The following is a 72,089-nucleotide window of genomic DNA, read 5'->3' on the forward strand; positions in this document are numbered from 1 at the left end:
CAGGCCATCTTCTCACTTTGATTCCTGTGTCCAGACAGGATAGCTGATCAAAGGCCGCACCGCTACTCAACGCGACTCAACCATCAACGCAACATGGACCAAGTACAAGCCGAGTTAGCCGAGATGAGGGCTAACATGGCCCAGTTCATGCACATGATGCAAGGGGTTGCACAAGGCCAGGAAGAACTCCGAGCACTGGTCCAGAGGCAAGAAGCTACATTGCCACCGCCCAACCAGCCTCTGCAAGAAGGAAATCCAGTTCCTGACACTCCTGCTGCTGCTATTCCCGTCAACAACTATGCTGTAGGCGAAGAGTTGAGGGGTATCCGAGTTGACGGTCAACCAATTGCTCCAGATGTTGCTAGTGCCAGAGTCCTCCATGCTCCGGCCCGTAATAGAATCCCTATTGTTGACAGACAAGAGGATTTGTTTACTATGCTCAGTGAAGACGACGACATCTTGGGTAGAAATGATGCGAGAGATCGCAAAGTTGAGGCCCTTGCTGAGAAGATCAGGGCAATGGAATGTCAAAACTCCCTCGGTTTTGATGTTACCAACATGGGATTGGTTGAAGGACTGAGAATCCCGCACAAGTTCAAGGCGCCGTCATTTGATAAATACAACGGTACCTCCTGCCCTCGCACCCATGTGCAGGCGTACTATAGAAAAATATCCGCATACACTGACGATGAGAAGATGTGGATGTATTTCTTCCAAGACAGCCTATCTGGGGCGTCTTTGGATTGGTATATGGAATTGAAGCGGGATTCCATCAGATGCTGGAGAGACCTGGGTGAGGCGTTTCTCAGACAGTATAAGCATAATATGGACATGGCTCCGACCAGGACTCAGCTGCAGAGTCTTTGTCAGAAGAACAACGAGAGCTTCAAAGAGTACGCCCAGAGGTGGCGTGAACTAGCTGCAAGAGTTCAACCCCCTATGCTGGAAAGGGAGTTGACTGACATGTTCATCAGTACTCTTCAGGGTGTTTACATGGACCGGATGGGAAGCTGCCCATTCGGAAGTTTTTCTGACGTCGTTATCTGCGGCGAAAGAACAGAGAGTCTGATTAAAGCTGGGAGGATTCATGATGTGGGATCCTCGTCTTCTTCAAAGAAACCCTTCTCTGGGGCACCTCGCCGTAGAGAAGGAGAGACTAATGCTGTACAGCACCGAGGGGGTGTGTACAGAGCAAAAGCTACCAGAGATCAGTATCGTCCAGTGGCTGCAGTGACCATTCCTGCACCTCAACCTCGTCCGCAACAACAAAGGGTTCAGCAACAACAACCGCAACAACCGCAACAACAGCAGCAACAGCAGCAACGTCCTTATCAGTAGAGGCAAAGGTTGAATCCTGATAGAAGATTTGACCCATTGCCTATGACGTACGCAGAACTACTACCCGAACTACTCCGGTTAGGGTTTGTGGAGTTGCGTACGATGGCTACTCCAACAGTGCTGCCTCCTGGCTATGACGCAAATGTCCGTTGTGATTTTCATTCTGGGACACCAGGCCACCATATTGAAAGATGTAGGGCTTTGCAACATAAGGTTCAGGACTTGATCGATGCTAAGGCGATCAACTTCTCTCCAGTTCCGAATGTGGTGAACAATCCTATGCCTCAGCATGGCGGGCATAGGGTTAACAATGTTGAAGATGGGGAGGCTGAAGACTTGATTGTGAATGTTGATGAAGTTCAGACTTCTTTGTTAACAATCAAGGGCCGATTGTTGAAGGGGGGTGTTGACCCAGGTTGTAGTGAAGAGTGTTTGGGTTGTTCGGAAGCTACCAATGGTTGTGACCAGCTGAAGGCTGGTATTCAAAAATTGATCAATGAGGGCTGCCTGCAGTTCAGCCGGGCCGTTAAAGATGATGGGGCAGTGTCTACTGTCACCATATTTTACAAGCCGTCTGAGGGACGAGGAAGAGGGACTGTCAGTGCACCCACAACAAGCAATGCTCCGGTTACCATCCCAGCTCCGGTAACCATCCGTGCACCAACTACTATTGTTGCGCCTGGCAGAAGGCAAATTGAAAATAGTAGAGCAGTTCCCTGGAGTTATGACAACGCCTATCGCCGAGACACAAGGGCTGGTAACCAAACAAGACCAGCTGTGCAAGCACCAGTTACAATCAGTGCTCCTGTGGGATCTCCTGCGGTTGCAAGTCCGGTAGTGGACAATGTTGGAGGGCCAGGAGGTTTCACCAGGAGTGGACGACTGTTTGCTCCTCAGCCTTTGAGGGATGCTGCTGCTGAGGCATCCGCCAGAGCTAAGGGCAAACAAGCAGTGGTTGACGAAGAACCGGCTCGGAAGGAGGCTGAGGGTTCTTTCGAGAGAGATGTTGAGGAGTTCATGAAAATTATCAAAAAGAGTGACTACAAGATTGTGGATCAGCTCAACCAGACTCCGTCAAAGATTTCGATACTCTCTTTGCTGATGTGTTCTGAGGCACATCGGGATGCTCTGCTGAAGATGCTGAATATGGCATACGTCCCGCAAGAGATATCAGTCAACCAGCTGGAAGGTGTACTAGCCAATGTGAGTACCAGGCACGGTGTGGGTTTCACTGACCTAGACCTAACGCCTGAGGGTCGCAATCATAACAAAGCTTTGCACATCACTTTGGAGTGCAAAGGTGCTGTGTTATCTCACGTGCTGGTGGACACCGGATCGTCCCTGAATGTCCTGCCGAAGCAGATATTGAAGAAGATCGATGTCGAGGGAGTTGTGCTCACTCCCAGTGACCTGATTGTGCGTGCATTCGACGGATCCAAACGGTCTGTGTTTGGTGAAGTCACTTTGCCAGTGAAGATAGGTCCGGAGGTATTCGACATCGTATTCTACGTGATGGACATTCAGCCTGCTTATAGCTGTTTGTTGGGGCGTCCTTGGATACACGCCGCTGGAGCAGTCTCATCAACTCTCCACCAAAAGCTCAAATATGTCTGGAACGGTCAGATCGTGACCGTCTGCGGTGAAGAGGAAATTCTGGTGAGTCATCTCTCCTCATTCAAATATGTTGAGGTGGATGGCGAAATCCACGAAACCCTGTGCCAGGCATTTGAGACCGTGGCCTTAGAAGGGGTAGCTTGTGCTGAGCAGAGGAAGCCGGGCGCTTCGATTTCATCGTACAAGCAGGCCAGGGAGGTTGTGGACTCTGGCGAAGCTGAAGGCTGGGGCAAGATGGTTGACTTGCCAGTTAAAGAAGACAAGTTCGGAATCGGGTACGAGCCTCTCCAAGCAGAGCAGCATGTACAAGCAGGTCCGAGTACTTTCACCAGCGCTGGGCTGATGAACCATGGGGATGTCTTCGCTACTGATGGTGAAGGTGTTGACTGTGATTTGGATGTCTGGGTCCGCCCTTGTGCACCAGGCGAATTTATCAACAACTGGACGGCTGAAGAAGTGGTCCAAGTTACTCTACTGACAGAGTAATTTTCTGTTGTTTTTCATTTTGCATGACAACCCTACGTTCTGCCCAAGGCGTAGTGGTTCATTGTAGGGCCACATCATGTTTTACAATGTTTATAAATAAAGGACGTTTTTTCAATCAAACTTTGAGATCTCTGTCTTCCTATTTTCTGTTTCTCACTTTTTCAAAACAATAAAAATGGCAATGTTTTTTTGTTTTCTGTGACTTTATTGAAATCTTTTTTCTAAAAACGAAACATTAAACATGCAGAGATGATCTTTTGGCATCCACTGTGAACGACTCTGTTATGGCTCAGTATGATTTCAACAATCCCATCTACCAAGCTGAAGAGGAGAGTGAGGAAGACTGCGAACTCCCTGCAGAATTGGTCAGACTACTGAAGCAAGAAGAAAGGGTCATCCAACCTCATCAGGAGGAGTTGGAAATTGTTAATCTGGGTACTGAGGACGCCAGAAGAGAGATCAAGATTGGGGCTGCTTTAGAAGACTCTGTCAAGAGGAGGCTAATAGAGATGCTGAAAGAATATGTGGAAATATTCGCCTGGTCATACCAAGATATGCCTGGGCTGGATACAGACATTGTGGTGCATCGGTTACCTCTCAGAGAAGAGTGTCCTTCGGTCAAGCAGAAGCTTCGCAGAACTAGTCCTGATATGGCTGTCAAGATCAAGGAAGAGGTGCAGAAGCAGTGGGTTGCAGGTTTCCTGGCTGTTACAAGTTACCCGCCGTGGGTTGCCAACATCGTTCCGGTGCCAAAGAAGGATGGCAAAGTCAGAATGTGCGTCGATTACCGGGATCTGAATAGGGCGAGTCCGAAAGATGATTTCCCATTACCTCACATTGATGTATTGGTGGATAATACGGCTCAATCCTCGGTATTCTCTTTCATGGACGGTTTCTCAGGCTATAACCAGATCAAGATGGCGCCAGAAGACATGGAAAAGACGACATTCATTACACCTTGGGGCACGTTCTGCTACAAAGTGATGCCATTTGGGCTGAAGAATGCCGGTGCTACCTATCAAAGGGCAATGACGACTCTCTTTCATGACATGATGCATAACGAAATCGAAGTGTACGTGGATGATATGATTGCGAAGTCGCAGACGGAAGAGGAGCATTTGGTAAATCTGCAGAAGTTGTTTGACAGGTTGGTCAAGTTCAAACTGAGGCTGAATCCGAACAAGTGTACGTTTGGAGTGAGATCCGGGAAGCTCTTAGGCTTCATTGTCAGTGAGAAAGGGATTGAGGTCGATCCAGCTAAAGTCAAAGCTATTCAAGAGATGCCTGAACCGAAGACGGAAAAGCAAGTTCGTGGGTTTTTAGGGAGGTTGAACTACATTGCAAGGTTCATATCTCATCTAACTGCTACATGTGAACCAATTTTCAAACTACTCAGAAAGAATCAGGCGATCAGATGGAATGATGACTGTCAGAAAGCTTTTGACAAAATCAAGGAGTACTTACAAAAACCTCCAATCCTGATTCCTCCAGTTCCAGGGAGACCACTGATAATGTACTTATCAGTCACCGAGACTTCGATGGGGTGTGTATTGGGTCAGCATGACGAGTCTGGTCGAAAAGAGCATGCCATATACTACCTGAGCAAAAAGTTTACCGACTGTGAAACAAGGTATTCACTGCTCGAGAAAACTTGCTGTGCTTTGGCCTGGGCTGCTCGCTGACTAAGGCAGTATATGTTGAACCATACTACTCTGTTGATTTCTAGGATGGATCCAGTAAAATACATCTTTGAGAAGCCAGCTCTCACCGGACGTGTTGCCCGTTGGCAGATGATCTTAACAGAATATGATATTCAGTACACGTCGCAGAAGGCCATCAAAGGTAGTATTCTGTCCGATTATCTTGCCGAGCAACCGATCGACGACTATCAGCCCATGATGTTTGAATTCCCTGATGAGGACATCATGTACCTGAAGACGAAAGATTGTGAAGAGCCACCTGTCGAGGAAGGACCGGATCCTGATGACAAGTGGACACTGATGTTCGATGGGGCTGTGAATATGAACGGTAATGGTGTTGGGGCAGTGTTGATCAATCCCAAAGGTGCTCATATACCTTTTTCTGCCAGATTGACATTCGACGTCACCAACAATGAAGCTGAGTACGAGGCTTGTATCATGGGGATAGAAGAAGCCATTGATCTGAGGATCAAAACACTTGACATTTTTGGAGATTCTGCTCTAGTGATCAATCAGGTCAATGGAGATTGGAATACAAATCAGCCGCATCTGATTCCGTATAGAGATTACACCAGAAGAATACTGACGTTCTTCAAGAAGGTGAAGTTGTATCATGTCCCTCGGGATGAGAATCAGATGGCGGATGCTCTGGCTACTTTATCTTCCATGATAAAAGTTCATTGGTGGAATCATGTGCCACATGTTGCGGTGAATCGACTCGAGAGGCCTGCATATGTGTTTGCAGCCGAGTCTGTTAATGCCATTGGTGATAAGCCGTGGTATTATGACATCAAGAACTTCCTCAAGACTCAAGAGTATCCTGAGGGTGCGTCGAAGAATGATAAGAAGACCCTGAGAAGGCTAGCTGGAAGCTTTTATCTGAATCAGGATGATGTGCTATACAAGAGGAACTTTGACATGGTCTTGCTCAGATGCGTGGATAGACACGAAGCAGACATGTTAATGCAAGAGGTGGACGAGGGTTCGTTTGGTACCCACGCTGGTGGTCATGCAATGTCGAAGAAGTTGCTGAGAGCCGGATATTACTGGATGACTATGGAATCCGATTGCTTCAAGTATGCTCGGAAGTGCCATAAATGTCAAATCTATGCTGATAAGGTGCATGTGCCACCAAGCCCATTGAATGTCATGAACTCGCCTTGGCCGTTTGCCATGTGGGGCATTGATATGATTGGGAAGATTGAGCCGACTGCTTCTAATGGACATCGCTTCATCTTGGTCGCGATTGATTACTTCACCAAATGGGTGGAAGCAGCTTCCTATGCTAACGTCACCAAACAAGTGGTTGCCCGGTTCATCAAGAAAGAAATCGTCTGTCGTTATGGAGTTCCCGAGAGAATCATCACTGACAATGGTTCGAATCTCAACAACAAAATGATGAAAGACTTGTGCAGAGATTTCAAGATTGAACATCACAATTCTTCTCCTTACAGACCAAAGATGAATGGTGCTGTAGAGGCAGCTAACAAGAATATCAAGAAGATTGTGCAGAAAATGGTCGTTACGTACAAAGATTGGCATGAGATGTTGCCTTTCGCTTTGCATGGATACCGTACCTCAGTACGTACGTCGACCGGGGCAACCCCCTACTCCCTTGTGTATGGTATGGAAGCAGTCCTACCAGTTGAAGTGGAGATCCCTTCTCTGAGGGTATTATTGGATGTCAAGCTGGACGAAGCCGAGTGGGTTCGAACAAGGTTTAATGAGTTAAGCCTTATCGAAGAGAGACGGTTAGCAGCTGTTTGCCATGGGCAGTTGTATCAGAGAAGGATGAAGCGAGCCTTTGATCAGAAAGTGCGTCCTCGGACATTTCAAATTGGCGATCTGGTTTTGAAGAGGATCCTTCCTCCCGGTACAGATAACAGGGGCAAGTGGACTCCTAATTACGAAGGTCCATATGTTGTGAAGAAGGTCTTCTCCGGTGGAGCCTTGATGCTTACAACTATGGATGGTGAAGATTTTCCTTCCCCTGTCAACTCAGACGTAGTCAAAAAATACTTCGCATAATTGACCCGCTGGACAAAAAGAATAAAAGAGTCCAGGCAAAAATGGGCATCCTGGCGAACCAAAAAACAGAAAGAAAAGGTTCGGGCAAAAGTTAAGGATAAAAAATGAAAAATTGTACACCCGGTAAGTCGAAAACCCGCAAGGGCGGCTTAGGCAAAAATGGGTATCCCGGTGGATTGAAAACCCGAAAGGGCGATCCAGCCAAAAGAGGGATTAAAGCGAAGACTACAGTCTGAGTTGTCTGTATTTCATCATGCTTCGTCAGCTACCATCTCGACAGATGTGATCGGTCCAGTCATTCTTCTCAGAAAGCAAGGAATTGGGAGGAAACTGATGATCTATGAGTTATAACAGAGTTGGGAAACAGTGGATGCCGTGTTCACATTGCCATTAGGATAGTTTATTTTTCCTGTTGTGCGCAATTACCTCTTTCTAGGAATTGCTTCCCAATGTATTTGCCTTTTCAGGCACATTTTCAATCAATAAAAGTCGTTATTCAGATAAATTGCTCTCCTGTTTTATTTTTACTGTTTTGTTTGCAAAAACGTCCGAATTTTTGATAAACATTGCATATAAAAACATGAAGGCTCAACAATAACGTGCAGAAAGATTAAAACATTCGAAAATCATTTTGAATGTTGAGGACACTTGACCGTATCTTGTCCATGTACACCCTGGGGCATCTGTTTGTTCCGATGTGCAGGTCGTCACCTGTGAATATTTTCCCCAGTAAGGTCGTCACCTGTGAGCATTCCCCAGCAGTGCTTTCCCCAGACAGGAGTCATTCTCCTAGCTATGGATTGTTTAAGCCTTCCCCAGCGAAGCAGTTATCTCTCCAGCAGAGTTCATCCTATCAGTGGATTGGACAGGTGGCCATGGCAGGCGGATGCCTACATCCCCAGCTGAGTCGTTTCTACTTGTGAGCATTGTGGGTCGTCCCCGGCGGAGTAACGGTTATTCCCCAAAAGCAGGGCCTATTTCATCTGAGGTTTGTATGAGCCTTATCCCCAGAGAATTGCCAGTTTAGTTTCCCCCAGCGGAGCTTTCATTTCCCCAAGCGGAATTTTTGTGGATTGATTGGGCTATCCCCAGCAGTTTACCTTTGTTTTCCCCTAGCAGAGTTGCTTTATTACTCCCCAGCAAATTGCTTCCTCCTCTAGTGGATTTGTGTTGTTGGTTCCCCAGCAGTTGTTTTGTTTTTCCCCCAGTGGATTTATTTTGAAGATTCCTCAGCACAGTCGTCCTGTGTATTTTCCCCGCAGAGTTCTCATCATATTGCATTGCATATAGTAATCATTGCATCTTCAAAAACTGCGTAGCATTTCCATCCCATATGGAGCATTACGCCATAGAAAAATTCAAACATATGCATTCATGTGTTCGAAACCACATCAGACTGTATCTCCCGGCAGAGGCGGATCGTTTTGTTCAACATCAGCACAGCAAATCAGCTACAGTTGCTTCGACAGTATTCAGATTTGATTATCCCCACAGAGGTTTATTTCCTCACCCGATGGTGACAGAGGTTTATTTCCTCACCCGATGGTGACAGAAAGTTTGTTTCTCCCCAGTGAGACCCCTAGCAAGTGATCAGTCTTGCCTTAACATATCCCAGTTTTGATCTTGTGATACCAGTAAGTGTCATGTCAGCACCCGCGTGTGTTTATTGTTTGGTGTCGGTAAACGCCATTGCTTCGGTGTCGGTAAACATCGAGTTCCACCAAGTCATCGGTAAATGTCTGGTCATTCTTTTTGATGTCGGTAAACATCATCTTTCGATGTCGGTAAACATCGAGTCTCACCCAGTCATCGGTAAATGTCTGGTCATTTTTTTGGTGTCGGTAAACGCCATTGCTTCGGTGTCGGTAAACATCGAGTCTTTCTTTCAGTCATCGGTAAATGTCTGATAGATCCCCAGCTAGAAATCCCCAGTAGAGTCATCTGTAAATGTCCTACCCGGTTTTCAGTTGCAAATATTTGTTTGTCTCTCACCAATAAATTCCTCATCCAGTCATCGGGAAATGTCCGGTCATTTCTCATTCTTTTGATGTCGGTAAACATCATCTTTCGATGTCGGTAAACATCGAGTCTCACCCCAGTCATCGGTAAATGTCTGGTCATTCTTTTTGATGTCGGTAAACATCATCTTTCGATGTCGGTAAACATCGAGTTCCACCCAGTCATCGGTAAATGTCTGGTCATTCTTTTTGATATCGGTAAACATCATCTTTCGATGTCGGTAAACATCGAGTCTCACCCCAGTCATCGGTAAATGTCTGGTCAGTCTTTTGGATGTCGGTAAACATCGTCTTTCGATGTCGGCAAACATCGAGTCTCGCTCCAGTCATCGGTAAATGTCTGGTCAGTCTTTTGGATGTCGGTAAACATCGTCTTTCGATGTCGGCAAACATCGAGTCTCGCTCCAGTCATCGGTAAATGTCTTGTTATTCTTTGTTCTCTTGCTAATAAAATCAAAGTCCCCAGAAGTCGTCGGTAAACGTCTTGTCTGGTATCACAACAAAGATTTTTGTTCCTCCCCAAGCGGAGATGCCATCGGTAAATGGCCCAGTTTTCTTCAATATCGGTAAATATTGAATTCCCAGTTGCAGCAGCCATCGGTAAATGGCCTTGATATCGGTAAATATCAGGTTTGCTTTGAAGCCACCATCGGTAAATGGTCTTGCTTCCTTTCTACATCAATTTGTTTCCCAGCAACCATCGGTAAATGGTTTTGCTGAAGTTGATATCGGTAAATATCAAGTTTTTAACCATCGGTAAATGGTTTTCGCTTTTCAGAAGTTGTTTCCCCCAGCCGCCATCGGTAAATGGTCGTGCCGAAATTGATATCGGTAAATATCAAGGTCCCAGTTTTAACCATCGGTAAATGGTTTTGTTTTTCAGAAGTTGGTTTTCTCCAGCCGCCATCGGTAAATGGTCTCGCTGAAGTTGATATCGGTAAATATCAAGGTTCCAGTTCTTCAACCATCGGTAAATGATTTTCGCCTTTCTGAAGTTGTCATGCAGTTGTCATCGGTAAATGACATGGTTCTTTTTGTATTATATCCAGTCGGTGCAAATTTCTACGGTTCTTTTGTATTCAATCCCCGTTTACCCTGAAAGTCTGACAACCATTGCTATCATCCGTTCGGGTTCCCAGCTGATTGAATAGGGGCAGCTGTAGCACCTCAAATTTGCACCTATCATTGTACATACCATCTCATATTAGGTCATAGCATATCATGGTCCATTGCATAGCATTGCATTGTCCTCAGTTGCCTCAAGTGCAAGCAAGTCAAGAATTAGGTCAAACTGATCAGGAGATCAGTCAACCAAGCAAGCAAGGGTGTTTCTCAAGGAATCAAGGCCCTAGGGTTTGTCCAACAAGTTCACATGTCTTGGAGGTCCATTTGAAGTGTTTGAGTCAAGGGTTGGATGTTCAGAGGTCATCAGTTCATGCACAATCAGTCAATTAGGTCAGAAAGTCAAAGTCAGTCATTTGCAGTGGATGGTGGCCATTCTTGCAGAATTTGGGCCCCATGATCAATCATCAAAGGTTCATATATCTTGAGACATCATTTGGAATCAAGATATCAAGGAATTAGGGTTTGGAATTCATCAAAAGGTGCTTCAGTCAAGCAAAACCCTAGAAAAGTCAAACTTGGTCAACTGTGGATTTAATCAGTGATTTGATGGATGGAATTGATTTGAAGGAGCTCATTCATGTCCACACAAGCCTCATATATCATGCCAAACCTCATCATGGAAGAATTTGAAGCAAAATCAGAAATTTCCCAAAATAGAAAGTGGACCTGTAATTTTAACTGCCAAAAATGGAAACTTCTTGATCCTCAGCTTGCATCATGATACAAGCTTCACATGAATTTTTTCCCAACATGAAAGTTGAAGATCTTGTTCTCCCATTTTCAAAAAGTCCAAGAACACCCAAATCCCATGAATGGTTTGCAAGATATGGTCAAATCATTTTCACATTTTCATGAACTTCAAATGGCCATATCTCATGATTCCTTTGGCCAAATTTGGTGGGGTTTTTTCCTACAAACCACATTTTTCCTCCTCTTTCCAAAAATATAAACATCATGTACCAAAACCTTGCCAATCAAAATGGCATTTTTTGACTTGTTCCATTTAAATTCAAGTTTGACCAAAGTTTGACTTTTTGAATTAAAAGTTTTCAGCACATTTGGCCAATTGGGAAGTGTTTGGAATGTCATTTGAAATATGTTGCAAAGCCCAATTCGACACATACCACTATCATACCACCTCCATTTGCATTTTTGGCCAAGTTTAGCAATTTTGCAATTTGTTTCAATTGAGTTAAGCAAGATTACCATTTCATTAAGGAACCTTAAACAGACAATATAAAGGCCATTTTCTGCAGAAATGAACCCTAGCTGCAGCCCAAACACACCAGAATTCTCTCTTTCTCTCATTCTTGCATTTTCACACTTTGAGAAATTCTGTCAAAAACTTCAAGAGAACCACGAGTACCTTTGCTTCCTTCATCACCTGGACTTCATTTAGAGCTCATTACAAGCATCAAAACTCAGCTGGAAGTGGATTTGATTCAACTGTTTTCCTCAAGTATCCTTCCATGGCAGCATGAGTGTATCTTCATATCAAGCATCCATGAGCTAGGATCCTTCACCATTCAACTTAGGGAAGCATAATCTTCATCTGTCTCAAGCTGTTACAAGCAAAAGACTGCTGAATCTTCACTGCTCATCACTTTGGTCAGTTTTTCGATTTACTTTTTTTTCTAAACTATGCCATGCTTAATGAAGATCTTGTTATGCTGAGTCTAAAGCAAGTTGAATCACTTAAAATGATTATGATATGGCTGAGAAATCTAGGTTTACATTTTTATGTTCAAACTTGTTTTTGTTGGATTTCTCTTTTATGAGCTCGAATTGATGATGATGATTGTTATATTATGCTTGTGCTTGGTTTGCTGAAGCTATTGATATGCTTGATTGATCTTTCTGGGCTTGTTGTAATTTCACGATGATTGTTGGTTGATGAAGATGAACCCTGTTCCATAAACCCTAGAATCCAGAAATTCATTTGAATTATGTTGGTTTATTGCTGTTTAGATGTTGCATGAACCTACTGTATCAATGCCTTGCTGTTTGCCATGCTATTCGGATTTTTGATTGATGATGAACCATGAAGATGAATACATGCTGTTGTAGTTGCAAAAACCCTAAGTTGCCCAGAAACGTGAATGGTGATTGGCTGCTGTTGTTTGTGTTACTGTTCCATTAGTTGCTAGCCAATGAAATTATTTCGTTCCCGTCCCCAAAACGCTGTCGTTTAAGTTAGTGATGGCCAGAATTACGACCGTGCCACTGGTCAACGCGGTTGACTTTACTTATTCATGTGATTTTGTCCATGTTCTTCCAATTTGTTCACCATCTTAAATAATTCACAATTCACTCATTTCACATCCAAAAATCTTGAATTTTTTGCATCATGATCATGAAATTGTCTAGTTTTTTATCATTATTTTTCCAGATTTTTTGGATCATTGGTTTTTAAATGGCCTTAGGGTTTGTATTATGTGACCAAAAATGATACATGTTGCCAATCCTTTTGTGAAATGATCATGTTGCATCCTTTTGATCTGAAATTTTTTGTGGTCATTCTGCACACATTCATGTTTATTTTAGTATAAAGTTTGTGGATTTCTCATTTGTGGATTGTGTGATATGATTTTCTGAAGTAGGGTGTGACAATTTGTGTCACACCAATGATATGCAAATTCATGATTTTTGTTCACATGCTTCCTGGCTTCCAAATAATATGAAATTTTGCATGAACTTCATTTCATATGTCTAATTGACTTGTGATTTTTCTTGAAATTAATGGTGCTGTTTTCCATTTGTTTGTGAATTTTCTTCCCTGCCTAGTCAATTGTTGACTTTATGTGACACACCTTGCCATATCATTTGGGAAATCCTCATGCCTTATTGTATGGTCATGAAATTTCATATGTGCATACTAGACATCTTGAGCTTTGCATTGGTGTTGATCCCATCCATTTATCATCTGTTTTCATTTTGTTATGATTTTTTGAAGTTGACCCATGATTGTTGACCTTCATTGTGTTTGCTTGAATTTGGTTTGACTTCCTGATTTTAATTGACCATCTTCCCATGATCCAATTGAGCTGAAATTTAATATGCATGCTATGTTATGGATTGTGATTGAGTATGAATTATTTCATGATTTTTGGAATTGTTTATGTTGGGTTTTGGATAGAGTCTTGCTGTTGACTTCTATATGCTTTCTTTTGCCATGCTTTGCATTCTTTTGTTTGTGAAATGAGGATAATGCATGATAGGATTGTGAGACCAATTGAGATAGCTTCCTAAATGTTTGAACTTGACTTTGGCTGACTTTTCTTTGCTGTTTTGACTTTTTCTTTCATCCTTGACCCTAGGCTAATCCTAGTGGTCTCCTGGCTTATGTTTGAGCTCATTGTTTCAGGTTAAGCACCAATGCTTCAAAGATCATACAAATGTGATTGAGTGTGGTTACATATCATATGCTAACCTTTGTTTTGTAGGTTTGACTCATGTGTTTGAGTCTTGTGCTTTGCACAATTGATCATCTGTTTTGTCTGTGGATTCAATTCCTTTTGCTTTGACTTGTGAAATGTTTACTGATTAGTTTGACTCTTTCAGGTACCCTTAGTTGCTTAAGTTCGCTGAACTTGCTTTGCTTTGCTTTTTAGCAAAATTGCTTGAGGTATAATCTCTTTTACTTCATGTAGTCTGGAGACCCGACCTGTTATTTGGCCGGGCAAACTGTCTGAAGTCCTCCTTAAGAGGCCATGCTTGTGTGTGTTTAAAATTGTCCCAAGCAGGAAAAGTCCTTCAAGTAAGGCAATTGGTAGATCAAAGGGATAAGCAACCTATCCCCTACTATTCAGTGAGTCCTCTCCTTGCTCCCATTACATGGTTGTAGCATTGAGATAAAAACCCAAGATCAATCGAGTCAATAATGTGGAAAGAGCTCCATCTTTCTGAGCTCCCACACTTTCTGATATGCTCTCCCTGATCAGGGATAGAAGCAATGAGGCACACCCCTCATCTCCTTTCATCTGCTTCACCTTAGCCTCTCAATGGCAAGGTTAAGAGCGACATTTACCTATTACAGTGGACTTTCATAGTCAAACCCTCTTGTGTGAGCCCCCTTGTTTGGCTATAGAGTGTGCTGTTTGATTCTCATTGATTGATTGATTGCTTCATATGCACCTGCTTGCTTGTATGTTATGCATTTATCATCATCAATTGCCATTAATGCATGATCATCTCTTTTGTCTGTGTGACATCATCATTGTTGTTTACCCATTGAGGACAATTGTAAGTCCATTGCTTTGGCGTTTGTTCCTATGACATGGAAGTGAGTGTAAGACCATCACATTGGCCACTCATCTTATCTTTGCTTGTTGTATTGTTTGTATGTGAGGATACAATTGTAAGTCCCACAAGTTGGCATTTGTTTTCCTAGGATCATACTGTGTATGTCAGAGTAAGCCCCAAGCAGATTGGCATCTGACATCTTTGTTTTGCTTTCTTTGTTTGTATGAGAGGATGCAATTGTAAGTCCCACAAGTTGGCATTTGCTTTCCTATGATCATGTTTGGAATTAACCTAAGTCCAGACAGATTGGCAGTTGATTTCCATATTTCATTCTTGTTTTCTTTTTGAGGAGATTAGTGTAAGACCATTGAGTGGCCTCTGATATCCATTTCTATTTTAGGAGATTGGTGTAAATCCAGCTATTGGTATCCGATATCCGCTTTTGTTTGTGAGATTGGAGTAAGACCATTGAGTGGCATCCGATATCATTTGTTTGCTTATTTTATCATTACTTAATTTTCCATTCCAAAGGACACACTTGAATCATCCTCCATATGATTTCAAGAAGTGAACCTCCTGAGAAGTTTTACTATCCATCCTCATTCATTCATCTCTCATTGTGTCCTAAACCTTTTCACACTATGATTTCCAACTTAACATAGACATTGTGCAAACATCTTCATGTTTTCAAACTAGAAACCTGGACCCAAGTCCTTGACTCTTTTTTCAAACTCCATTTCTTAAATACTTCTTTTGAATCAATCTTAATCATACTCTGACTCTACTTTCATAATCACAATCAATTAACTTCACTCATTCACTTGTTTTGGCTTTGTCCATTGTTAATCTTTTCACATTAGCCGTAGGTTTCAATTATCATTGTGGTTGATGTAAACCTCACCTTATCTTTAGTGAGTTGACTATAAGACTTCCGTACTAAAAACAGGGTTAACCCCTTTAGTGCGTCGAAGCTATCCTCACATGGTGGATGTTGGTCTTGGTCGAGTTTTCTCCCGTTGATAATGAAAAGCCTCAGTGCTTGTGTTTAAAATTGAATCCACCAACTTTTGGAAATCTTTTAGCCGAACTACGGCGTTTTGATCCTTACCTTTGATGGAAGGTACGTAGGCAACGGGTTCATCCGTTCAAACCCAATAATAAAATTGTATATTCTTTTCTCACTATCCCAATCATGTTTGCACAATGTTTATGTCATAACAAATAACAATTTAGTATAACAAGTGTGAAAAGGGCTCCGTAGGAGTACCTAGGACGTAGTGGGTGCCTAACACCTTCCCATTGCGTAATTTACCCCTTACCCAGACTCTCTGATCTTTTTATTAGTTTTCTACGTGTAAAACTTCTTAGGCTTTTGTTCGCTTTTTAGCCAGTCCTTTGGATAAATAAAAGTGCGGTGGCGACTCGAAAATTCATTGTATCTCTTGCTTATGGTTTAATCGATAAATCATATAGCGACGAATACACCGCTACATCAGCCGATGATGTTTGAATTCCATGATGAAGACATCATGTATCTTAAGATGAAAGATTGTGAAGAGCCTCTTGTCGAGGAAGGACCGGATCCTGACGATAAGTGGACATTGATGTTTGATGGGGCTGTGAATGTGAACAGTAACGGTGTCGGGGCAGTACTTATCAATCCTAAAGGTGCTCATATACCTTTCTCTGCCAGACTGACTTTTGACGTCACCAACAACGAAGCTGAGTATGAGGCTTGCATCATGGGGATAGACGAAGCCATCGATCTGAGGATCAAAACGCTTGACATATATGGAGATTCCGCTCTAGTGATCAACCAGGTCAATGGAGATTGGAATACCAATCAGCCGCATTTGATTCCTTACAGAGATTACACCAGAAGAATACTGACGTTCTTCAAGAAGGTGAAGTTGTATCATGTCCCCCGGGATGAGAATCAGATGGCTGATGCCTTGGCTACTTTGTCTTCTATGATCAAAGTTCATTGGTGGAATCATGTGCCACATGTTGCAGTGAATCGACTCGAGAGGCCTGCGTATGTGTTTGCAGCCGAGTCTGTTGTGGATGAGAAACCGTGGTACTTTGACATCAAGAACTTCCTCAAGAGTCAGGAGTATCCTGAAGGAGCATCAAAGAATGACAAGAAAACCCTGAGAAGGCTAGCTGGAAGTTTTTATTTGAATCAGGATGATGTGCTGTACAAGAGAAACTTTGACATGGTTCTGCTCAGATGCGTGGATAGACACGAAGCAGACATGTTGATGCAAGAAGTGCATGAAGGATCTTTTGGTACCCATGCTGGTGGTCATGCAATGTCGAAGAAATTGTTGAGAGCCGGTTATTACTGGATGACTATGGAATCCGATTGTTTCAAATATGCTCGGAAATGCCATAAGTGCCAGATTTATGCTGATAAGGTGCATGTACCACCAAGCCCTCTGAATGTCATGAATTCTCCTTGGCCGTTCGCGATGTGGGGCATTGATATGATTGGGAAGATTGAGCCCACTGCTTCTAATGGACATCGCTTCATCCTGGTTGCAATTGATTACTTCACCAAATGGGTGGAAGCAGCTTCCTATGCTAATGTTACCAAACAAGTGGTTACCCGGTTCATTAAGAAGGAAATCATCTGTCCTTATGGGGTTCCTGAGAGAATCATCACTGATAATGGTTCGAATCTCAATAACAAGATGATGAAAGAGCTTTGCAGAGATTTCAAGATCGAACATCACAATTCTTCTCCTTACAGACCAAAGATGAATGGTGCTGTAGAGGCGACAAACAAGAATATTAAGAAGATTGTGCAGAAGATGGTCGTGACGTACAAGGATTGGCATGAGATGGTGTCTTTCGCTTTGCATGGGTACCGTACTTCAATACGTACGTCGACCGGGACAACCCCTTACTCCCTTGTGTATGGTATTGAAGCTGTCCTACCAGTTGAAATGGAGATTCCTTCTCTGAGAGTCTTGCTGGATGTCAAGCTAGATGAAGCTGAATGGATCCGAACAAGGTTTAACGAGTTGAGCCTTATTGAGGAAAGACGGTTAGCAGCTGTATGCCATGGGCACTTGTATCAGAGAAGGATGAAGAGAGCCTTTGATCAGAAAGTGCATCCTCGAAGCTATCAGATCGGTGATCTAGTTTTGAAGAGGATTCTTCCTCCCGGTACAGATAACAGGGGCAAATGGACTCCTAATTACGAAGGTCCATATGTTGTTAAGAAGGTTTTCTCCGGTGGAGCCTTGATGCTTACAACTATGGATGGTGAAGATTTTCCGTCCCCTGTTAACTTAGATGTAGTCAAAAAATACTTCGCATAAATTGACCCGCTGGACAAAAAGAATAAAATAGTCCAGGCAAAAAAGGGCATCCCGGTGAACCAAAAAAAAAAAAAAAAAAAAAAGAAAACGTTCGGGCAAAAGTTATGGATAAAAACGAAAAGAATTTGTACACCCGGTAAGTCGAAAACCCGCAAGGGCGGCTTAGGCAAAAATGGGTATCCCGGTGGATTGAAAACCCAAAAGGGCAATCCAGGCAAAAGAGGGATTAACGCGAAGACTACAGTCTGAGTTATCTGTACTTTATCGCGCTTCATGGTCTACCATCCCGCAGGGTATGATCGGTCCAGTCATTCTTCTCAGAAAGCAAGGAATTGGGAGAAATTGATGATCTGTGAGTCATAACAGAATTGGGAAATAGTGGATGCCGTGTTCACATTGCCATTAGGATAGATTTTACCTTTTGTGCGCAATTACCTCTTCCTAGAAATTGCTTCCCGATGTATTCACCTTTTCAGGCCCATTTTCAATCAGTAAAAACTCGTTATTCAGATAAATTGCTATCTTGTTTTTATTTTACTGTTTTGTTTGCAAAAACGTCCGAATTTTTGATAATTATTGCATATAAAAACACGAAGGCTAGACAATAACGTGCAGAAAGATAAAACGTTTGAAAATCATTTTGAATGTTAAGGACACTTGAGCGTATCCTGTCCATGCAATCCCCTGGGGCATGTATGTCGTGCTGTTTTGCAGGTTGTTACCTTTTGGTTCCTGGCTGAACGGTAAGCCACGGTTTGTTCAGGGATGTTGTCAGCACTGTCCAGTGGTGTGGGATGGGGACTTTCCTCAGCAGTTGAAGCAAGTTCGAGACTGGTCTCCCCAGCGTAGTCAAGATCAGGAATTCCTCAGCCGGATTGAGGATGATTCCCCAGTGGGCTTGGAAGTGATTGTTTCCCCAAGCAAAGTCTGAAGGCTATCAGAACTATTTTTATCCCCTGCAGAGACGTCTGTGGAATTTTATTCCCCAGCAGGTCTAAGGATTTTTAACTCCCCAGCAGGCCTGGAAGTGGTTTACCCCTAGCTAGTCTGAAAGCTGACAAGTTCCCCACTGAGTTTGAAGATTGTTAATCCCCACCGAGGTGGAAGGTTGTTGTATCCCCAGCGGAGGTGTCAGTGGAGTTTATTCCCCAGCAGTCTGGTTTGAAGTACTACTATCCCCAGCGTGGTCATGAACGCTTTTCTCCAGCAGTGTTGTGGATGTCTATCCCCAGCATGGTCTGGTCTATTATTTCCCCAACAAGGTGGTGTGGAGTGTTTTCCCTAGTGGATCTCCCTAGCAGAGGGTTTGTGTTGATGGTTATCCTCAGCAGGTTCCCCGAGTGGATCAGGTTCGGTGAAAGTTATCTCCAGCAGAGTTTATCCTACCTGTGGATTGGCAGCTCTTCCCAGTGAAGTCGCCATCGTTTGTTTCCCTAGCAGAGTCCCCGAGTGGATTAGGTCCAGTGAAGTATGTCCCTGGTGGGATCTATCCGTTCCCCAGCAGCAGTGCTATTCTCCAGCATGAGTGAGAAGTCGGTGCTACTCCCCGCAAAGCATATTCCTCAGACAGAGTCTCCCCACAGAGTTGGAGAATCTATTCAGTTTGTGTGCTCAGCAGAGCAATCTGTTTGCTCCCTAGCAGGAATTTCTATCATTTGTATTTTGCATGTAGTGATCATTGCATCCTCAAATCGCGTAGCATTTCCATTCGATATGGAGCATTACGCCATAGAAAAATTCAAACATATGCATTCATGTGTTAAACCTAATTAGACAATATCCCCGGCAGAGGCGGATCATTGTTCAACATCTGTACGGCACATTTGCTACAGTTGCTCCTGACAGCATTCAGGATTGATAACTCCCCAGAAAGGTTTATTTCCTCACCCGTCCGTGGAAGGAAAGGTGATTCTCCCCAGGGAGATCCCCAGCAAGTGTTTAGCCTTGCCTTGACATATTGAAGATGTTGTTCTTGTGATACCGGTAAGTGTCATGTTTGCACCCGTGTGTCTCCCTTTTTTTTGGTGTCGGTAAACACCATTGTTTCGATGTCGGTAAACATCGAGTCCCATTCCAGTCATCGGTAAATGTCTGGTCGTCCTTTTATTGATGCCGGTAAACATCATCTTTCGATGTGCGTAGCATCTATCTCTTTCCCCAGTTCATCCATTGATGTCTGGTCACCTCTCCGTTGGTGTCTATAAACGTCGAGTTTTTCCTAGTTGTCCATTGACATTTGGTTGTATTTCTTCCCCCCAGGTCATCCGTTGATGTCTGGTCACCTCTCCGTTGGTGTCGATAAACGTCGAGTTTTTCCTAGTTGTCCGTTGACATCTGGTTGTATTTCTTCCCCCCAGGTCATCCGTTGATGTTTGGTCACCTCTCCGTTGGTATCGATAAACATTGAGTTTTTCCCAATCGTCCGTTGATGTTTGGTTGTATTGGATTTTTTCCCCAGTAAGGTTCACCTCTCCGTTGGTATCGATAAACGTTGAGTTTTTCCCATTCGTCCGTTGACGTCTGGTTGCATATCTCGGTTTCCCAATCATCGGTAAATGTCGGGTCACTTTTCTTTGATGTCGGTAAACATCATCTTTCGATGTCGGTAAACGTCGAGTATCTCCCCCAGTCATCGGTAAATGTCTGGTTGTTCCCCAGCCAGAGATCCCCAGTAGAGTCGTCGGTAAATGTCCTGCCTAGTTGCCGGTTGCAAATACCTTTTTTTCCTTCCTTAGTGAAGTGATTCACCTCTCCGTTGGTGTCGATAAACGATGAGTTTTTCCCAATCGTCCGTTGATGTTTGGTTGTATTGGCTTTTTCCCCAGTAAGGTTCACCTCTCCGTTGGTGTCGATAAGCGTCGAGCTTCTCCCGTTCGTCCGTTGACGTCTGGTCGAGTCTTCCCATTCATCCGTTGATGTCTGGTCACCTCTCCGTTGGTGTCGATAAACTTCGAGCTTCTCCCGTTCGTCCGTTGACGTCTGGTCGAGTCCTTCCCATTCATCCGTTGATGTCTGGTCACCTCTCCGTTGGTGTCGATAAACGTTGAGTTTTTCCCATTCGTCCGTTGACGTCTGGCTGTATCTTTCCTTTGACAAAAATCAAAATCCCCAGTAGAGTCGTCGGTAAACATCTTGTCTGGTCGCTGGTACAAATATCCTGTTCATATCCCGCAGAGTGCAAATTTCTACGGTTCTTCGATATTCAATCCCTGTTTTCCCTTAAAGGTCTGACAGCCGTTGCTCTCATCCGTTCAGGTTCCCAGTTGATTGAATAGGGGCAGCTGTAGCACCTCAAATTTGCACCTCCCATTTGTATATACATTTTCATTTTTAGGTCATTAACATTGCATTGTCATTGCATAGTTCATCACATGTCATCAGGCAAGACTGGTCAGGAGATTCAACTATGCAAGGCAACGAGTGCATTTTATATGGAATAAAAGCCCTAGGGTTGGTACAATGAGTTCATGTGACCCAAGGATCATTTTGAAGAGATTTGGCCAAGTGTTGAAAGCTCAAGGCTCATCAGTCCATGTGCAATTCATCTGAAACCTTAAAAAGTCAACAGAAGTCAACTGTCAATTTAACTGTAGATTGGGAGGTGGGAAATGGTTAGAGATGGTTCATTCATGTGCAAACAAGTCTCATTTGACATCTCAAACATCAACATTGAAGAATTTGAAGTCAGATCAATACTTTCTAAAAATAGCAAGTGACCTGTAATTTGAAGTTTCGAAAAATGGAAAGGTTTTTAACCAACTTCAACTCAAGATTACATCATGAAGAAAGCTTCAAATGGAATTGTGTCCAACATGAAAGTTGAAGATCTTTCTCTCCCATTTCCAAAAAGTCCAAGATCATGGATTTCTCATGTGTGGTTAAGGAGATATGATTCAATCATGGCAAAGTGTGGTTTGAACTTCAAATGAGCATAACTTTCAAACCAAAAGGCCAATTTGAGTGGTTCTTTTTGCATATTGATCCTTATAACATGTATTTTCCAAGCATATCATCATTTGACATGAATTCTCATTTGCATGGCATTGGCTCATTCATGAATATTTTGGGAAGAAATTGCATAAACTCATTTTGGTGTAACATGAGCATACCAAATCATTTCCAAAGAGTGCATGGGAAGTTTTTAAGTGGATTATGGGCCAGAACATGCACTGTTCACGTGCATGGAGTAAGAAATCTCATTTTTGCATAAACACCACAAAGTGATTAAGCTCATTTGCATTTGCCCTAATCCTTGCCTAAACCTGATTAGCATTGAGTATAAAGCCTTAATCATAACTGTTTTCATCATAATTACCAATTCTAGATCTAGATTTCACAAATTCTCAAAATTTTCTCTAACTTTTTTCTCCAAAATTCTTTAAACACACGCACTTTCCATTGATCATTTCATCATTCTGAGCTATAATTGAGCACATTTGCACGTGGAAACAGAGGTAATCGTGCCTGTTTTGTTCATGTTCAAGGTGTGAAGCTTCCATGGCAAGTGAAGATTGAGCAAGATTCGTGTGCATTGAAGCCTTCATTTCATCATCACTTACTTCAAGAAGCACAATGGAGAAGAATTGGAACATCAAGGACCTTGGAAACACGTGATTTTAGTTGCTGCTCATCAAGAGGTAGGTTTCTTGACCTCTTTAATCTTGCAATTCGTTATGCCTACCATGTAGATCTTTTAATGGTGATAAACCTGAGCTTTGAATGGAGTGATTTGGTGTTGAATTGAGTTAGATCCATGCATTTGAAGTTTTGATGATAAACTTTAATTCCTTCGATCCATGCGTTTGATGATGTTTTTGCATGAATGATTCATGGAATCTTGTTGTATGATGAATGATGAGTTGATTGATGTGCACGTTTTTCATTTCTGGACGATTTGGATTTTTCTGGAAAAATTTGGATGAAGATCTTCATGATCTTCATCATGTTCATAGTATTTCCAGTTTCCTGCGAAATTACCTGCGGAACGCATAAGGATACCTGCGAATTTTGCCACGAGTTCATGTTAGTTACCTGCGGATTTTTTGAGTCATGCATGCACGCGCTTAGGGTTTGTGTGCTGATACGACGCCGTTTTGATGTAGCGCGCGTTTGAAATTCAAATGTTGCCAGGGTTCGAATCCGGTTGGGAGCATTTCACATATTGCCTTGTGTTTTCACTACTTCCTCCATATTGCCATGCTTGATTCACATTTCCATTTTAATTTTTCCCTAACTTCCAAAATTCACATCAATTTGAAAATTAATCCAAATTCATCCCAATTTTTCGCATTGTGATCCTCATGCTGTCTATTCTTTTTTGATCATTAAAATGAAAATTGTGTTTGGCTGGATATTTTTTGGTGCTAGAAGGTTTGAACATGTGTCCATATTTGACATTGCCTTGCTATATCATTTGTGAAATGCTGGTATTTGATCCAATGAATGTGAAATTTTGCATGATATAACTAGACTCATTTCTGGACATTTTGGTGTTGGTTTGGTGTTTTTACCACTTACCATTTCTGATTTGTGATCATGCTAAGTTGGTGTGACAATTTGTGTCACACCTTGTGATGTTCAACTTGAATGATGTGCTTGCCATGCCAAATGATCTCCAATTCCCCTGATTTTTTGTGTGATGCATGTTATAGATGTTGTGATTGCTCATGATTTTTGTTGGAATTATTTGGATCATTTCTGATTTAATTGAGATTTTTCATTTTGGGATGGTCACATTTGAGCTTTGACTTTGCCTTGAACTTCATTTGATCATAAAATGTTTGTGGTTTATCCAATGCTTATGAATTTTTGCATACTATTTCTAGACATGTTGAGCGTTGTTTTGGCTATGGTTAGACGTTTTTACCAATTACCATTTCTGTTTTATGCCTATGCTAACTTGGTGCAATAATTTGTGTCACACATGGGCTTGTTGTGCTTGTCTTGACTTATGCTATGTGATTGCCATGCTTAATGATGTCCAATGCCTCTAATTTTGTGTGTGATGATCATGTTCTATGTCCTGTTTACTCATGAATTTTGCCAAGATTATTTGAAACATTTTTTATTTAATGTGCATTCATTTCTTCTGATGTCACAATGTGGTCACAGTTTGCATACCTTGCCATGTTTGGTTCATGAAATGCTTTTGGTTAATGATATTGATATGAGACCTTTTGGAATGTGTCAAGATGTGATTGAAGTTGACTCATGTTAAATTTCATGTTCTGTTTTAAATGTTTGACCTTCTTTTGACCCTAGGCTTTGACCTAGTGGTTTGGACTCACTGTTTGGATTGTGGATTTCAGGTTAAGAAGCACATTACCATGGTTGAAGTGGTTCACTCATTTGGATTGATTAGTTGATTGATGTTGGCTAATATTGAGTTGTTTTGTAGGTTTTGAGAACAAGTTCCATTGAGCTTGTGCCTTGCACATTTTTGCCTATTGCCTTATCTGTCTGACTGTGTACTATTGCCTGATGATTGTTGTCTTTCTGTTTGTTTGACTTGTAAACTGATTGGTTTAGATTTTTTCAGGTACCTAAGTTGCTTTGAGTTCTTTTGAACTTGCTTTTGCTTTGTTTGGTTGCTTAACCACTGAGGTATAACTCTCTGACTTCATGTAGTCTGGAAGACCTGCCCTGTTATGTGGGGCAGGCACCTGTCTGAAGACCTCCTTAAGAGGCAATGCTTGTGAATGTTTACTTTTGTGCCAAGCAGGAAAAGTCCTCTTATGAGGAAATTGGCAGATAAAAGAGATGTGTAATCCATCTCCTGCTATTCAGTGTGTCATTCACTTTGCTCACACACCATGTGTTGATGCATTGTAGATATTAACCCAAGATCTTTGTTGTGTCAGTCATATGTGGAGAAGAGTTCCTACTTTCTGAACTCCCACACTTTCATTTGTCTGAAGCTCTCCCAGGCCAGGGATAAGTGCTGTGAGGTCTTATCCTCACTTCCCATTTCATCTGCTTCACCCTAACTCTCAATGTTAGGGTTAAGAGCTAACCACACCCGATTCCAGTTGGCTTGTGTTTCACAGCCTAACCTTGTATGAGCCCAATTGTTTGCATATAGTGTGTGTGCTTGCTTTTTGTGCTTGTATGTCTTTGCCTGTGTTGTTTAGGATAGCTTGCTCCCTGTGCAAGTTAGATAGAAACCTTAACTTAGGGATCGTATGCATGATAACTTCTAGGCTCGAGTCGTAGTCTCCCTAGTAGTTTGTGTCTCCCTTTGTATCTGGTTAGGCTAGTTCTTTCCCTGTTTAGGGGAACTACGTCGCCCTGATCCTCATACCAGATGAGGTACGTAGGCAGGAGATGAGCTGATCTCTCCTGGCGCCCTTTTCTTTTTCAACCCTTTGTGTGTGTTGGAGTCCGACGTAAGTCCAGCGATTGGCAAATGGTTTCCTGTGTGTGTTTGCTTGTGCGGAGTCCGACGTAAGTCCAACGATTGGCAGTTGGTTTCCTGTGTGTGTGTTTGTTGGTTCGGAGTCTTATGTAAGTCCATCGATTGGCATTCGGTTTCCAGGTTTGCCTATTTGTGTGGAGTCTGACGTAAGCCCAGCGATTGGCAGTCGGTTTCCTGTTTGTGTTTTTTTTGGCGTGCGTTAGCCGAGCTACGAGTGCTCTGATTCTTCTCTGGTCAGAGAAGATACGTATGCATAGGATGCGTCATCCTAGCGAGCACGTTTCCCCTGTCCCGAACTACGTCGACTCTGATGTCTGTGCCTGACAGACTACGTAGGCCCAGGATGCGATATCCTGCCGAGTTAGTTTCTTTTGTCTTTCTTGTGTGTTCCTGCCAGCCTTGTGCAGTTTGTGAGCAGTTTCTAGCAACCTTATCCTTTCTTTCTGAGCGTGGATCCCGTCGAGTACGACGGATGCGTAGGGGTGCTAATACCTTCCCTTCGCATAACTGACTCTCGATCCCATCCATATCTGGTCGCGAGACCATGTCTTTTCCAGGTTTACTTCGAGCGTTTCCTTTCCCTCTTTTGGGATAAATAACGCACGGTGGCGGCTCTGTTGTTTTTTATTTTCCCGTCGGTTTTTCGCGTAATGCGACAGCAGGGACTGTAAAATAGTATCATAAGATCTATTTGTCCTCCACTGCGATTCTTGCATGAAGCTCATGTTATCCGCCAGTTGTTGTTGGATGGTAGAGAGTACGTCATCACGCCTTTGCTCTCTAGCCATGTGGTCACGCCACATCGCTTCTGTAATATAAAAGCCAGGGGCGGACCTGCAGAAGAAGAAGATGGTGCGGTGTGTGGTGGTGAAGGATGATGGGGGGACACATCAGGTACGGGAGATCTCTCTCTTAACTCTGTAATGTCTCAGCATCCGGTCTTCCTAGGAAGGGATGTGCCAGTATCATCTAGAAGTATCTAAAAGCAGGGTTATGTATAACCTGATACAGCTGCGTAAATGGATCCTGACTTCCACCACCTAATATATCACTCCAAAACTTCTCCACTTCCTTACCCAGAAAATATCCCATAGGTGTCTCTAGGATAGCATCAGGAGTGGTCTGGAAACCCAATAGGTCACCGAACTCTTTCTGGCTGAAAGAGTACTCAACTCCAAAGAGCCTGAAAGCAGCATACCCATCTGGTCCAGAGTATGGGTCATAATCAAATGAACTGAGGAACTCCAATGTGAAGTTCCTGTAGGTGTTACTTAGATCGTCAGCGAACTTGTCCCAATGGAACTGGTGGCTCAGAAATCGGATACTTGGCTCAATGCCCAGTGCTTCCATGCAGTGCTGATCTGGATAACGTGTAGGCGCCATAGGGCACTGATAAAGAGCAATCTAGCGCTCTCTCTGTGCGTCATCTCTATAGGCCATGTGCATATCGTCAAAATCCTGCATCCTATGAAAGTTAGAAAGGGATCCTGAAAATACAAACCATTCAAATATTTAGTCTCGGTAAAAATAAAATAAAATAAAATAAAATAAATGCGAAAAAAAATGAAAAACCATGGGTTGCCTCCCATGCAGCGCTTGTTTTACCTCATTAGCTTGAAGATCATAATTTATACACCTGTAGTAGTAGGAATCGGTGGATCAACCAGAGTGTGGCTTGAGTAGTATGCTGGAATGTCTCCTCCTTCGTAGAGCTTCAGTCTTTGTCCATTTACAATGAATGGGCTACATGTTTCGTTCTTGATTTCTACGGCTCCGGATCTCAGAATCTTGGATACTTCGAAAGGGCCAGTCCATCTTGAGCGTAGCTTCCCAGGGAAGAGTCGTAACCTAGAGTTAAAAAGGAGAACAGGGTCGCCTATATTGAAGTTTTTCTTTACTATTCTTTTGTTGTGGTAGGCTTTTGTTCTCTCTTTGTATATTTTTGCATTCTCGTAGGCAGATTGCCTAAGTTCTTCTAGTTTGTGAATGTCAAGGGTACGCTTTTCTCCAGCGGTCAGGTAGTCTCAATTCAAAGTTTTTATGGCCCAATAGGACTTATGCTCTAATTCGAACGGTAAGTGACAAGATTTTCCATAGACTAGTTGGTAGGGAGTTGTTCCTATAGGGGTTTTGAAAGCGGTTTGGTAGGCCCATAATGCTTCTTGAAGCTTCTGAGACCAGTCTCTCCTAGAAATAGAAACGATTTTCTCTAGGATTTGTTTTATCTCCCTATTAGATACTTCTACTTGGCCACTAGTTTGTGGATGGTATGGTGTTGCTACTCTATGCCTAACTCCATATTTTCTTAAAAGTTTATCAAATCTTCTCAATATGAAGTGTGATCCTCCATCGCTTATGACTAAACGTTGTGTTCCAAATCTAGGGAATGTATAGTTTTTAAATAGCTTAATCACCACCCTAACATCGTTTATGGGTGCAGCTATGGCTTCAATCCACTTAGATACGTAGTCTACAGCTACTAAGATATACTTGTTTCCTAAGGATGGTGGGAAAGGTCCCATGAAATCGATACCCCATACGTCGAAGAGTTCTACTTCCTGGATGTTTCCTACAGGCATTTCGTCACGCCTTGAAATGTTTCCAGTGCGTTGGCATCTGTCACATTTGACAATGCAAGCATAGACATCACGCCACATGGTAGGCCAGAATAGGCCAGCTTGGAGAATTTTGGCGTATGTCTTAGAGGTGCTCGCATGTCCACCATAGGGTGCAGAATGACAATGCTCGATAATACTATTTACCTCCTCTTCTGGAACGCAACGGAGAAAAATGCCATCTTTACCCCTTTTGAAAGGGAGCGGTTCGTCCCAATAGAAGTTTCTCACATCGTGGAAGAATTTCTTCTTGCGGTGGTAGTCAAGATCAGGGGGTACTATATCAGCAGCTAAGTAATTAACAAAGTCGGCATACCATGGTACGTTACTTACTGCTAAGGAATTTTGGAAGTGCTCATGAGTGCCTAGGTTATCGTCTTCAATGGTTTCTAGTCTAACTATCAGTCTATCATAGGCGAAATCATCATTTATGGGTACTAAATCTGGTTTGAGATGTTCTAGCCTAGAAAGGTGGTCGGCTACTACATTTTCAGTGCCTTTTTATCTCTTATATCTAAATCAATCTCTTGTAGTAACAGAATCCATCGGAGTATCCTGGGCTTGGCATCCTTTTTACTTAATAGGTAATGAATGGCAGCATGATCAGTGTAAACTATAATTTTTGCTCCTACTAGATAGGATCTAAATTTGTCTATAGCGAAAACTACAGCGAGTAATTCTTTTTCAGTTGTTGCGTAGTTAGGTTGGGCAGCGTCTAGGGTTCTACTGGCATAATAAATGGCATATAATTTTTTATCTTTCCTTTGTCCTAGAACGGATCCAACCGCATAATCACTAGCATCGCACATTATTTCAAAAGGTTCTGACCAATCAGGTGGTTTCATAATGGATGCTGATACTAATGCTTGCGTTGAAAGATTAAATGCGTCATTACATTTTTCATCGAAAATGAATTCAGCATCTTTCATTAAAAGTCCACTTAAAGGTTTAGTGATTTGGGAGAAGTCTTTGATAAAACGCCGGTAGAATCCAGCGTGTCCAAGGAAGCTTCGGACTTCTCTGATGTTTTTGGGTGGTTTTGGGTTATCTATAACTTCTATTTTAGCTCTATCTACCTCTATACCTTTTTTTGAAACTATATGTCCTAATACAATTCCTTCGGTCACCATGAAATGACACTTTTCCCAATTTAGCACGAGGTTAACCTCCACGTATCTCTCCAGGATTTTCTCAAGGTTAGCAAGACAATTGTGGAAATCAAATCCGCAAACCGATAAATCATCCATAAACACTTTCATAATACCATATAGGTAGTCTGCAAAGATTGACATCATGCAGCGTTGGAAAGTAGCTAGGGCATTACAGAGTCCGAATGGTATGCGTCTGTAGGCAAAAGTTCCATAAGGGCATGTAAAGGTAGTTTTTTATTGATCTTCGGGGTGGATAGGTATTTGGAAGAATCCTGAATATCCGTCTAGATAGCAGAAGTAAGAGTGCCTGGCTAGACGCTCCAACATCTGGTCTATAAATGGTAAAGGGAAATGATCCTTCCTGGTTGCTTTATTTAATTTTCTATAATCTATACACATCCTTCATCCTCCTTCTAACTGTTTTTCTACATGTTCGCCTTTATCGTTTTGCACGACTGTGATGCCTCCCTTTTTAGGTACTACATGCACAGGGCTCACCCACTTACTATCCGAGATCTGGTAGATTATACCTGCCTTAAGTAACTTAAGCACTTATTTTTTAACAACATCACTCATTATAGGGTTTATTCTTCTCTGATGTTCTCTAGAGGGTTTTGAATCTTCTTCGAGCGAAATCCGATGCATGCATACGAATCGGCTTATACCCTTCAGGTCAGAGATATTATATCCTAAGGCTAAGGGATATCTTCGTAAAATGTTTAAAAGTTGGTTTGTTTCCTCTTGGCTCAAGGTAGCACTGACTATAACTGGACGGTTCATCTCTTCATCGAGGAACTCATATCTCAGGTTCTTAGGCAGTTCCTTAAGTTCTATGGTTGGTTTCTTAGAGAATGGCATAGGGTATGGGGTAAGGGATAAACATTCATAAAGGTTATCATCATCTTCCATTATGAGGGTTGATGGTAACTTAATTGTTTTTATGATTTCTTCTTGCTCTAATTCTCTAACACATTCATCAATGATATCTAAGGCATAACACGCGTCTCCCATTATAGGTGCCATAAGAAATTTCGAAAGTATAAATTCTATTTTCTCGTCCCCTACCTCAAAGGTCAACTTTCGTCTCTTGACATCTATTATGGCTCCAGCAGTTGATAAGAATGGTCTACCTAGAAGGATTGGTATATCATTGTCTTCTTTGATGTCCATGACAACAAAATCAGTAGGGATAAATAACTGACCTATCCTGACAGGGACATCTTCTAAAATGCCTATCGAATATTTAACAGATCTATCGGCTAACTGAAGTGACATCTTAGTAGGTTGTATTTTTCCTAAGTTTAACCTCTCACAAATTGCTAAAGGCATTAAGCTCACACTAGCTCCTAAGTCTAGAAAAGCCTTTTCGATGACGTGACTACCCAAAAGACAAGGAATGGAGAAATTTCCAGGATCTTTATCTTTTTTTGCTAACTTATTCTTGGAAATAGAATTACATTCCAGGGGCTTCGGATCGTCAAGTCTACGTTTGTTGGTAAGGATGTCTTTGAGAAACTTTGCATAAGAAGGTATTTGGGTGATGGCTTCTGTGAAAGGGATTTCTACATGAAGTTTTTCTATAACTTTAATAAATTTTTGATACTGGTTATTGATATGGGTTTGTTTGAGTCTTTGCGGATATGGTATAGGTGGTTTATATGGCGGGGGTGGTACGTAAGTTTTATCTTTAGGTTTTTCTCCTTTTTCTTGACCTTCCTGGTTTTCAGATTCCTCTGGTTCCTTCACTTCGTCCGGGGGTTTGGTATATTCCTCAGAAGTTTTGGGTTCACTCAATCTTGGGTTTGGTGGCTCATCATAAGCATTCCCACTTCGTAGGGTGATGGCATTGGCTTGGCCTCTCATATTTTGTGGAGGTTGTCCAGGGAACTGTCCTCCAGGTGTGGTTTGGGGGGCTTGGTTTAAAGCTACCTGAGAGATCTGGGTTTCAAGCATCTTGGTATGAGTAACTATTTGGTCAACTTTGGTTCCTAACTGGGTAATTAGTTCATTAACATGAATGTTTTGGTTCATGAACTCTTTATTTTGTTGGGTTTGAGCGGTGATAAAATTTTCCATAATTTTCTCAAGGCTCGGCTTTGGTGGCATAGGTTGCATAGGTTGATTTGATCTTGGGGCTTGGTAACTAGGTCTCGGAGGTGCATTATTTTGGATTGGGTTATTGTTTTTATAGGAGAAGTTCGAGTGATTCCTCCATCCAGGGTTATAAGTATTTGAGTATGGGTTCCCTTGGGTGTAGTTCAGTTGCTCAGAGTGGGTTTCGTTTAATAGACTGCATTCTGCAGATTTGTGTCCTTTGGTTCCACATATCTCACAATCCGACGAAACTGCGGCTACAGTATTCGGGTTTATGCACATATGCTCGACCTTGAGGGCTAATGCGTCCATTTTAGCTTGCATCATGCCTATAGAGCTTAGTTCATGCACTCCTCCTTGGGCTTCCTTCTTCTCAACTTTCGCTCGTTCGACTCCCCATGATTGATGGTTTTGGGCCATATCCTCAATGAGGGCACTAGCTTCAGGGTAAGGTTTGTTTATCAGAACACCGCCTACGGCAGCGTCGATGGTCATCTTAGTGTTATAGTGAAGTCCATTATAGAAGGTTTGAATGATTAACCAATTTTCTAAACCATGATGTGGGCATGCTCTTAACAACTCTTTATATCTCTCTCAAGCTTCGAAGAACGATTCTCCTTGGTTTTGGGTCAATCTAGTTATATGGTTTCGAAGAACGGCGGTCTTACTCGAGGGAAAGTATCTAGCAAGAAAAACTCTTCTAAGGTTATCCCAAGTCGTAATGGAATTGGATGGAAGGGAATCTAACCATGATAGGGCTTTATCTCTGAGGGAAAAAGGGAATAATCTTAAACGGATTGCCTCAGGAGAAGCTCCATTAGTTTTAAAAGTGTCTGCTAATTGGAGAAAGATTTTTAAATGTTGGTTCGGGTTCTCAATAGCAAGACCTGCGAATTGTCTCTGTTGCACTAGTTGCAACAGGGATGGTTTAAGTTCGAAATTATTAGCTGGGATGGTTGGGTTTACTATACTAGAACTAGGTTCTTCGTTGGATGGTTGGGAGAAGCCCTTAAGAGATCTTTGGTTTTGACCTTCGGCCATAGCTCTCCTAATTCTATGAAAGAATAAACGTGCGCGAGCGTAACGTTCAGGTTCCGCCATAGGGTATACTAAACTTAAACTTCCGGTGCTGCGAGTTCTTCGCATTGATCGACGAGAAATAACCTAAGTCTAAACGATATAACAACTGGGAAATGAAATTTGGTGAAATTGGTCCCCGGCAACAGCGCCAAAAACTTGATGCGTGCTTTTCGCAAGTATACGAACGCGTCAGAGTAATATAAAAGATTATCGAATCCATAGAGACCAAGTGTCAATCTATCGTTATCTATTGTTATGGTGTTTATCTTAGGTAATCAAAATAAGGGTTTTTAGAGTGTGCAACAAAAAGTAAAATGTTGAATAAAGTTCAATTAATAAAGACAGGCTCGAATATAATTCACATAATCAATTAATAATCCAAGTACTTGCTAACAGAACTACCTATGGGTAGTGTTTCCTACTTTAAAAAGAACCAATTTAACAGGAACTGTCGCTTTCCCGTATTCAGAACCGAGTTGTACTCCCTAATCAAAACCTCTTATTGTCACTTATAAAAAGGCACGTATTGCGTTAGAGTAGTAAACCTATTTTTAAGAAATATAGTATCTTGACTAAGTTGAAAAGTATTTTAACCTGGATTTCTTAACCAAAAGAGGTTCTTACGAACCAGACTCTAAGCTTATAAACGCGTTCGAAAATAGTTTTAAAATCTCTTTTCTTCTTAAGTTAAAAACTCCTAATGAACTAAACAAAGCGCTTTCGCTGTTTTTGAAATAGTTAAAAACAATTAAGTTTAAAAAGACGTTGGACGGCTTTCGATCTTACCCAACGGAAATTAAGTGCGGGAAAACTTAAGTTGAAAGTCAAAATAGCCCTTAAGTGTTTCTACGAACAATTGTACAGATTATCGGTTCAATTACGATCCTTACATTCTAACCTTATAGATTTAGTTAGACATGGTAAAGTAAAAGTGCATTAATTTAAATAAAAGTAGTGCGAGTGCGGAAAGTAAATAAAAGTAGTGCGAGTGCGAGAAATAAATGAAAGTAAAGCGAGTGCGAGAAATAAATGAAAGTAAAGCGAGTGCGGGAAATAAATGAAAGTAAAGCGAGTGCGGGAAATAAATAAAGTAAAGCGAGTGCGAGAAATAAATAAAGCAAAGCGAGTGCGAGAAATAAATAAAGTAAAGCGAGTGCGAGAAATAAATAAAGTAAAGCGAGTGCGGGAAATAAATTAGATAAAGGCAAGTAATAAAAACCTGCTCCAATCGGAGGGTTGAATAAAATGCAAAGCGGAAATGAAAATGGCGGCAGGATTAACTTCCTTCCAAAGTGCTCCAAACTCGATTACAGACTCAATCACAAAACTCAATTACACAATTGTGGTAACACCCCAATGCGAAGCGATTACCACTTTTAAATTCTGAATATATGCCTAAGTGAAACAAAGTTTGCCCTGAGTTTGCCTTTGCTCTATGTTTGGATGCCTAAACAAGTGAATTCGAGTTTCTATTTTATAAGCAAGTAAAATGTTAGAAATGACAAGGATGCCCTTCAACTTGAAAATGGGAGGGAAAACTTTTCCTCTTGTGGCACCCGCCACAAGGCCATGGCGCCCGCCACAACGCCAATCTGAGGCGCCTTAGTGGAAGTAGTGGGGAACGTGGCAGTTGAGGGAAATTGAGCTAGGACACTGTAAGACCCCAATTTTGTCCCTAAGATCCCTCATGGCATCATATCATATCATTTCATTGCCTCAAGGATCATTGTGCACCTTGCTTCCTTCCCTGTGGGTGGGTCATCTTTTTGAGAGTGATTCTTGATCACCAAGCATGTTTTGCATTTTGTATATCATTGCTTTTCTTTTTACCACTAACCAAAAGTACAAAAATATGTCATCTAACCTTTGTCTTGCAGATGAAGCAAACAACAGGTCAAGGCAGTCAAAGGCAATCATTGAGCAATAGATGGTGGCCATTCTGGAGAATTTAGACCCCATAATCATTATCAAGAGTTCATATGAACCATGATACCATTTTGAATCAAAATCCCAAGTGGTAGAGGCTTGAATCTCATCAGAACAATTGCCAGGTTAACTGAAGGCCATGAAAGTCAACTGCCAAGTCAACTATTGGATTTGGAGGTGGGAAGTGATTAGAAATACTTCATTCATGTTCAAACAAGTCTCATTTGACATTTCAAACATCAACATTGAAGAAAATAAAGTCAGGTCAAAACTTTCCAAAAATAGATAGGGACCTATAATTCAAACTTGCCAAAAATGGAAAGGTTTTAACCCAACTTCAACTTCAAAATACATCATCAAGAAAGCTTCAAATGAAATTTTTTTGAACATGAAAGTTGTAGATCTTTCTCTCCCATTTCCAAAAAGTCCAAGATCATCAATTACTCATGTGTGGTTAAGGAGATATGATCAAAACATGGCAAAGTGTACTTGAAGATTCAAATGGACATAACTTCTCAACCAAAGCTCCAATTCAAGTGGTTCTTTTTGCTAAATTCTCATTTTGACCTCTAGTTTCCAAAACATACATTGCATTGCATAATTTGTCATCACATAATCATTTGCAAATTCTTGGATTTTTGGAGGGAAATTTCAATATTCAAATTTGGTGAACTATTTGAACATTTTGCCTTCACCAATGATTTTAAAAATGCATTTTAAGTGAAATTCAATTGGTTTCATGCACTGTTCACCATGCATTTTCATGCATAGGGTGAAAACCACAATTTGCATTTACACTCCATTTTGCTAATTCCACTTAACCCATAGCTTAAGCATGATTAGAGAGTGATTAGTAGGAGGTATAAAGCAAAAACCCTAACTGTTTTTCAAAAGGACAATCACTTTTTCAGATCTAGATCCAAATTCTTGAAATTTTTTCTCTCAAATTTTCTTCAAATTTCTTCAAACCAAATCACAATCCATTACTTGATTCATCATCTGGAAGCATCTTTGAGCAAGTTTGAAGGAAGAACCAAGAGAATCCGTGCCTGTTTGTTCATGCTTGAGGCTTGGAAGCAACAATGGTGAATCCAAATTTTGGTTGAATCACGAGCAATTGAACCTCAAGCTTTCATCCAATCAACTCTACAAGCATCATAGAGGAGTTGTTGAGCATTGCAAGGCCTGAATCCATCCAATTCCAGTTCTGCACTTCAAGAGGTCACAAAATCGATCTCTTTATTTCTCAAAATTATTATGCTATTGTTGTAGATCTTGTGATGCTGGTTAATCTGAGCTTCGAATCATGATTTTTGGTGCAAAATTGAGTTAGTTGGGGTTAATTAAAGATCCATGCATGAAATTAGTTTTGCTCGATTTGATCTTAACATGATGATTTAAGCTTAGCCATGCGTTGATTTGTGATCTAGGATGAATATGCAACATGTTGATATGCTCACTTTTGAATTCTGGTAAATTTGTTCTTGAGTGTTGATGAACACTCACTGTTCATATGCTGTGCGTGAAGAAGATGAAGTGCAGAGATTAGAGAACGGTTTTGATCTGGTTTGGCCATGCTATACCGTTGCCTTAGGTGTTTGCTAGGGTTAATTCTGATTGGTCATGACCATTTCCCATGCGCGTCTCCCATTGGCTGTCCCCGTGTTGACCATGCATTGACCAAGCTAGCAAATAAATGAAACGCAGCGTTTCGCTGCTGGCGCCAAATTCATTTTCAAATTAAATAAATATTTCCATTTAATTCATTATATTGTCACACTTCATTTCATTTTTATTCCAATCTTTAAAAATTCATATCTAATTGAAAATTGCTCCAAAAATTATGTGGTTTTTTGCATTGCATTCCTTATCTTGTCTAGTATTTTTTGATCATTTTTCCATAAATTGTGCTTGGCTGGATTTCATTTTATGCTAGGGTTTGTAAACATGTATGCATTTTGTACCTTGCCTTGCCATATCATTTGTGAAATGCTCATCTTTTATCCAATGCCTCTGAAAGTTTTCATGTTGAAACTAGACTCATGGCTTGAAATTATGGTGTTGATTTGGTATTTTTATCATGTGTCATTTCTGTTTTATGATCATGTTAAGATAGGTGTGACAATTTGTGTCACACCTTTGCTTGTTCATCTTATATGATATATTTGCCATGCCAAATGAATTCCAATTGTTCTGATTTTTTGTGTGATGCATGTTATGGATGTTGTGAATAAGCATGAATTTTCTTGGAATTATTTGAATCATGTCTGATTTAATTGAGATTTTTCATTCTGGTTGGTCACATTTGAACTTTAAAATGGCTTTGAACTTCAATTGATCATGAAATGCTTTTGGTATATGATATTGATGTGAGACCTTTTGGATTGTTTCAAGATGTGTTTGAAGTTGATTCATGTTAATTTTCAGCTTCTGTTTTGAATTTTTTCTCCATCTTTGACCCTAGGCTTTGACCTAGTGGTTTGCCTCTCACATTTGAGCTTTGATTTCAGGTTGAACATCCAAGTTACATGGTTAATGATGCTCCATCATTTGAGCATTGATGTTTGCCTTGATTACTAATCTTTTTGTGTTTTGTAGGTTGATGTTAAATCATTTGAGTTTGACTTTTGGTTTACACATTATGTACATTGGGATTGCTTATTGCTTATTGACTGTTGTTTGATTATCTGAACTTTGTACTGATTTGTTTGATGTTTCCACAGGTACATTAGTTGCTTAAGTTCATTTTGAACTTGCTTTTGCTTGGTTGCTTAACCACTTAGGTATAACCTCTAATCTTCATGTAGTCTGGAAGACCTGTCCTGTTATGTGGGCAGGCACCTGTCTGAAATCCTCCTTAAGAGGCAATGCTTGTGTTTGTTTACTCTTTGTGCCAAGCAGGAAAAGTCCTCTTATGAGGCAATTGGTAGATAAAAGAGATGTGTAATCCATCTCCTACTATTCAGTGTGTCATCCACTTTGCTCACACAATGTGTTGAGGCATTGTGGATATTAACCCAAGATCCTATAGAGTCTACTTGTGGAGAAGAGTTCCAACTTTCTGAACTCCCACACATTCCATTATTCAAAGCTCTCCCAGGCCAGGGATAAGAGCTATGAGGCACACCCCTCATCTCCATTTCATCTGCTTCACCCTAACTCTCAATGTTAGGGTTAAGAGCTCATATTACCCTATTCCAGTTGACTGTAAAGTCTAACCTTGTCTGAGCCTAATTGATTGTATATAGTGTGTGCTAATTGACTTGTGTGTTTGATTACTTGATTCATCTGTGCATATTTGCTTGAGTGTGCCTTTGTGCATTTATCATCATCATTTGTATATCATTTCATAAACTTTGCTTTATAGCATTTTGCTTTGTCCATGGAGGAGACAAGCATAAGTCCATTACTTGGCAGTTGTTCCTATGATATGGTGGGAGACTAGTATAAGTCCATTGATTGGCATCTGGTATCCTTCTTGTTTTGTTTTAGGAGATTGGTATAAGTCCATTGATTGGCCTCCGATATCCATTTTGTTGTGAGATTAGTGTAAGTCCATTGATTGGCATCTGGTATCATTGTTTCATTTGTTTTAGGAGATTGGTATAAGTCCATTTATTGGCATCTGATATCCAGTTTTGTTTTGGGAGATTGGTATAAGTCCATTGATTGGAATCCGGTATCCAGTTTTGTTTTTGGGAGATTGGTGTAAATCCATTGATTGGTAGCCGGTATCCACCTTTGTTTGTGAGATTGGTGTAAGTCCATTGATTGGCATCCGATATCCATTTTGTTTTGCTTATTTGCTTCATTGTCTATTCCAAAGGAATCACTTGGATCATCTACATATGATCTCAAGAGGTGAACATCTAAGAAGTTTTACTTCCTCACCCTCCCACCTTTTGTTTCTTTAAACCTCCATCTTTGCATGTTAACTCAAACCAAAACTATTGTGCAAACATTTTCATGTCTTTTCAAATTAGAAACCTAGGCTTTAGGCCTTTGAGTTTGCAAACTTCATTTTCATAATACTTCTTGTGAATTGAATTCTAATCATACTTTGACCATTTTTGTGAATAAATCCAAATTGGTTAATTTCACTCATTCAATTGTTTTGTGGCTTTGTCCATTCTTGATAAGTTTTCATACATTAGCCATAGGTTTGATTTATCCTAGTTGGTTGATGTTAATCTCACCTTTGTCCTTAGTGATTGAATTGTAAGACTTCCTTGCTTATTATAGGGTTAACCCCTCACTAGCAAGTTGAAGCTTTTCTCACATGGTGGACTTGTTGTTTGTATAAGGTTGAGTTTTCTCCCGTGGATAATGAAAGACCTTAGGGCTTCTGTTTAAAATGAACCCACTCATATTTTTTGGAAATCTTTTAGCCGAACTACGATGTTTTGATCCTTACCTTTCATGGAAGGTACGTAGGCAACGGGTTCATCCGTTCAAACACAAAAATAATAACTTGTATATTCTTTTCTCATCCTTCCATCCATGTTTGCACAATAAATATTTCATAAACAAATAACCTTTCGTACAACAAGTGTGAAAAGGGCTCCCTAGGAGTACCTAGGACGTTTTGGGTGCCTAACACCTTCCCATTGCGTAATTAACCCCTTACCCAGATCTCTGATCTTTTCATTAGTTTTCTATGTGTAAAACTTCTTAGGCTTTTGTTCGCTTTTTAGCCATTCCTTTGGATAAATAAAAGTGCAGTGGCGACTCGATTCTTTGTATGCTTTGCTTTTGATTTAGTCAATAAATCATAAAGTGACGAATACACCGCTACAGAAAAGTGGCGACTCTGCTGGGGAGATATCCTTGGTGGTTTTGCCTACTTTTCACCCTTGTTGTATGATATTGTTTATTTGTTATGTGACATATTTTTGTACAATTTGGGATTACTGTATTGATTGTAATGTTTGAATTGCTTGATATACAATTGCTGTTTGCTTGGTGATCTCTGTGAGATGAGTTCTATACCCGAACTCGAGTGCACCTTAGGATAGGAGAATGGCATAGTCTTGTCGACTTGTGTGGAGTATTCCTTAACAAGTTGACTTGCGAGTCCATTCACTTGGTGGAGGTCATGTTGGATTAATAATGTCACACAAGTTATTTGTGGTTAGGCATTATTCTTTCAATCATGTGCCTTAGAAGCCAAGGACCTTAGTTTACCAAGCCCATCTTGGCCTATTTTTAGGACGTAATGCGGAGGTCGTTCAGATGTAAGATCTGATGCGATTGTTACGCGATGCTACACTCATAACAGTCTCTCTTGAGAATATTTTTGGAATACGAGTATTCGTTCCTCCGATAATATTTGAAAGATGGGATGATGACTATGGGAACCTCTGGTAGAACATGTTCGGCAGGTTTAAACCCTAGTACACTCCCTTTGGGTGGTTCTTAACCGAGACTCCATGCTCGTGACTCTCAACAAACCCGTGATTCATGGTTGAGTCATTCAGACATCCTTAATATCAATGGAACTTGGGTGTCGATAAGGTGTAAACCATAATCCACCAAAATGGATGATTGATATTAAGGATGATAGAGCCGGTTCATGTATCGTTAATATCAACGGAACTTGGGTGTTGATAAGGTGAAAACCATAATCCACCAAAACGGATGATTGATATTAAGGATACTATGAGCTTTCCCATGACCTTTGTCTGGTGTGACTTGCTTGATCCTTGAGTGTGATTGTTGCATTCATACATTCATGCATTCATCTACATTCATGTCATCAGAAATTTTCAAGGAACTTAAAGGGTTTATTTGCAAAATTTTCCGACATGGAAAGACCAAAAAGGCATACAAAGAAGTACAGCTTTAGAAAACCCGATATGAAAGAGTTAAGGAATCTGACATCACATGTATTAGATCCCTTGGGTTTCAAAGCTCGTTATGGGAAGCTTCTGCCTCTGTTGACTACTCAGGTTGACGAAGGGTTGATGAGTACTTTGGCGCAGTTTTATGATCCTCTGTATCACTACTTCTCCTTTCCAGATTTCCAGCTGTTGCCTACGCTTGAGGAGTATGCTCATCTTGTGGGTATTCCTATTCTGGATCAGGTGCCGTTCAGTGGCTTAGAGAGTATTCCGACTTCTCGAGAGATCGCAAACTTGTTGCACATAGATGAATCCCTTATTGAAGCGCATATGACTACCAAAGGTGGAATTCGGGGTCTTCCTTCTGATTTCCTCATCGCTCAAGCTACCGTTTATGGGAAGGCCATGAGTGAGGATGCCTTTGAGGCTTTATTTGTGCTGCTCATCTATGGTTTGGTATTGTTCCCCAACATCGACAAATTTGTGGATGTGAACGCCATTAGGATATTTTCTGTTCTTAATCCCGTTCCGACTCTGTTGGGTGATGCCTATTTCTCTTTGCATCTGAGGAATGCAAAGGGTGGAGGAGCTATTGTGTGTTGTTTTCCTCTGTTGTATAAGTGGTTTATTTCTCACTTACCGCAGACAGTCTCTTTCAAGGAGAGCAAGGGATGTCTACGGTGGTCTACGAGACTTATGTCTCTCACTAATGACGATATCTCTTGGTATGATCGCGTGTATGATACTATTCAGATCATTGGTTATTGTGGTGAATTCCCTAATGTGCCCCTTCTCGGTACATGTGGTGGGATCAGCTACAATCCTATCTTAGCACGTCGTCAGCTTGGGTTCCCCCTAAAGGATAAACCTCATAACATTCTGTTAGAAGGTGTGTTCTTTCAGGAGGGTAAAGATCCCCAAGGTCTGAAAGCCAGGATGATCCGCGCTTGGCGCAAGATTCACAAGAAGTTTAGGAATGAGTTGGGTCCGAAGAACTGCATTGCTTTGGAGCCGTATACTTCTTGGGTCAGACAGAGAGAATCAGAGTATCTTATGCCATATGATTATCCGAGACCTACACCGTTGGTTGTGGCTGGGCCTTCAACCCTCCCTAACCAAGGCGTAGAGGAGTTGAGAGAAGAAGACCTTTCACGTGCCTGGATCCGTGAAAGAGAAGAGCTACTTCAGCAAATCAAAGAGAAAGATGCTCTGATCGAGTTTCTCGAGCATCAGGTGATAGATGATCCGAATGATACTTGGACTTCTCTGCTTCCTCAGTCTTCCAAATTCTGGAAGAGGAAGTATGATCGACTTGCCAAGGAGAAAGCGGATATGTAAGCGGCATATGAGAGAGAGATCAAGAAGCTTTGTGTATCTCGTCTTCCAGCATCTCGAGCTTCTAGGGATCCATAGGATGTTCATTTTCCTTTTCCTTTGTAATGATCAAAAATGCTGTACTTCTTTGTCTCGAATATATTTGATGAGATATTTTCCATATGCTATTAAATGCTAATATTTCAAAATTGCAAATAGAACCCTAAAAGTTCCTTGAAATAAAAACAAAGCATAAGCACAAGCATTGCATGCATCATTTCGCATAAGCAGGTGTTGTTCTAGTCTTCTTGTTTGTGGCCTAACTCTGTGCTCTTCATTTATTTTGAAGACAAGCTGACTCACTGGTACTATACCAGAGCCAATTCTGCAAGAGTGATGGATCAATTGGAACAAGAGAACAGAGAGCTGAAGGATGAAGTCGCCAGGCTCACTGCTTTGATGGAGCAATTTCTAGCTGCTCAGAATCAACCTTCTTCACCTCCTGCAACTCCTCCCTAGAGGACTGTTATATCAGAGGTTGTGTCTTCAACTGTGCCAGCTGCTAGAGCCCACTTCATGCCAGCCATGCCAGTTGGGTTCCCGTGGGGTATGCCTCCAGGGTTTATGCCTGATATTCCATCTCCTACTTTTGCTTCCATGCCGGCATCTAGCAAGGTCCTTGCAATGCCTCCTCCTGTCGTGCATACCACTCCCAGGGTAGACGACACCATCTATCATTCTGAGTCGTCTGAGGGCCCAGATGTTAATGAAAAGATGGATGCTATGAATGACCAATTCCTCGAGCTCCATAAGGAATTGAAGACCCTCCGAGGGAAAGATCTGTTCGGCAAGTCTGCTGCCGAGTTATGCCTGGTTCCCGGTGTGAAGATTCCGGTCAAATTCAAAGTTCCTGACTTTGAAAAATATAAGGGGAACACCTGCCCTCTCGCTCACCTGGTCATGTACACCAGGAAAATGTCGACTCAGACTGATAATGATCAGCTTCTGATTCATTACTTTCAGGATAGTTTGTCCGGTGCGGCTCTTCGTTGGTATATGAGCCTTGATAGTGCAAACATCCGATCCTTCAACGATCTTGGCGAAGCCTTCGTCAAGCAGTAGAAATATAATGTTGATATGGCTCCTGACCGTGATCAACTCAGGGCAATGTCTCAGAAGGATAAAGAGACATTCAAGGAGTACGCCCAGAGGTGGCGAGAATTAGCAGCTCAGATCACTCCTCCGCTGGAAGAGAAAGAGATGACTAAGATCTTTTTGAAGACTCTTAGTTCATTTTATTATGAGCAGATGGTCGCGAGTGCTCCCTCTGATTTCACCGAGATGGTGAACATGGGGATGCGTTTGGAGGAAGGTGTCCGTGAAGGACGGTTGTCTAAAGATGAGAGCTCTTCTAAACGATATGGGGCGTTTACGAAGAAAGATGGGGAGGCACATGCTGTGCAATCCCATGCTAAACCCAGAAGACCCTCTGCCAAGAGGAAGCCTGTGCGTCATCAGCACCAGGTGGCTAGTGTAGCACCTGTCTTCAGGGACAATTATCAGCATCAGCAACATCAGCATCAGCAACAACCTCAGTATCAACAGCAACAGCGTCCATAGCAACAGGCTTATCAGCCTCGTGGTAGCACCAGTAATCAGGCCAATTTGAATTATGATAGGAAGAAGATCAGTTTCGATCCTATTCCTATGTCATATGCTGAGTTATATCCCTTTTAAATAGAGCGGAAACTGATTACCCCGAGGGATCCTCCGGCTGTGCCTGCTAACCCGCAGTGGTGGTACAAGCCCGATCAACATTGTGTTTATCATTCCGGTGCTTCGGGACACAATATTGAAAATTGCTATCCATTGAAGACCAAGGTTCAAGACCTTATGCGATGCGGCATTCTGAGCTTTGAGGACTCAGGCCCGAATGTTACGAAGAACCCATTGCCCGAGCATGGGAAGTCGGTTAGCATGGTCCAGGGTTGCCCTGGCAAATATAAAGTCAAATATGTGAGCCATATTCGACTGTCATTGGTCGAGTTGCATCGTTTGCTGTGTCAGTACAGTCATATGGAGCACGACCATGACAGATGCCGTATCTGTTCTGTCAATAGATTGGGTTGTCGCCAAGTGCGAAGAGAGCTTCAAGAGCTATTGGATGAGGGTACCATTGCGATTCTGCAAAATCGGAATGTTGATGAAGACGAACCAGAGGTGAATGTGATTTATCCTGTGTTCAAGCTCCCTGAGCCTGTTGTCATCCGTTATGATGGTAGCAAGCCGAAGGTTTCTCCTTCTCTGATAATCAAGCCTGCAGGCCCTGTGCCTTATTCTTCGGATAAAGCAATTCCTTTCCAGTACAATCCCGTTGCTGTGGAAGATGGGAAAGAGGTGTCGTTGCCCTCAACTTATGTCGTTAATATTGCTGATGTGAGCGGGTTGACCCGTAGTGGTCGTGTGTTTTCAGCACCTAAGCCTCAGGCTAGAGCTGTTGTTTCTGATTCTGCTGAGCGTCCGATTGGGACTGCAGTGAATGTTCCGAACCCGACACCTGTTGCCAAACCCTCCTCTGTACAAAAGACTCATGTTTCTTCTGTTGGCCCTAGTGGCACTATGAATGAAGAATGTGATGAGATGCTGAGGCTCATCAAGAAGAGTGAGTACAATGTTGTAGACCAGCTTCTACAAACGCCGTCCAAGATCTCCGTATTATCTTTACTGCTGAATTCAGAACCCCATAGGGAGGCTCTGCAGAAAGTATTGGACCTGGCTTATGTTGATCACGACGTCACTATAGAACAATTTGATAATATAGTTGCAAACATCACTGCTTGCAACACTTTAAATTTTTGTGACGCTGATCTACCTGAGAAGGGAAGAGACCACAACATGGCTTTACATATATCCATGAATTGCAAGACTGATGGCATGTCCAACGTGCTGGTGGACACTGGGTCATCTTTGAATGTATTGCCGAAGACCACTCTTTCGAGATTGTCATATCACGGGCCTCCCATGAGGCAGAGTGGTGTTGTTGTGAAAGCTTTTGATGGGTCGCGTAAGACCGTGATTGGGGAAGTTGATCTCCCAATCAAGATTGGACCAAGTGATTTCCAAGTTACCTTTCAGGTTATGGATATCCACCCATCTTATAGTTGTCTCCTTGGTAGACCATGGATTCACGAGGCTGGCGCCGTGACATCCACCCTACACTAGAAGATGAAATTCGTCAAGAATAAGAAACTGGTTGTGGTAGGGGGAGAAAAAGCTCTTCTGGTTAGCCACTTGTCTTCTTTCTCATATATTGATGTTGAGGATGAAGTTGGAACGCCTTTCCAAGCTTTATCTATTGCTGAGCCAATTGAGAAGAAGTCTCCTTCATTTGCTTCCTACCGTGATGCGAAACTGGCCATTGAATGTGGTGTAGTTGCTGGTTTAGGGAAGATGATTGAGCTTGAAGACAATAAATCCCGGGCTGGCATTGGCTATTCTTCTGGGGCATTTAATGAGCAAGGGCTATTCAAGAGTGGAGGTTTCATCCATGCTGATCGAGCTGAGGAAGCTGCTGCTATTCTGGAAGAGGATGCAGAAGATCTGAGCAATTTCATCATACCTGGTGGTGTCTGCCACAATTGGGTCGCTGTGGATGTTCCTACGGTCATTCATAAGTCAGCGTAATTTGTTCACTTTGTTCAAAACCCTTCTCCCATGCCAAAAGGAGAAGTGATGACATTGTTGGCAGCATTTATACAATGATATTTCATTCAATCAATGCATTGTTAAACATTTGTTTTTCCATTTGTTTTCACTTTTTGCTTTTGCATGAAATCAGTGATCACGAAAAACCCTAAAAACAAGAATAAAAGCATCTTTTTCATTTGCATAATGATTTGCTTGCTTAAATTCTAAAGTTTTATTAACCAAAATCATTATGCAGGTTGATTCTAAAACCCATTGAACATAATGATCCAACGCCATCTCCCAATTTTGAATTCCCTGTATTCGAGGCAGAGGAAGATGATGTTGAAGGGATTCCCGATGAGATTACCCATCTCCTTGAGCACGAGAAGAAAATCATTCAGCCGCATCTCGAAGATCTGGAAACAGTCAACTTGGGGTCTGAAGATTGTGTTCGTTTGGTGAAGATTGGGGCACTTCTTGATGAGTCTGTCAAGAAGGGGTTGATCAGTTTGCTACGAGAATATTCCGATATCTTTGCTTGGTCGTATGAAGACATGCCGGGTCTAGATACAGATATTGTGTAACATTTCCTGCCTTTGAAGCCTGAGTGCGTGCCTGTGAAGCAGAAGCTCAGAAGAACTCATCCAGATATGGCAGTGAAGATCAAAGAGGAAGTTCAGAAGCAAATTGATGCGGGGTTTCTGGTGACTTCTACATATCCTCAATTGGTGGCCAACATTGTGCCTGTGCCTAAGAAGGACGGAAAAGTCCGTATGTGTGTTGATTACAGAGATTTGAATAAGGCTAGTCCTAAAGATGATTTTCCTCTACCACACATTGATATGTTGGTAGACAATACAACTAAATTCAAAGTCTTTTCCTTTATGGACGGATTTTCCGGTTATAATCAAATCAAGATGGCACCCGAAGATATGGAGAAGACAACATTCATCACACCTTGGGGAACATTCTGTTATCGAGTGATGCCCTTCGGTTTGAAGAACGCCGGAGCCACGTATCAACGTGCTATGACTACCTTGTTTCATGATATGATGCACAAGGAGATAGAGGTCTATGTTGATGATATGATTGCTATGTCCCGAACGGAATTTGAACATGTTGAGCATTTGTTGAAGCTTTTTCAGCGTTTGAGGAAGTTTAGGCTTCGTCTCAATCCGAACAAATGTACATTTGGAGTCCGTTCTGGCAAGTTGTTGGGTTTTGTTGTCAGCGAGAGAGGTATTGAGGTTGATCCTGCAATGGTCAAAGCAATACAAGAATTGCCTGCACCCAAAACTGAGAAGCAAGTCCGAGGTTTTCTTGGCCGCTTGAATTATATTTCCAGATTTATATCCCACATGACTGCCCCATGTGCGCCGATATTCAAGCTCCTCCGGAAAGTTCAATCTCATGATTGGACCGAGGATTGCCAGAAAGCTTTCGACAGTATCAAAGAATATCTGTCTGAACCTCCGATCTTGTCTCCTCCTGTAGAAGGAATACCTCTGATCATGTATTTGACTGTTCTTGAAGACTCTATGGGTTGTGTACTCGGTCAACAAGATTAATCAGGGAAGAAAGAATCTGCTATCTACTACCTCAGTAAGAAGTTCACTGATTGTGAGTCTCGATACTCTATGCTTGAAAACACGTGCTGTGCTTTGGCTTGGGCTGCTAAGCGTTTGCGCCAGTACATGATAAATCATACAACTTGGTTGATATCTAGAATGGATCCAATCAAGTATATCTTCGAGAAGCCTACTTTAACTGGGAGGATTGCCCGTTGGCAGATGTTGTTGTTTGAGTATGATATCGAGTATCGAGCTCAGAAGGCTATCAAAGGTAGTATCTTGGCTGACCATTTAGCGCACCAGCCGATTGAAGATCATCATTCTGTTCAGTACGACTTCCCAGATGAGGAGATTCTGTATTTGAAAATGAAAGATTGTGATGAGCCTACACTTGATGAAGGTCCGGAACCTGGTTCCAGATGGACGATGGTGTTTGATGGCATTGTGAATCAGTATGGAAATGGAATTGGGGCAGTAATCATTACTCCTCATGGCACACATATTCCTTTTACAGCAAGGCTAACTTTCAAATGCACGAATAATATGGCTGAGTATGAGGCCTGTATTATGGGACTGGAAGAGTGTACTGATTTGAGAATCAAACATCTCGATGTGTATGGTGATTCGGCCCTGGTTGTCAATCAGATCAAGGGTGAATGGGAGACGAATCAGCCTGGTCTCATTCCGTATAGAGATTATGCGAGGAGGATTTCAACGTTCTTTACAGAAGTTGACTTTCACCATATTCCTCGAGAGGATAATCGGATGGCAGATGCTCTTGCTACGCTTGCTTCAATGATTGTGGTCAAGTATTGGAATGAAGTTCCCAATATTGCCGTGATGCGCTTGGATAGACCAGCTCACGTGTTTGCAGTTGAAGAAGTGAATAATGACAAGCCTTCGTATTTTGATATCAAGAATTTCCTTCAGAACCAGGTCTACCCACCTGGGGCATCTGCGAAAGATAGGAAAACTTTGAGAAGGTTGTCAGGCAGTTTCTACCTCAGTGGTGAAGTGCTGTATAAGAGAAATTTTGACATGGTTTTGCTCAGATGCGTGGATAGACACGAAGCAAACCTGTTGATGACTGAGGTCCATGAGGGTTCATTTTGTTCTCATTCCAATGGACATGTCATGGCAAGAAAGATGTTGAGAGCAGGCTAGTATTGGCTGACAATGGAGTCTGACTGCTGCAAATATGTGAAGAAATGCCACAAGTGTCAGATTTATGCAGACAAGATTCATATTCCTCCGACACTTCTGAATGTGATTTCATCACCATGGCCTTTCTCTATGTGGGGAATCGACATGATCGGTATGATTGAACCAAAAGCGTCCAATGGGCACAGGTTTATTCTCGTAGCAATTGATTACTTCACCAAATGGGTTGAAGCGGCTTCGTATGCGAATGTGACCAGGCAGGTGGTTGTGAAGTTTGTCAAAAACCAGCTGATTTGCCGTTATGGTGTGCCAGATAAGATCATTACTGATAATGGATCTAATCTGAATAATAAGATGATGGACGAGTTGTGCGCTGAGTTCAAGATTGCACACCATAATTCCTCTCCTTACAGACCAAAGATGAATGGGGTTGTTGAAGTTGCTAATAAGAATATCAAGAGGATTATTCAGAAGATGACAGTTACATACAAAGATTGGCATGAGATGCTGCCATTTGCTTTGCATGGATATCGTACATATGTCCGCACTTCAACAGGGGCAACCCCTTTCTCTCTTGTTTACGACATGGAGGCTGTTCTCCCAATAGAGGTGGAGATCCCATCAATGAGAGTCTTGATGGAAGCCAAGTTGACTGATGCTGAATGGATTCAGAGTCGTTACGACCAATTGAATTTGATTGAAGAGAAGCGATTGACTGCCATGTGCCATGGTCAGTTATATCAGCAGAGAATGAAGAAAGCATTCGATAAGAAGGTCAAGCCTCGTGTGTTCCGAGAAGGTGACCTCGTGCTCAAGAAAGTCTTGTCTTTCGCGCCCGATTCCAGGGGCAAGTGGACTCCAAATTATGAAGGTCCATATGTTGTTAAGAGAGCCTTTTCAGGCGGAGCATTGATGCTTACAACTATGGATGGGGAGGATTTCACTCGTCCTGTGAATTTAGATGCAGTCAAGAAATACTTTGCCTAAAAAAAAGTATATGCAAAAGAAAAACAGAATAGCTCGCTAAGTTGAAAACCCGAAAGGGCGGCTTAGGCAAAAATGAGCGTCTCGGTGGGAAATCCGCAAGGGCGATCCAGGCAAAAGTTAGAGACTTGAAAAAAGAATATTTGCATCCTGCTAGATTGAGTACCTCACCCTGGGGCAATCTAGGCAAAAATTAGGGATTTGGCAAGTAACTGCATCCGGACAAAACTTTCTGGTCCGCAGCTGTCTTTTCGTCAGAGATTCTCGATTCATCGTCGACTGAAGCTTCGAATACATCGAGATTCAAATTAATAGAGAAAGGATCATTATGTTCAATATAGCCCTCTTCCAATATATGTCACTGATTTCAAATTTGTACAAATCTATGGAGTCTTGCCATTTGCAGGCTACCATTCCATCAAATCAATTTGAGGTTTTATCCAATTATTTGCATTCTTATTTGTTTCAATTCAACAAATGTTTTGCATGTTTTAATTGATAAAATGTCATTGTTTAAACAAATAAATTTTTTCAAAAATTGTTGTTTTAAACAAAGTGAACATTCACAATGATGAAAGGATACTTAAGAATTTCTCAGTGCTCTCCCAAGGGTGGCATGAATTCCAACAGGTAAGACATTTGTTCATATTCCTGGCATGGTTGTATCCTCTTTCTCCAGATTTGTTGATGGGGTTGTTCCCCAAGCAGAGCTTTTGTTGGGGTTGTTCCCCAAGCAGAGTGTTTGTTAGGACTTCAGTAGTTCTCTCCAACAGCGTTCTTTCCTCAGCATGGATGCCTTCCTTTGGAAGATTCAGTGGTTGGTGGGTTGACGTCCCGGTACTTTACCACTTTCCTCAGCACAGTCGCTGGCAGAGTTGTTGATATGATATACTGCACTTATGTTATTTTCCTCCCCATCGGAGCGCTTGTTGAGGTTTTCACCTCTTATCTCCTTCAGCAGAACAGTGATTATTTTTCTCCTCCGCGGTTGTTGGGTTTTTCTTGGAAGGTTCAGCATTTGGTGGTTGATCCCCAGTCTCCTCCCTCTCCCCGGTGGATTCCCCAGTGGATTGTAGCTGTGATTTCCCCAGAGTCCCCGCCAGAGTTGGTATCCCCCAACAGAGTCAGGATCCCCGCCAGAGTTGTTTTCCCCAGTAGGGTCGGTTGGTGATCTATCATCCAGAGATTTGGTTGATTCCCAGATGCTTTTGATCCTTAGTAGAGTGGCTTATTGCAGAATCTTCTTTTGGCGATCTATCTTTTTCCCCAGTAGGTTTATCCCCAATGGAGTGGCTGACAGTATTCCCAGTAGAGTTGCTTGTGCAGTTAGATTCTGCATGAATGATCTGTTCTCCCTTTGTGGGTTGTTCCCCAGTGGAGTTATTTGGAGTTGCTTTCGTGGCAGTTCTTGCTTGTGCAGTGAACTCTTGTTTCCTAGTTGATATTGAGAATCCCCCTGCAGATACCTCGGGATATCTCCATTTCCCCAACAGATTTGTCTTTGTGGCAGTTTTGCCTGTTGTGAGCTTCTGTTCCCCAGTTGGGCTGATTGTTGATCCATCACTCAGAGATTTTGTGATTGTTGTTCAGCATATGGATCTCCAACAGATGGGCTCTCCAGTTGGATTTCTTTGGTTTCCTCTGGAAGTGTAGTACCGGGCGTTTGATTCCTGGGCCTGTTTGTGTTAGAAATGTCTGTTTTGTCAGCATTCATCAAACATAAGTTACGCATATTCATGCATACTTTCAACATTCAGATATTCATGTTGCATTTTTGCCATATATCTTTTGTTTGTTGTCTCCTGCTAATGGTAATATAGATCTCTTTACAGATCTTCCCAAGCAGATGTTGGGTGTTTAATCTCTCAATATAGAGTCAGCCCCATAAGCAGAAAGTGTCTGTCTTTCCTTCTGCAGTTCCCCACTGAGATATATCCTCATGGTTGACGGTTTCTTCCGTTTCCTCCCAACACATATATTGGGATGGATCTTCCTATTGAGTTATATCCTCATTAGGACGAGTTTTGATTCAGTCCGTCTTTTCGGCTTGATTCCGAATTGGCTATTTGTCAACTGTTTCTTGTGCTTCCCTGTGGAATAAATGAATGAATTGCCCAGTAACCGGCAATAATTCTTTTATCCCCAGCGGAATCTTTTGGGCCTCTACCCTTATACCGGTAGTTGTAAGTCCTATGTTCCTTGCCTCTTGGCGGAATTTGTGGTTATATACTTTTTATTCCTCAGCGAGAGTCGATTGGTTTTCTACCTAGTATTCGGTAGTCGTAAATCCTAGTTTTTCTGCTCTCCAGCAGTTTGTGGTTTGATATGAACCCTATTGTTGTTCCCGTGCGGATTTGTGATTTCCTTCATTCCCCACGTGGAGTTGTTGGTTTTCTACCCCGTATTCGGTAGATGTAAACCCTACTTTTTATCCTCATCAGAGTTTGGCTACTACCCCGTATTCGATAGTCGTAAGTCCTATCTCTTTTCCCCTAGCAGAGGTAACCTTTGTGGTTCGTTCTGGTTGGTGGTGGATTTTGTGCTGTTGTGGTTTTATCCCTAACTGAGTCTGTGTCTCCCTGTGCAATAAGTTGAATAATTGCTCAGTATTTGGCACATTCACCCTATCCCCAGTTGAGTCTTTGGTCTTCTACCCCGTATTCGGTAGTTGTAAACCCTAATTTCTCCCCTTTGCAGAGTTAACCTTGTTGATTCATCCTAACCGATGATGGTTACTCTTTATGGTTATCTTCATTCAATATTCGATGTTGATATTCCCTCCTTGCTTCTGGGTATTTGCCGTTTGCTAGCAATTGTATCCCCAGCAAGTCTTGTGGATAATTGCCGGATGCTTGCAATTCATCCCCGCGGGTCGTCTTTCATTTACCCTTTTGCTGGTAATGTTGTTGCTCCCTTTGATCGGTCATCTTTATATACCTAGTTTTGGTATCCCGATGCCTTTCTTTTCGGTTGATTTATCCTTTCCTAACCCAGTAACCGGTTGTGGATAATCTTCCATGCGAGTGTGTTATCCACGTTCTGACGGTAATGGATAATATATCTCATGCACTCTTCAGTCGAAACCTGTTGTGTTTCCCCATGTAGCACCTCAAATTTGCACCTACCTTTTGTACATACATTTTCATGATTAGGTCATTAACATTAACATAGTCCATTGCATAACATTGCATTGTGCCTTGGCCCAAGTGCAAGTTCAACTGACAGATTAGGTCAAACTGGTCAGGAGATCAGTCAATCAAGCAAGCAAGTACAACTTCCATTGAGACAAGGCCCTAGGGTTGGTCCAACATGTTCACACGACCTAGGGGTCCTTTTGAAGTGTTTTGGTCAAGGATTGGATGCTCAGAAGTCATCAGTCATTGGTCAGTCAATCAGAAACCCTAGAAAGTCAACTATGGTCAACTGTGGTCAACTGTGCCTGATTTTATGGATTTCAAGGTGGGAGATGGTTTGAAAGGGTTCATTCATGTCCATACAAGTCTCATTTGACATTTCAAAGATCAAGATTGGAGAAAATAAAGTCAGACAAAAAGTTTCCTAAAATGGCAGGTGACCTGTAATTTTCAACTGCCAAAAATAGAAAGTTTTTCTCCTCAAATTTACATCATCATACAAGCTTAAAATGAAATTTTGTCCAACATGAAAGTTGAAGATCTTGCTCTCACCTTTCCAAAAAGTCCAAGAACACTCATTTATCATTTATGGTTGGCAAGTTATGATCAAATCATTCTCAAAAAATTTTGAACTTCAAAGTGGCATATCTTCCAAACCATTTGGCCAAATTGGGTGGGGTTTTTTGCTACAAGTCATATTTGATGTGCTCTATCCAAATCTTTCATCACAATTCACCAAAATCTTCCAAGCAAAATGGCCTTTTTCCAAGTGGCATGAATTAAAAAAGAGATGAGTTGAAAAATGGACTTTTAAATAAAACATTTCCAATGATTTGTACCAATTACATAGGTTTAGAAATCACATTTGGGGTTTGTTTGAGCCCAATTTCGTGCACATACATGCACCCCATGCAAATTGGTTGGTTTTTTTAGCAATTGTTAAAAACACTTCATTAAGCCAAATTCCACTTATCACTTCCACTAACCAAACTTGAGGACACTAAACAGAGTATATATTGGACATTTTCTGTGAGAGAAACCCTAGCCACTTTGCCAAAACAGATCAGAACCCATTTTGCTCTCCAAACACTCATTTCTTCATTTTGAACTTTTTGTTGAAAATCTCAAAGAGCTCGAGTCTTGGTTAGTTGCTCCATCATCCACCATCATTTTTGAGCCTCTTGCAAGCAACAACATACATCTGTAAAGCTGTTTTCGTGGACTGTTGGAAGAAGCTTCATCCATGGCAGATTTTGATTGGAGCTGTTTCGAAGATTGTTGAGCTAAAATTCTTCCTCCATTCATCATCTGGAACATCCTTGTTCATATGTTTCAACTAAACATAGCCAAAGAACCACTGATTCCTTGCTGCTCTTCAAGATCAGGTAAAACTCGAACCTAGCCATTCGTGAAATTATGATATGCTCTAGGAAGATCCCTCCATGCTGAATACTTTGAGCTTTAAATCGTTGGAAATGGTCGAGTATTGTAAAAGTTATGTTGAAATGAAATTTGATGTGTGAATGTGTTTCTGCTCGATTTATCCTTGTTAGCATGATTTAATGAAAACTAATGTTGGATTGATGATGAGCATGTTGAGACGGTTTGATTAGTGTACTCATTTGCCAAAACTGGAACAAAAGTTCATCACCATTGATGAACACGCACTGTAGCGTAAACCCTAGAAGAACGTTGCCCAGAATTGTTTTTTGATTCGTCAAACCCGTGTCCCTGCATGAAGACACTGTTTGATTGCCATGCACCAATCGTTGGCCCACACCTCCTTAAGTGAAACGCAGAGTTTCACTTAAGGGACCGGGTTATTACGAAACTGCCACTGACCGGTTTTTATTTAATTAATTCATTTTCTTTTTTCAAATATTATTTCATTTTGCATGGCCAACTTCAAAAAATCATAAGTCACTCATTTTTGATCCATTTTTCATGGGATTTTTTGTGAAATGCTCCTCATGACCTCTAGTTTTTTATGATGTTTTTTCCAGATTTTTTGCACGTTTGAATTTTTAAATGTGCTAGGGTTTGTTCATGTTGTCCATTTTGTGTATGTCTCACCAAATTGCTTGTGAAATGATGATACTTTATCCAATGCTTCCCAAATTTTTTGTGCTTAAACTAGGCATGTTCATGGTGATTTTGGTGTAGAGTTTGTAATTTTATCATTGCTGGTTAGTGAGTTATGATTTTTTGAATAGGGGTGTGACAATTTGTGTCACATCATGCATGTCCAACTTCATGATTTTAATTACTATGCTTATTGAACTCAAAATGGTCTGGATTTTTGCATGAACATACTTGTGCATGTTTAGAATACATGTGAATTATTCTGGAAATTTTGGAAGCATTTCCTATTTGATTGATAATTTCTCCCTTGTTTGACCAAATTGTTGACTTTTGTGACACATGATGCCATATGATTTGTGAAATTCTCATGCTTAATTGGATGACCTTTAAATTTGACATGTGCATTGTGAACATCTTGAAGTACATCATGGCTTTGATCCCATTCATTTATCTTGTGTGGTTTCTGTTTTATGATTAATTGAAGTTGGTGCATGTTTTGATGTTTTGTATGAGTATGCTTGAACTCGCTTTGCCTTTCTGAATTTAATTTCCCTACTTACTTTGATCCAAATGAGCTGAAATTTGGTATGCCTATCATGTTGTGGATGATGTTTGATCATGATTTATTTGAGGAATTTTTGAAGTATTTGTAATTGGATTTGAGTTGAGTCATTCTGTTGACTTCTTTGAGGTTCTATTTGCCATACTTTGACCTAATTTGCTTGTGAAATGATGATTATGATTGATATGAACATGAAACCAATTGAGTTTGTTTCTTGATTGTTTGAACTTGATTTTGGACACTTGTCACTTGCTGTTTTGATTTTCTTATCTCTTTTTGACCCTAGGCTTGTCCTAGTGGTCATGTTGCTCATGTTTAAGTTTGTTGTTTCAGGTTAAGCAACAAATGTTTCAAAGAGATCATTACAAATTGAATGAGCTTGATTGTTTATCATGAACTAACTTGTGTGTTTTGTAGGTTGCTTAGCTCATTTGTTGTGAGCTTGTTGCTTTGCACATATGCTTGACTGTTTTGCCTGTTGGCTTATGCTGTTTGTTTTAACTTTGTGTCTGGTATACTAACTGTGCTTGAGTGATTTCAGGTACTTTAGTTGCTTTTAGTTCCTTGTGAACTTTAATTTGCTTTGCTTGATAAGCAATTTGCATTGAGGTATAATTTCCTTACTCCATGTAGTCTGGAAGACCTGGCCTGTTACTTGGCCAGGCACCTGTCTGAAGTCCTCCTTAAGAGGCAATGTTTGTGACTGTTTACCTTTGTCCTTGCATTTGTTCAAAGACCTCCTAAGTGAAGAGGCATTGGCAGAACCCAAGGGATATACAATCTATCCCCTGCTATTCTGTGTGTCATCTGCTTTGCTCACACCACTGTGTTGATGCATTGCAGATACCAACCCAAGATCTTGTACAATTGTACAGTTGAGTCAGTGTCAAATGTGTAGAAGGGTTCCCACCTTCTGAACCCACACATTCTTGTCTTAAGCTCTCCCAGGCCAGGGATAAGAGCTGTGAAGTCTCATCTTCACTCACCTTTCATCAGCTTCACCCTAACTCTCAATGTTAGGGTTAAGAGCTAACACTACCCAGTTACAGTGGTTTGTTTGTTGAGGTTGATATGACCCCTCGACTAAAACCTAACCTTGATTGAGCCTATTGCTTGCATATAGTGTGTGCTACTTGTGTTTGTGTGTTTGCTTTAGCTTGCTTCCTGTGCAAGTTAGGTGCGGCTTGCTTCCTGTGCAAGTCATGTTTAGGATAGGCTTGCTTCCAGTGCAAGTTAGCTAGAAACCTTAACTTAGGGATGATATTGCATGATAACATCTAAGCTCGAGTCGTAGTCTCCCTAGTTGTGTCTCCCTCTGTTATCTGGTTAGGCTAGTCCTGTGTCCCTCCGTAGGGGAACTACGTCGCCCTGATCCTCATACCAGATGAGGTACGTAGGCAGGAGATGAGCTGATCTCTCCGGGCGCCCTTTTGTTTTGTCTTTGCGTGTGTTAGGAGATGGATGTAAGCCCAGCGATTGGCATTCCGTATCCTCTTGTTGTGTGCTTGGAGTCCGGTGTAAGTCCATCAAGTGGCATCTGGTTTCCAGTGTGAGTGTGTTTTGGTTCGGAAGCCGATGTAAGTCCAGCGATTGGCATTCGGGTTCCATGTTTGCCCCTTTTTGTGTGGAGTTTGACGTAAGCCCAGCGATTGGCAGTCGATTTCCTGTGTTGTTTTATTTGCGTGCGTTAGCCGAGCTACGAATGCTCTGATTCTTCTTCGTCCAAGAAGATACGTATGCATAGGATGCGACATCCTAGCGAGCATGTTTTCCCCCAGTCCGAACTACTTTGACTCTGATGTCTATGCTTGATAGACTAAGTAGGCCCAGGATGCGATATCCTGCCGAGTCAGTCTTGTTTGTTTTCTTGTGTCTCTTTCAGCCAGTGTGTGTTTATGGGCAGTGTTTTAGCAACCATTTTCCTTCCTTTTGTGCGTGGATCCCGTCGAGTACGACGGATGCGTAGGGGTGCTAATGCCTTCCCTTCGCATAACCAACTCCCGATCCCATTCTCTTTGGTCGCGAGACCATGTCTTTTCCAGGTTTACTCTGAGCATTTCCTTTCCCTCTTTTGGGATAAATAACGCACGGTGGCGGCTCAGTTGTTCTCGTTTCCCGCCGGTTTTTCGCGTAATGCGACACCCCAGTCGAGTAAGATTCGTTTTTCCTTCGTGGAATCGAATATCCTTTGTTTCTTGGATAATTGCCGGATGCTTGCAATTTATCCCCTGTGAGTTGTCTTTCGTTTACCCTGTTGTTGTTGGTAACGATTGTCTCTCTTTTTGGTTGATCACCTATTATATACCCTGTAACCGGTATCTCTGGTGTCTCTTCCTTTCGAGTATATTATTCACGTTCTGACGGTAATGAATAATATATCTTATTCGCTCTTTGATTGGAATCCTTTGTTGATTTTCCCCAGCGGAGTAAGATTCGTATTCTTTGCAGAATCGAATATCCATCCTTTCGGATGATGAGTGTTTTGGCACATAGACCAATTCACGTTTTCGGTAGGTCACCTATTATATACCCGGTAACCGGTATCTCTGGTGTTTCCTTCCATGCGAGTATGTTATCTACGTTCTGACGGTAATAGATAATATATCTCATGCGAGTATTCTATCCACGTTCTGACGGTAATGGATATTATATCTCATGCGCTCTTTGGGTTTGTTTTTTCCCAACTGAGTAAGATTCGTTTTCTCGTTGTGGAGTCGAATGTCCATCCTGTAAGTCGATTTGCTTTTTCAAGCCCTCCTTTCGGATGATGAGTGTTTTGGCATATATACCAATTCACGCTTTGGTCGGTCACCTATTATATACCCAGTAGCCGGTATCCCTGGTGTTCCTTCCTTTCTGCTCCCTATTATGACCTTGGTCCCCTGTGGAGTCAGATTTTCCTGAGTTGATGTACCTTTTTTCAGGTCTTTCTCAGATGTTTGGTTGATTGATATCTCTCACCCTTATACCGGTCTTAGATATTCATTCTTCCTGAGTTTGTTACCCTTATACCGGTAACACCTCATTCCTTGTTGCTTCCCCAGGAGAGTCTCTTTGTTAGACCTTCTCCAGTGGAGTTTCCTGTTGTGATTTTACCTTTTTGCTGTATTGGGGTTTTCCCCAATATATGCAAATTTTCCCCGGCAGGGAGATTCTTTGTGAATCTTTTCCCTGGTTCGAGTCCGGATTTTTATCCGAGGTATCCTTTGTAGATAGTTTGAGTCAGCTTGTGTCTTTCCAATGGATGTGTTTTCCTTTGGAGTTCTTCTTTTCCCTGTTTGAGTCCTTCACTCCCAGTGAGGTCTCCAGCCCAGTCGTGCTTTGTTCACGCAGTGTCAGTTTTACCCTAATTCAGAGTCGTGTCCTGCTCACACATTCTTTTCTTATTCTTATCCCCATGAGAGTCCTATTAGAGTCTTTGTTCCTGGTGAGTGTATTACTCCGATGGATCGTCTTTTCTTTTGTGGACCAGTGTTCCCCACAGAGTTTTGTTTCTGTTGCATGCATACATTTGCATCATGAGGTCTCTTAGGGACCAAAATTTGTCTCATTACTGTTATTTAAGCCCATTCTACCGCGTCGAGATGAAGATTTCTAAACTTCACTTCTCCGGCTAGAATGACCTTAAATAGGGGCATCTGTAAGACCCCAATTTTGTCCCTAAGATCCCTCATGGCATCATATCATATCATTTCATTGCCTCAAGGATCATTGTGCACCTTGCTTTCTTCCCTGTGGGTGGGTCATCTTTTTGAGAGTGATTCTTGATCACCAAGCATGTTTTGCATTTTGTATATCATTGCTTTTCTTTTTACCACTAACCAAAAGTACAAAAATATGTCATCTAACCTTTGTCTTGCACATGAAGCAATCAACAGGTCAAGGCAGTCAAAGGCAGTCATTGAGCAATAGATGGTGGCCATTCTTGAGAATTTGGACCCCATAATCATTATCAAGAGTTCATATGAACCATGATATCATTTTGAATCAAAATCCCAAGTGGTAGAGGCTTGAATCTCATCAGAACAATTGTCAGGTCAACTGAAGGCCTAGAAAGTCAACTGCCAAGTCAACTATTGGATTTGGAGGTGGGAAGTGATTAGAAATACTTCATTCATGTTCAAACAAGTCTCATTTGACATTTCAAACATCAACATTGAAGAAAATAAAGTCAGGTCAAAACTTTCCAAAAATAGAAAGGGACCTATAATTCAAACTTGCCAAAAATGGAAAGGTTTTAACCCAACTTCAACTTCAAAATACATCATCAAGAAAGCTTCAAATGAAATTTTGTTGAACATGAAAGTTGTAGATCTTTCTCTCCCATTTCCAAAAAGTCCAAGATCATCAATTACTCATGTGTGGTTAAGGAGATATGATCAAAACATGGCAAAGTGTACTTGAAGATTCAAATGGACATAACTTCTCAACCAAAGCTCCAATTCAAGTGGTTCTTTTTGCTAAATTCTCATTTTGACCTTTAGTTTCCAAAACATACATTGCATTGCATAATTTTTCATCACATAATCATTTGCAAATTCTTGGATTTTTGGAGGGAAATTTCAATATTCAAATTTGGTGAAGTATTTGAACATTTTGCCTTCACCAATGATTTTAAAAATGCATTTTAAGTGAAATTCAATTAGTTTTGTGCACTGTTCACCATGCATTTTCATGCATAGGGTGAAAACCACAATTTGCATTTACACTCCATTTTGCTAATTCCACTTAACCCATAACTTAAGCATGATTAGAGAGTGATTAGTAGGAGGTATAAAGCCAAAACCCTAACTGTTTTTCAAAAGGACAATCACTTTTTCAGATCTAGATCCAAATTCTTGAAATTTTTTCTCTCAAATTTTCTTCAAATTTCTTCAAACCAAATCACAATCCATTACTTGATTCATCATCTGGAAGAATCTTTGAGCAAGTTTGAAGGAAGAACCAAGAGAATCCGTGCCTGTTTGTTCATGCTTGAAGCTTGGAAGCAACAATGGTGAATCCAAATTCTGGTTGAATCACGAGCAATTGAACTTCAAGCTTTCATCCAATCAACTCTACAAGCATCATAGAGGAGCTGTCGAGCATTGCAAGGCCTGAATCCATCCAATTCCAATTCTGCACTTCAAGAGGTCACATAATCGATCTCTTTATTTCTCAAAATTATTATGCTATTGTTGTAGATCTTGTGATGCTGGTTAATCTGAGCTTCGAATCATGATTTTTGGTGCAAAATTGAGTTAGTTAGGGTTAATTAAAGATCCATGCATGAAATTAGTTTTGCTCGATTTGATCTTAACATGATGATTTAAGCTTAGCCATGCGTTGATTTGTGATCTAGGATGAATATGCAACATGTTGATATGCTCACTTTTGAATTCTGGTAAATTTGTTCTTGAGTGTTGATGAACACTCACTGTTCATATGATGTGCGTGAAGAAGATGAAGTGTAGAGATTAGAGAACAGTTTTTATCTGTTTTGGCCATGCTATACCGTTGCCTTAGGTGTTTGCTAGGGTTAATTCTGATTGGTCATGAACATTTCCCATGCGCGTCTCCGATTGGCTGTCCCCGTGTTGACCATGCATTGACCAAGTGTAACACCCCAAAATTTTCCCTCCTCATTCATGCATTCACTTTTTAGGTCATTTAGCATTTCATACCACATTGCATCATGTCAATCGGAATTAGCTCCAAGAAGCTCGGACATCATCCAGGACACTTGGTGGGTTCTACTTAGACGATCAGTCAACACAAGGAAAAGACTTGGGGTACTACCAACAGGGCCAGATGGGGCCTATTCACCGTGCAAATCGCCAGGCTGGAAGAAGCAAGAATCTGCTGCTGAGCTGTCATGCTCGCTAGGCGAGCAGATGCTTCGCCTAGCGAAGAGTACTGCCATGCTCGCTAGGCGAGCAGGTCCTTCGCTAGGCGAAGGGCGCGCACTTCAGAAAATATCAGAAATATTTTAGGCTTGAGTTGCCTTCATTTGAGCCCACTACCCACGAAATCAGTCTATAAATACTGAAGTTTCTGTAGAGGAAACACTGGGAGTTTCACTGGAGTTTCACCGAAGAAAGGTCTTGAGAGAAGGAGACCTAGGAACTACTCTGCAGCAATCTTCAGGCAGCTCTGAGAAGTTCACTCCGATTCACACACTCTTTTGCCTCCGCCTCACGCAAACCCTAACAGAGCTTTGCAAATCCAGCCGCACCGTTCGATCGGCCTCTCTCATCAGGTATGCCTTTGTTCCTCTTACTTTATGCCTTGAATTTAAATGCTATGAATGTATGAGGTAACATCAGGTTTTGCCCACGGATTTATATTTGTGTATGAATATATGAATAATGCCTTGAATGTTTAATAGTTTCGTTTCTGAGAGGAATGCCATAGGGTTTGGAATCCTTAAAATCATACTGTTATCATTGAAAAATCCATAACCTGCAGGCGCTCGCTAGCCGCTTCGCTAGGCGAGCACGCAGCGAAGCTTCGCTAAGCTTTCGCTAGGCGACGCAGTCGCGAATGTGACAGTATTCGCTTTTCATTCTATTTTGTTCTAATCTGTCTTGTGTTGCCATGGCATTGTTTTCTCTTGATTTCATCTTGTTTGTCTAACCTTTCTGTTGAGTTTTCGCGAGGGCTCACATACTCTTGCAGGGATACCATTCAAAGGTTTATTCTGATTACTCGTACTGACTGATCTTCTTTGATGGTCTAGCTGGGGAGATCTCAGGGTTGCTAATCCTTTAATTGTTGTAACTTCAGGTCTTTATCCGTGTGGTAATTTTTTTCCTTTTCTCGTACTTTACCGCTTTCTTAGCTGGAAGACCTCGATAGGAGGCAATGTTTGAGCCCCTTGGTGGCATTTTACTTTAAGATACATATTTTGTGTGGTGTGGTCGTTTCCCATAGGACGCGAGGCTTCGTATAGTCTCCCGTCTGCGTGCCAATCAAGGTAGCACTGTGCCTTCGCCTAGGACTTCCTTTTTGCATGCGCGTTCCTACAACGCAAACAAACCCTAAAACCCAAAGCAACATGTTATCTCCTTCTACTACAGGCGAGTAAGTCTCCAAAGGTCGAGCATCCGGTAGATTGCATAGTAACGTTGTTCGTCCAAAACCCAATCCATAACCCCGTAGTTAGCCGAACTACGACTTGCTCTGATTCTCATTCCAGATGAGATACGTAGGCATAAGACGCGATGTCTTAGCAAGCACACATCCCCCCAACCTATAGGTCAGCCGAGCTACGAAGACTCTGATTCTCATATTCAAATGAGATACGTATGCAGTGGATGCGACATCCGCGCGAGTCATTTCTCTTAACCCTTTTTTTTTTGGGTGAATAAACACATTAGGTAAACTCACGCCCTTTAGACAAGAACCACAAAAGTGGATCCGGTAGAGTACTACGGATGCGTAGGGGTGCTAATACCTTCCCTTCGCATAATCGACTCCCGAACCCAAGATTTGGTTGCGAGACCCCGTCTTGTCCTTTCCTTTTTCAGGTTTACTTCGAGCGTTTCCTTTCCCTCCTTTGGGATGAATAACGCACGGTGGCGACTCTTCTGTCATTTTCTTTCGCCGGTTGTTTTTTTCGCACACTGTATTTTGCAGGTTACGACAGCTGGCGACTCTGCTGGGGACTAAGAAGTTGACCTCTTGCTGGTCCATCTTCCCTAAGCGAGTTCCTCCTAGCTTTTGTGATTTCTTGTTCATTGGGTGTTCATGCTTTTGTACATTTATTTACTTACTTGCTTGCATTCATCTGCTGTATCTGTTGGAGTTGTTGTTTATTTGTTGGGATGGGATGTTCTACGAGAGATAAGCCCATTACCCAGGCTTGAGTGTACACAAAGGTTTTAGAGTGGATGATCTTGAGGCTTGCGTGGAATGTTGCTACGTTAAGTCGTTCGTGAAGAACCACACCCAGACGAGGTTTCTTTTGGATATATTATGTCCTACGGATGTTCCGTAACGACATGATGTTCCTTTAGAAATCGTCGACTCTGGTGACCATTTCCCGAGAACTCAGTCGAGGCCTCTCCTCCGAGACGTGATTATGTTAGCTCTGGTGGGCGCATTCTCGCTGATCAATCCGAGGACCCCGAGACTGGGAACTTGCTTTAGGATGTCCTGTTGAAGGGAGTCAGTGGAGGTCTTTTATCCCGTAATAATGCCAAACCTTCAGTGGTAAACGTATTATTCGCGACTGAAGGGCTGAAGTTGACAAACTTCTGTTCTTAGAACCTACCAGTGAGGGGCGGGCTAAATTCAGGAAACCTTAACCTCCAACCAACCCGGTTTTCTGGAGCAGAGCTTTGATCTTGTATTATATTCCTCAGTGGTTTTCTCTTCAAACCGTGTAACCCGACAGATGTTCAAGCAGATACAGCAATCCTGATTTACATGCCACTGCATTGCATTCACATCATCACATCATTTGCATTCATATCATTTAACACATGTTTATCCATTTTAAGGGGGGTTTACATCTTCTTCTTGATTCCAGTCGGAGTTTTTCTGGTTCTCTTGAGATGGATATTGGAAGAAAGAGACTTGTCGCCTACAAGTTTCCGGTGGTCTGTCTGGAGCCCATTCAACAGTTGATGAAGTTAATGGATCCTGGTTCTCTAGAAGGATTCCGAGAGGATTACGGTTTGATTTTAAGTTTCATCACGGTTCTTTCCAAAGATCAACATGACGCTCTATTCACACTGCTACAGTTCTATGACCCTCCACTGAGATGTTTCACTTTCCCGGATTATATTTTGGTCCCTACTCTAGAGGAGATTGCCAGTTTTCTCAAAGTTCCTATCAGGTCACAGTTATTGTTCTACAGTTCTGAGTTTCTGCCCGATCTCAGCATGGTTGCTTCAACCACATATTTGGAGGAATCAGTCTGGAAGACTAATATGTGTCAGAAGGGAGAAGTTAGTGGTTTTCATCTGAGTTTCTTACTGAGAGAAGCAAAGAAGAAGCTGGAAGACGGTAACCAGAAGGGTTTCAATGCTGTGTTGGCTCTTTGTGTGTATGGGATTGTCTTGTTCCCTAATGTTGCCAAATTTGTGGACATGGACGCAATACGCCTCTTCGTGTTGAGAAATCCAGTACCGACCTTGCTAGGAGATTTCTTTCATTCAGTGCACCACAGAAATAAGAATAGAAAAGGGGGATTGTTGAATTGTTGTGTGCCTTTGTTTTTTAAGTGGTTCAGTTCTCACCTACCCAAATCAGGAGTGTTCGTTAATGTCAAGGACTCGTTGAGTTGGTCGAAGAGATTGATGGGGTTGAGAGCTGAAGATATTTCTTGGTGGTCCGACCGGAGCTTGCTTCGGGCAGATATTATTCATAGTTGTGGGAATTTCCCAAATGTTTCGTTGGTGCGAAGAAGAGGAGGAATCAACTATAATCCTTCTCTAGCAGTTAGACAGTTTGGATATGCTTTAAGAATTCCGCCTTTGGAAAAGGATGTGGAAGAATCTCTGTTTTTCCATTCTTCGCCTGATTTGACGGTATCCCGTAAGGCAGCTGAGGCCTGGCTCAAGGTGATCAAGAGAGGAAGAACCGTTCTTGGAAAAGGAGATTGTAGAACTTACCCTCGGTATGAAGAGTGGCTTCAAGGAAGAGTTGAAGAGTTTTGTCTGCCGTTCCCTATTGAAGAACCTTTGTATCCACCTACCCCTGAGCAGTCAACAATGGTGAGCCGAGAGGAGTACGACAAGTTGAAGAGTGCCATGGAGGGACTTCAAACCAAGAACTCAGAGTTAAGTGAGAAGTTGCAAGACTGCATGCATCAATTCCAGGAGGCAGAATATCAGAAGGGGGAAGCCGTCAGAGTGCAAAAGGAAGCAGAGAGGAAATTTTTTGTGGAGGTGGACTTCTTCAGGAAGACAGACGAAGCCTTGAGATCATCCAGTTTTGAGTTGAGGCGAGTCAAGCAGCAGTTAGTAGATGCTCATGGTAAATTAGCTGGGTGGCAGGAGCAATGGGATGCATTTTCAACTTCTCGGAAGGCAAAGGAGGAGGACACAGTAGCCGAACTGACTGGTCAGATAGAAAAATTGACGACTTTGTTGAAGGGGAAGAACAATGAGCTTTTGTGCGCCCGTTCTACTAATGGCTACATCACAGATCAACTCCATGAGGCTCGAGGACAGGTTGAAGAACTCAAGGTGTTGGCAGGTTTGAAGAAATCCAGACTTGAAGAGGTATTCGGAGAAGATGATGGGAATTACTACAGAGAGCACGTCAACGAACTGGATGGGATCATTCACAAGAGGAATCTGCTTATCCGACATTTGATAGAATCTCCAGATCATCCCGACACGGTGGTATTACTGGATGAAGTGAGGAGCAGTCCTTATGGGTTGTATACAGGAGGCTGATTCCTGGTTTATGTTCCTCCCTTTACTTTTTGTTTTGTTGCTGTGTAGTGATAATCCACAGGCTTGTTGTGGGGATCCTCTTTTGATGCACTTTTGGCTAAGGCCCCTTTCCTGGAACTCATTTGTATGTTGGTTTCCCTTTGTTGCATCTTGATCTCAGAAGTTTATCCATGACTCAGTCTTCTTGCACTATTCGCCTAATGTGAGACTGGAATCAAGGGGGTAGAATACCTTTTGGATTTGATAAACATGTCGTTGCATTTACATATTCATTATCATATCTTGCATAACAGGTACCGCTGCAGTGTTCTCATACTGTTTGGTGTCCCACTAGCAGGATAGCTGACTCAGGCATTCACCGATACGGTACCCGAAGGAATCAACAGAGAGCGATGGAGAGCCTACAAGCAGAGCTCGCCGAGATGAAGATTCGCATGAATCAATTCATGGATTTGGTTCAAGGGGTGGCTCAAGGACAGCAGGAGCTTAGATTGTTGGTGCAGAGGGATCCCCCTATTACTCAACCGGAGACGTTGGCTGATCCTCCAGCTGGAGAGGCTAATGGTCCCAATGTACCGGGGCCTATCCCGATCCCGCATGTCAACCTAGATCAACAACCCATTCAGGATGGTCAGGATGATCAGTTCCCCTTGCTTCAGGAAGACTTTGGCAGGGACCCCATGTTTAGAAGATTGGAAGAGAGGTTGAAAGCAGTGGAAGGACAGAATCCTCTGGGAATAGACGTTGCTGACTTGGGGCTGGTCCCAGGTGTGAGAGTGCCACCGAAATTCAAGGTCCCGATATTTGACAAATACAATGGCAGCTCTTGCCCCAAAACTCACGTGCAAGCCTATTTTCGTAAAATGGTTGCATACTCTGATGACGAGAAGCTACTTATGTACTTCTTCCAGGACAGCCTGGCTGGGGCATCCTTGGAATGGTATATGAGGCTGGACAAAGCCCACATCCGTTGCTGGAGGGATTTGGCAGAGGCTTTCGTGAAGCAGTATCAGTATAATGCAGACATGGCTCCGGACAGAACTCAACTTCAGAATTTGTCTCTTAAAAGCAATGAGTGCTTCAGGGAGTACGCTCAACGCTGGAGGGAGACAGCTTCCCGTGTTCAGCCTCCGATGTTGGAAAAGGAAATGGTCAACATGTTCATGAACACTCTGCCCGGACCTTACTTGGAGCGTCTGGTAGGTCGCAATGCTTCCAATTTTGCTGATGTGGTCTCTACTGGAGAAAGGGTGGAGAATTACCTAAAGACCTATAAGAGCCAGAGTGGAGGTGGATCCTCATCAGGGGTAAAGAAGCCGTTCATTCAGGGACAGAAGAGGAGAGAAGGGGGTGCAAATGCCATATATTCTTATCAGAACAGGGATAACCGGAGGATTAACTTTCAGAATTATCATCAGCAACCGTATGTTGCGGTTGTGACCATTCCAGCTGCAGCACCACTACAACAACAACAACCACAACGTCAACCATCTCAGTATCAACAGCAGCAGCAACCGGGTAACAGACCCGCTTATCAACAGAGGCAAACGATGATGGACCGGCGTTTCGACACCCTTCCAATGTCGTACGCTCAATTGCTTTCTAGTCTTCAACAACTACAACTTGTGCAACTGCGCACTCTGGCTCCTCCTGTTGGTAGACTTCCGGTGGGTTACGACGCCAACGCTAGGTGTAGCTTCCACTCTGGGGCACCTGGCCCCAATATTGAGAACTGCAAAGCTTTTAAGCACGTAGTTCAGGACCTCATAGATTCAAAGGCCATCGACCTTGCACCGGCTCCGAATGTCGTTAACAATCCCATGCCCCAGCATGGTGGTGCGAACGTTAACATGATAGAGGGAAAAGCCAAGCCCATTAAGGATGTGTTGAAGTTGAAGACTCCATTGTTGGATATCAAAGGATGCTTGCTGAAGGCCGATGTTTTCCCCGGTTGTGGGAAGGGTTGTTTGGATTGTGCCACTCAGAGTGGAGGTTGTTTAAAGCTACAGGAGGGTATCCAGGCCTTGCTCGACAAAGGTATCCTCCAGGTTGAAGATTTGTCTGTCCAAGAGTTTGTGGAAGGGGTTGAGGAAGAAGGGTTTGAAGATGCTACTGATGAATTTGCAGATGTTGTTCCTACTGATTCTGTAATCCATGATGATGTATTTATTTTTCCAATGTGGATGATCCTGATGTAATTGAACTTGATCCCGATGTTTCGGATGCTTGCATTTCAATGAATGAGATTTCCGAGTACGACTGTGATATTGCTACTATCACTATTTTCTACCCAACTAATCAGATCAGTGTGCCAGAAGCGCAACCCGTGCCACCAGTGTGACGATCTACTATGACCATCACAACCCCTGGTCCTTTACCTTTTACCAGTGAAAGGGTCATTCCGTGGCATTATGGGGGGAGCGTGTATACGCACGATCATAGGGTGGAACGACCACTGAAAATAGAAGAGGGTCAGAAGCCTGAACTTGACGGTCCCGCAGTGGATAATGTCGGTGGAATCGGCCGATTCACCAGGAGTGGTAGATTGTTCTCACCACCGGTTACCCAAGCTGATAATGCTAATGCTGTGGTGAAAACCAAAGGCAAGCAAGTCGTGAATGAGGGTACCTCTGCACCCCAGGATGGTTCTGAGCCCACTTTTGCAAAGGATGTGGACGAGCTTCTGAGAATCATAAAGAAAAGCGACTACAAGGTAGTCGATCAGTTGATTCAGACTCCGTCCAAGATATCCATTCTCTCACTCCTGTTGTGTTCGGAGGCACACAGGGAGGCACTTCTGAAGGTTCTTAATCCTGCATATGTACCTCAAGAAATCTCGGTAAACCAACTAGAAGGGATCGTCGCCAATGTGCATGCAAGCAACGGGTTGGGTTTTACCGATTCTGACTTGACACCAGCCGGACGCAATCATAACAAGGCTCTTCACATCTCGATGGAATGCAGAGACACCGTGCTATCGCATGTTATGGTGGATACAGGTTCCTCTCTCAATGTGCTACCCAAGAGAGCCCTGTCGAGGTTAGAAGTAGAGGGTTTGGTCTTGAAACCTTCGAATCTTATTGTGAGAGCCTTCGATGGTTCTAAGAGATCGGTGTTTGGAGAGGTAGAATTGCCAATTCTGATTGGATCACAAACCTTCAACACTGTCTTCTACGTGATGGATATCAGTCCTTCCTACAGTTGCCTGCTGGGTCGTCCTTGGATCCATAATGCTGGGGCAGTCTCTTTAACTCTTCATCAGAAGATTAAGTTTCCGGTCAACGGACGAATTATCACCGTCTGTGGTGAGGAGGATATCCTGGTCAGTAACCAGTCTACATTCAAGTATGTAGAAGTAGAAGGTGAAATTCATGAGACTCTGTGTCAGGCCTTTGAGTCAGTTCAAGTCAAGGATGCAGCTCCGGTGGAAGAGGTTAAGGCGGGTGCCTCTATCTCATCCTTTAAGCAGGCACGGGCCGTGGTGGATTCAGGTGTTGCTCCCGGTTGGGGGCGTCTGTTGGAATTACCAATGAAAGAAGATAAGTTCGGGATTGGGTATCAGCCAGTTTTGACTTCTACAACACTTCAGGGGCCGATCACTTTCTCCAGTGCTGGCATCATTCAGTATGGCCAGGTCTATGTGGTCAACGAAGAAGATGGGGATAGTGATTGCAACATTGACAACTGGGTGCGTCCGAGGATCCCGGGTGAAGTCATCAACAATTGGTCTTCTGAAGAGATTATCCAAGTCACTCTTCTTGAAGAGTAATTTTCTTTGTTTATTCATGCATATCCAAGTCTTACGTTCCGCCTAGGGCGTAATGACTCATTGTAGGGCCCATCTATGTGACACTTGCATTTTTATCATAAATAAAGGACGTATTTTTGCATTCAAACATTTCGTTCCCTGTCTTTCTATTTTTGCAGTTTTTCAAAATAAAAAATGGCAATGTTTTGTTTAGTTTTCACTTCTTGTTCACACTCATAAGCACATACCATCACTCATGCAGATGCACATCACCAGATCCTATTGATAACGGTTCTACTACGGCTCGTTTCGACTTTGAAAATCCAATCTTTCAAGCTGAAGAAGAGGGTGATGAAGACTGCGAACTCCCTGAAGAGCTTACCAGGTTATTAAAACAAGAGGAAAGGGTTATTCAACCGCATCAAGAGTCTGTTGAAGTGATTAATCTCGGCACCGAGGACGCCAAGAGAGAAATCAAGATAGGGGCTGCTTTAGAAGACAATGTGAAGAAGGGGTTGATTGAATTGCTGCAAGAATACGTTGACATCTTCGCCTGGTCTTATCAGGACATGCCTGGGCTGGACACAGACATCGTGGTACACCGCTTGCCTCTCAAAGAAGGTTGTCCTCCGGTCAAGCAGAAGCTCAGAAGAACAAGACCAGAGATGGCTGTCAAGATAAAGGAAGAAGTGCAAAAGCAGTTGGATGCAGGGTTTCTAGCAGTCACCAATTATCCGCCATGGGTTGCAAACATCGTCCCAGTACCTAAGAAGGATGGAAAGGTACGGATGTGTGTCGACTACCGGGATCTGAACAGAGCTAGCCCTAAAGATGATTTCCCATTACCTCACATCGACGTTTTGGTGGATAATACAGCTCAGTTCTCGGTATTCTCCTTCATGGATGGCTTTTCGGGCTATAACCAAATCAAGATGGCACCAGAGGACATGGAAAAGACAACTTTCATAACCCCATGGGTTACCTTCTGCTACAAGGTGATGCCGTTTGGTCTGAAAAATGCCGGAGCAACATATCAACCAGCTATGGTGACTCTGTTCCATGATATGATTCATCATGAAATCGAGGTTTATGTGGACGATATGATTGCCAAATCTTAGACAGAAGAAGAACATTTGGTGAATTTGCAGAAATTGTTTGAGCGTTTGAGGAAATTCAAACTGAGACTTAATCCGAGCAAGTGCACTTTTGGGGTGAGATCGGGAAAATTGCTGGGTTTTATTGTTAGCGGAAAAGGGATTGAGGTGGATCCCGACAAAGTAAAAGGGATATAGGAAATGCCAGAGCCAAGAACAGAGAAGCAAGTCCGTAGTTTCTTAGGGAGGTTGAACTACATTGCAAGGTTCATCTCTCACCTAACAACCACGTGTGAGCCAATTTTCAAATTGCTGAGGAAAGATCAGGCTACCAGGTGGAATGAAGATTGTCAAAGGGCTTTCGAGAAGATAAAAGAGTATCTACAGAAACCTCCAATCCTTATACCTCCAGTTCCTGGGAGACCTCTGATAATGTACCTGTCAGTGACTGAGAACTCGATGGGGTGTGTATTGGGACAGCATGACGAGTCTGGTCGAAAAGAGCATGCCATATACTACCTTAGCAAAGAGTTTACCGACTGTGAGATCAAATATTCGCAGCTTGAGAAAACTTGTTGTGCTTTGGCCTGGGCTTCTCGCCGACTGAGGCAGTATATGTTGAACCATACTACCTTTTTGATTTCCAAGATGGATCCAGTCAAATACATATTCGAGAAGCCGGCTCTCACCGGAAGGGTGGCTCGTTGGCAAATGGTACTGACAGAGTACGATATCCAATATACATCCCAGAAAGCCATCAAAGGGAGTATTCTGTCGGACTATCTTGCTCAGCAGTCGATTGATGATTATGAGCCGATGAAGTTTGATTTCCCAGATGAAGACATCATGTTCCTCAGGATGAAAGACTATGAAGAGCCAGTTGTTGAGGAGGGACCTGATCCAAACGAAAAGTGGACTTTGTTGTTTGATGGGGCTGTCAACGCCAGAGGAAGTGGAATTGGTGTTGTCATTACAACTCCGAAAGGTGCCCACATACCTTTCACCGCTCGTTTGACTTTTGAGTGCACAAATAATGAAGCTGAGTACGAGGCCTGTATCTTGGGTATTGAGAAAGCCATTGATTTGAGAATCAAGAATCTGGACATCTTCGGAGATTCAGCTCTGGTGATCAATCAAGTGAATGGTGATTGGAATACTCTCCAGCCCACTCTGGTCCCCTACAGAGATTACACGAGAAGATTGTTGACTTTCTTCACAACAGTAAAATTGTATCATATACCTCGTGATGAGAACCAGATGGCAGACGCACTTGCTACTCTATCCTCCATGATCAAGGTAATTCGTTGGAACCATGCTCCCAAGATCGATGTGATGCGCCTTGACAGGGCCGCATATGTGTTTGCTGCTGAACTGGTAGTCGACGACAAGCCTTGGTATCACGATATCAAATGCTTTCTGAAGAATCAAGAATACCCTACAGGGGCATCCAACAATGACAGAAAGACTTTGAGAAGATTGGCAGGCAGTTTCTTCTTGAACAAAGACGATGTACTGTATAAGAGGAACTTCGACATGGTTTTGCTCAGATGCGTGGACAGACACGAGGCGGACATGTTAATGCAGGAAGTTCATGAAGGTTCCTTCGGTACTCATGTCGGCGGACATGCAATGGCTAAGAAATTGTTGAGAGCGGGTTATTATTGGATGACCATGGAATCAGATTGCTTCAAATATGCTCGGAAGTGTCATAAATGCCAGATTTATGCTGACAAGGTGCATGTGCCGCCAAATCCTCTGAATGTGATGACTTCGCCGTGGCCGTTTGCTATGTGGGGCATTGACATGATTGGAAAGATTGAGCCGACTGCTTCCAATGAGCATCGCTTCATCCTTGTTGCCATTGACTATTTCACCAAGTGGGTCGAAGCAGCGTCGTTCGCGAATGTCACCAGACATGTGGTTGCCCGTTTCATCAAGAAAGAAATCATTTGTCGCTATGGGATTCCCGAAAGAATCATTACTGATAATGGTTTGAATCTCAACAACAAAGTGATGAAGGAGTTGTGTCAGAACTTCAATATTCAGCATCACAATTCTTCCCCTTACCGCCCTAAGATGAACGGCGCTGTTGAGGCGGCAAATAAGAACATAAAGAAGATGGTGCAGAAGATGTTCGTGACGTACAGAGATTGGCATGAGATGCTACCCTTCACCTTGCATGGGTACCGTACTTCAGAACGTACGTCGATTGGGGCAACCCCTTACTCCCTCATGTATGGTATGGAAGAAGTCCTACCTGTTGAAGTGGAGATTCCTTCTCTAAGAGTCCTGTTGGATGTCAAGTTAGACGAAGCCGAATGGATTCGGACAAGGTTCAATGAGTTGAGTCTTATCGAAGAGAAGCGA

The 72,089-nt window shown here is 42.2% G+C and overlaps 1 non-coding gene across 1 annotated transcript; it reads left to right on the forward strand.

Annotated features, from left to right (window-relative positions):
• Positions 1 to 31,701: 31,701 nt before the first annotated feature.
• LOC127077711 (small nucleolar RNA R71) lies at positions 31,702 to 31,808 on the forward strand. The gene has a single exon (XR_007787492.1). It is a non-coding gene; the product is annotated as a small nucleolar RNA R71 (small nucleolar RNA).
• The last annotated feature ends 40,281 nt before the right edge of the window (positions 31,809 to 72,089 follow it).

This window comes from Lathyrus oleraceus, chromosome 4, assembly GCF_024323335.1.
Source record: "Lathyrus oleraceus cultivar Zhongwan6 chromosome 4, CAAS_Psat_ZW6_1.0, whole genome shotgun sequence".
NCBI lineage: Eukaryota > Viridiplantae > Streptophyta > Magnoliopsida > Fabales > Fabaceae > Lathyrus > Lathyrus oleraceus.